The 72,089-nt window shown below is 45.6% G+C and overlaps 2 protein-coding genes across 2 annotated transcripts; one reads left to right on the top strand and one right to left on the bottom strand.

Annotated features, from left to right (window-relative positions):
• The first annotated feature begins 44,115 nt into the window (after window positions 1-44,115).
• LOC123404402 lies at window positions 44,116-46,184 on the top strand. Its single transcript, XM_045098325.1, has 2 exons — window positions 44,116-44,492; window positions 45,732-46,184. The coding sequence occupies exons 1-2, from the start codon at window positions 44,124-44,126 to the stop codon at window positions 46,041-46,043; spliced, it is 681 nt and encodes a 226-aa protein (XP_044954260.1). The 5' UTR covers window positions 44,116-44,123; the 3' UTR covers window positions 46,044-46,184.
• Window positions 46,185-55,284: 9,100 nt separating this feature from the next.
• LOC123405125 (ethylene-responsive transcription factor 1-like) lies at window positions 55,285-58,000 on the bottom strand. The gene is made up of 3 exons (XM_045098947.1): window positions 57,408-58,000; window positions 55,610-56,497; window positions 55,285-55,530 (listed from the first exon to the last, which is right to left on the bottom strand). Exons 1-2 carry the CDS (start codon window positions 57,724-57,726, stop codon window positions 55,641-55,643), a joined length of 1,176 nt encoding a protein of 391 aa, XP_044954882.1. The 5' UTR covers window positions 57,727-58,000; the 3' UTR covers window positions 55,285-55,530; window positions 55,610-55,640.
• Window positions 58,001-72,089: the final 14,089 nt, after the last annotated feature.

The raw sequence follows: 72,089 nt of genomic DNA, 5'->3' as shown, positions 1-72,089 counted from the left end.
GGAATAAAACCTCCGAAAAGTTTTTTTTTCGAAACAGAAGATACGCAGGGAGCGTGAGAACCAAGGTAGAGGCCACCACGGGAGGCCACAAGCCCCCTAGACGCGGCAAGGGGGGCGCCTAGCAGGCTTGTGGGCCCCGTGTGGCTCGTCTGCCCTACTTCTTCCGCCTATAAATCCCCGAAAAATCCAAAACCACGAGAGAGATCCACCAAAATACTTTTCCGCCGCCACAAGATTCTGTCTCCGCAAGATCCCATCTGGGGCACGTTCTGGTGCCCTGCCGGAGGGGGGATTCGGATACGGAGGGCTTCTTCATCAACACCATTGCCTCTCCGATGATGCGTGAGTAGTTCACCATAGACCTTCGGGTCCATATCTAGTAGCTAGATGGCTTCTTCTCTCTCTTGGATCTTCAATACAAAGTTCTCCATGATCTTCATGGAGATCTATCTGATGTAATCTTCTTTTGCGGTGTGTTTGTCGAGATCCGATGAATTGTGGATATATGATCAGATTATCTATGAATATTATTTGAGTTTCTTCTGATCTCTTATATGCATGATTTTGTTTGCATGAATTTATCCCTCTACATCATGTCATCTTGCTTAAGGCGTTACTCTATTCGTCATGAACTCAATACACTAGATGCATGCTGGATAGCGGTCGATGTGTGGAGTAATAGTAGTAGATGCAGAAAGTATCGGTCTACTTGTCTCGGACGTGATGCCTATATGTATGATCATTGCCTTAGATATCGTCATGACTTTGCGTGGTTCTATCAATTTCTCGACACTAATTCGTTCACCCACCGTAATATTTGCTATCTTGAGAGAAGCCTCTAGTGAACACTATGGCCCCCGGATCTACTTCACATCATATTTTCAGCCTTACACTTTTTCTTTGCTGCACTTTCCGCCTTCAGATCTCACCTTGCAATCAATCTTGAAGGGATTGACAACCCCTTTGTAGCGTTGGGTGCAAGTTTGGTGTTCTTGCGCAGGTACATTGGTGCTTCGTCCTTGATACTCCTACTGGATTGATACCTTGGTTCTCAAACTGAGGGAAATACTTACTGCTACTGTGTTGCATCACCCTTTCCTCTTCAAGGGAAAAACCAACGCAAGCTCAAGAGGTAGCACTTGGGAGCGCCTTTTACTGAGGAAGAAGTACGCCAGGTGATTATGGATATTCCATCTGATTGTGCACCTAGCCTGGACGGTTTCACCGGATTGTTCTTCAGACATTGCATGCCGGGAGGTTTGGTTCCTTTGATTGCCTTAATTCGTGTGTGATCACTGTTCTCCGGAAGAAGGTGGATGTCGTTGATTTGTCGGACTTCAGGCCCATTAATCTCATCCATTGTGCTGCCAAGATCTTCGTCAAAACCCTCTCAGGTAGCCTGGCACCCCTTCTCTCCAGTCTGATCTCTAAGGATCAGTGCGCTTTTGTGTCTGCTAGAAATATCCATGAGAATTTCAAGCTGGTCAAGAATGCAGCGAAGTGGTTGCATGGAAGTAAAGCCTCTGCAGTCTTGATGAAAATTGATATTTTGAAAGTCTTCGACACCCTATCTTGGGAGTTTTTGCTTGAGGTTATCATGAGAAGGGGCTTTGGATGTCAGTGGTGCTCGTGGATATGTGGGCTCCTGGCTTCGGCGATGATCAATGGTCAGCAGTCTGAGGCCTTCGCCCTCGCTTGTGGTGTGCGCGAGGAAGACCCGCTTTCGCCGGCTCTCTTCCTTGGTGATGGATGGCGATGGAATCATGGGCTACCGGTAACTGGCTACTCTCGAAAATTGGATTCAACCCCGGAGTTCCGATGACGTCTATTTTCGGGATGATGCAGTGGTGTTCTTCAAGCCGTTGCCCACGGATCTTCATGTTATTTCCTCCCTGGTGGGCCTGTTTGGGGATGGCTCTGGTCTACGTACAAACTTAAGCACACATCGAAACAACAACACATAGTATGATAAGTTTAACATGGTATGCCAAGTTCTAAATGAAACTGTAACACATAACATAGTTTTAAACCTACAGCCAACACGAAAAGGAACCATAGCTCATTTACACGCTCACTCTGAAGGCGTCGTCGTGCTTATTACACTTGGTGACCACATCCATGCCATCGTTAATGATGATGATCGCCTTCATGGTGTTCGGGGTGAAAGTCAGCATGTACCGGATCCTGATTTGGTGAACGGCGATAAAGGTGGCCCAACCCTCATCAAGGGTGACCCTTCCATAGACCACCTTCATTGTGACCCTCCATGAGCAGCCAGTGTTCGTCTTGAGATTGAACTCTATAGGTATGGCGGGGAAGTGATTCGTGAAATCCAAAGGCAATGGCAGAGCCTCCAGCTTCGGAGCAAAGATCACCTTGTAGAAGTGGGTGGTTACTACCTCCTCATGGTAGTCGCCGTGGTTCCTCCGCTTGGCGTTACCTGCACCGGCACGTCCACCAATTGCGACATGACCTCCTTGCCCTTCTCCAATGGCGGCACCACCTCCTTGCCCTTGTCCATCTGCATTATCAACAACGCGCAGTTTAAAGGTCAGCATTCTTTCCTACCAACCTAATGTTCCTATATTTAACCACACATCTTACCGAGCACTGCACTCAAACCCTATCTCATTTTCACATCCTCTCTCATTTTCAGCCCTCTCTTCTTCAACCTCTCTATTTCACCACCTCTCACTCACCATGAACTCCAACCACAACCCTTTCCCATGGGGCATTGGATGAAGGGCATTCTTTCTCAAGTGCTCGCTCGGTGACCGCGCGGAATTCGAGGACACAATGGAACTGTGCTCAAACTTCACGAGCATGACTGAAGTGCGCAAGGAGGACAATGTTATGGTGAATAAGGCGATAGCGAAGCAGTTGAAGATGATGGTTCCTGACACAGCGAAGGGTGCTATGTCAGTCGACATCTTTTCGTTGGGCTATGAATCTGGCCAACTCCAGCGACGCTCGACAGAGGGCCAAGTGGGCCAAGTACACGGAGTACAAGCGTCCCAATGTCCATCGTGGCACGGTGTACTGGACGATAAGGACTGTGGTGGATCCGGCGAAGTGCGGATGGTGGCCAGTGCACCAACAGAGGAAGACGACGATGTGCAGATGGTGGTCACGACACCGGCGAAAGGCGATCGTGGAAGATTCATCATTCTTTACAGTGACGATGAGGAAAAATACCATAAGTAAGAAGGTGACTATGAAGAAGAAAAGAACAAGCCCATGACTCACCACTGCTCGACGTGACTACATGGTCACCGCAGCTAGACAAATAGGTAGTACCCCAATCCCCACCCCCGATGTAGTCGACCGATTAGGCATGAAGTCAGGATTTTGTCGGTGCTGAATCCAGTCCCCCACCCTCGATGTGTTCAATCCCCTCCCTCACTCTCCTATCGCATGATCCAATTAAATTTAGCCCGGGACGATGGAGTTAATCTAGAGAGGTCAAAGGACTTACCTCTATGGCCGATGCACTCCGGTGGAGGTCTGAAGTTGATACGATGGTGATACGTCCCAAATCATTGATACGTCTCCATTGTATCTACTTTTCCAAACTCTTTTGCCCTTGTTTTGGACTCTAATTTGCATGATTTGAATGGAACTAACCCGGACTAACGATGTTTTCAGCAGAATTGCTATGGTGTTGTTTTTGCCCAGAAATAAATGTTCTCAGAATGACCTGGAAATTTACGGAGAATTTTTGTGTAATATATAAAAAATACTAGCGCAAGAATCAACGGAGGAAGTGGAGCATGGATCCCACAAGCCCACCAGACGCGGCCCCCCTGGCCGCGCCTGGCGGGCTTGTGGGGCCCACGAAGCTCCACCGCCTCCAATCTCAGCTCTATTTAGTCCCTTTCGTCCGGAAAAAAATCAAGGAGAAGAGTTCATCATGTTTTACGATACGGAGGCGCCGCCACCTCCTGTTCTTCATCTGGAGGGCAGATCGGGAGTCCGTTCTGGGCTCCAGAGAGGGGAGATCGTCGCCATCGTCATCATCAACCTTCCTAGTATCCACCGTTCGTGAGTAATCTCATCATAGGCTTGCTGTACGGTGATGGGTTGGATGAGATCTATCATGTAATCGAGTTAGTTTTGACGGGGATTGATCCCTAGTATCCACTATGTTCTGAGATTGATGTTGCTACTACTTTGCCATGCTTAATGCTTGTCACTAGGGCCCGAGTGCCATGATTTTAGATCTGAACCTATTATGTTGTCGCCAATATATGTGTGTTCTTGATCCTATCTTGCAAGTTGTAGTCACCTACTATGTGTTATGACCCGGCAACCCCGGAGTGACAATAGCCGGAACCACTCCCAGAGATGACTATAGTATGAGGAGTTCATGTATTCACCAAGTGTTAATGCGTTGGTCCGGTTCTTTATTAAAAGGAGAACCTTAATATCCCATAGTTTCCATTAGGACCCCACTGCCACGGGAGGGATGGACAATAGATGTCATGCAAGTTCTTTTCCCTAAGCATGTATAACTACATACGGAATACATGCCTACATTACATTGACGAACTGGAGCTAGTTACATATCTCTCCGTGTTATAACTGTTGCATGATGAATAGCTTCCAGCATAATCATCCATCACCGATCCAATGCCTACGAGTTTTTCCTACTGGTCCTTGCTACGTTGCTTTGCTGCTACTGTTGTCACTCCTGCTACTGTTACTCTGTTGCTACTGCTGTTACTTTGCTGCTACTGCTGTCACTTTGCTGCTACTGGTTACTATTGCTACTGCTGCTATCATACTACTGTGCTACTGATAATTTGCTGCAGATACTAAATCTTTCAGGTGTGGTTGAATTGACAACTCAACTGCTAATACTTGAGAATATTCTTTGGCTTCCCCTTGAGTCGAATTAATAAATTTGCGTTGAATACTCTACCCTCGAAAACTGTTGCGATCCCCTATACTTGTGGGTTATCAATCGTATCTATAATTTCTGCTTGTTCCATAATCTTTTGGGTGACATTGTTATATGTTTTGCTACACTTTTATATCATTTTACACATATTTGGACTAACCTACTAACTTAGTGCACCCAGTGCCATTTCTGTCTGTTGATGTCTATTTTGCACGGGCTTTCACCCAATTTTCCGAAGCCCGTAAAATTCCAGGAAAAATATATAAAAAATCAGCGTAACGGAAGCTTCCAGATCACCGGAGATGGGCCAGAGGGGGGCCAGGGGCCGTCCAGGCGACCTGCTGGCGCGGCCTACCCCCTGGCCGCGCAAGGAGGCCGCTTGGGTGGGCCCCACCTCCTCCGGTGCTCTCCTTCGGCCTTTATTTAGTCCTTCGATAGAAAACCCTTCCAGAACTTCTAGAATCGCGAATTTCTCCATCATTCCGCCGTCGCATCGCTTCCCAGATCAGGGGCGTCAGGAGACCTCTTCCCGGCACCCTGCCGGAGGGAGGATTGACCTCCGGGAGCTTCTCCACCGCCATGGACGCTTCCCGGACGTGTCGTGAGTAGTCGTCCTTGGACCATGGGTCCATGACAAGTAGCTATGTGATGTCTTCTCTCCAATCTTGTGCTTCAATGGTTAGTCCTTGTGAGCTGCCCTACATGATCAAGGCATCTATGTAATTCTCTTGCTATTGCTATGCTCGGTTTGTTGGGATCCGATGGATTATGAGATTATGTTCAGATTGTTATGAGTTATATATTTGATTGTCCTTTTATATTATGTTCCTTAGTGATTCATCCATGTTCTCCGTTGCTATTTATTGCTTTGGCCGAGTAGTAGGTTGTAACTCCAAGAGGGAGTGTTATGCATGATTGTGGGTTCATGCCCCTCGATGTCTAGCTTGAGTGACAGAAACATGAGACTAGGGGATGTGATGTTGCCACCAGGGAGAAAACAACAGTGCTTGTGACCACGTATGCAAGGATTGTTTACCTTACACATAGTTCGTTAATGCAGTTGTCCGTTGCTTTGAGTTTACAATTTGGGTGGGGCTCGCAACTTAATACCGGCGAGATGTTCTGGATAGATATTTCAAGGTGAATGATTAGTAAGTAGATGCTGATGAATAAACGTCTACTTGTCTTGGCATACTGCTCATTACTATTGGACCTCTAACTATCAAGTAGCATAATTAGCATTGCGGTGCGTTCATAATTCTGTCAATTGCCCAAATGTGATTTGTTTACCCAAGCATAGTTGTTTATTGTCTTTTGGGAGGGAGACATCACTAGTGAACATCATGTGACTCCGATCCATATCACCATCATTGCTTAAACCTCCACCATTTAGTGTTTTCATTTACTTTTCCGTTGTTATCACTATTACTTTTCCCGCTTGTGTTTTGAACCTTTGCAAACTACAAGGCCGGAGAGATTGACAACCTCTCTGTTCTCGTTGGGAGCAAAGTTATTTGTGTGTGTGCAGGTCCATGTCTTCTGCTAGCCAGGACAGGAGACACCTATTTGTTGATCCTAGGAGTCCTCCTGGTTCGATAAACCTTACAGTTCCCGTGTGAGGGAAAACTTGCTGCTGACTACATCTCAACCTTCCACTTGGGGTAACCAATGAGGTGTGAGAAGTATATACATCATCTCGTCATTAGATGGTCGTCGTCTTAGATCCTCGTGCTATCGCTCTAGAGGTCGCCATCGCCGGCGTTGGGGATATTGCCTGTTAAGTGACCCGCCGAATATGGGCCGGGTTACTGTTAAGGCGATTCATCCTTTATGGCTAGTTGGGCCTCAACCTGGGCGGTTCCAAGTCGCAGGTTGGTTATGATTTATGGAAGGACTCTGAATTTTGCAAGACGGCGACTTAGAGACCACGGTGGTCACAATTTGTAAAGAGGAAGGGACTCTTGTAAACCCTAAGGCTTCGACCTATATATAAAGGCGAGTCTGAAGGGGGAGAGGTCAGGTTAGAAATCATCGAGTGCTAGGTTTAGGCGAGTTACGCCTTCCTTGTAATCGAATCCACATCAATACACACAAAGCAGGACGTAGGCTATTACCTCTTCTCGAGGGGCCGAACCTGGGTAAATCGCCGTGTCTCTCCCGCTTAACCCCTTTGAGTCACCACCAAGGTGCTATGGCTCCAGTACTAAGTCCTTTCACGAGGACATCTGCCGTGACAAAACCACGACAGCTGGCGCCCACCGTGGGGCCTGTGCACGGTGGAGTTGAGTTCTCAAAGGGAGCCCTACCAGGGTCTGGGAGTTATGCGGCAGCGCTCATGACTTGGAGCCGACGCGTCCTAGCCTACATCGACAACCGGCGATGGGGACCTGAAGCAAATTCTCTCAAATCAGGCTACAGGGTCCCCTTCGGCAAAATCAACGTCTTCATCGGCATGATCGGGTCATCTGTTCCTGAGCCGGACGTCTCCTCCGACATCGTCGAGCCGGCCAGGTACGTTCATCCAGTCGTGACCCGGAATCTGACCCGGCCGGTCTTTGTGGGCTTCACGCAGGGGTCGGAGGAGCCAGAGCACGCGGCGGCTCAGGAGGTTACCCCCATCAACTCTGACGACGAGTCATCCATGGGCGATTCCGATTCCATCTAGTCCCTCCACGGAGACGGTCTCGGGGGCTTGTCATTGGCCATGGATCCGGAAGTCCTCGATCGAACCCGCCGCCAGATCGCCATCTACATGGCCGGGGAGACTCAACCCGCACAGAATCCCGCCGGAGGCGATGGAACCGGCGGGACGTCCAGAAACGCATCAGCGGCCCTGGTGGATTTAGCGGCGGAAATCACAAGACTAATGTCAACCCCCATCACGCCTGAGAACCAGGAAGAGATAAATGCGGAGTTAGCAAAACTGAGGGAGGCGGTGGCGAAGGCCCATCGAGATGCTGAGACGGAGTCCGCCAGGATGGAAACTCGACAAGCCCAGATTATGGCTGAAAGGATGCGGTTGAACACCGACAATTGGTGGCTTGAAAGACAGCAGAGCGCATCCGACGCCGTCCATCAGCGGAGGCACCAGGGACGCCTGCCCCATGATCTTAAGCCAACTCGCCTATTCGACACTCCCCAAACACCCGGGATGGGAGCCGCTCCAGCAGGAGGGATGGGCCGCCCTCCTAACCCGCCGATTCAGCCGACTGAGGGTCAAATTCCTCGTTTCCGGACCCCCCGAGGCCACTTCTCTAACCTGGTGGATAACGTGCTTGCCGCAACTCGCCATCTGGAGTCTCTCTCGATCCACGGCAACACCCCAGCTGAGATCGAAGCAAGGAACGCCATCGAGATGTTGAAAACAGCGGTGGTCCAAAACGCGCAATTCTCACACAGCCCCGAGCGATTGCACTCCACCCCCCAGGCGAGCTATACCAGGGGTTGGTCGGAGGATCAACCAGCCATAAACAGCGCCCCGCGACACCTGCCGCAGGACAACCCGCCCGAGCGGGACCCGCCGGCAGAGGTCCACCCAACACTCAAGAGGCTCAGACTCCTCCCGTGGGGACCGGAGGGCGAGTTGGGGTGCCCTGCTTGTCCCTGGCCCTTCGAAACGAAAGAATGCCCAAGGATTTCAAAGGACCAAGAAAGGTGCCAAATTACACACCAGATCTCGAACCAACATCTTGGATCGAGGTCTATGAGATCGCCATGGACATGCTCGACGTAAACGAGGCGGTTTGCGCCAGATACTTCACCATGATGCTCGAGGGATCGGCACACACTTGGTTGAAAAATTTACCCCCCAACTCTATCCAGTCCTGGGCCGAGTTAAAGGAGCGTTTCATCAAAAACTTCCGGGGAACCTGTAAACGACCGATGACAATCGTCGACTTGCAACACTGCATGCAACGCCCGGATGAGTCGGCGCGTCATTGGTCGCGGCGAGTCGCGGAAATTATCCATTCATCGGATGGCATCACGGCAGCGCAAGCTGTGCTTATCCTCGAGCACAACTGCCACCACGAACCGCTGGTCCAGAAGCTAGGACGACTCAAACGGAAAGTTCAGGATATGGGCGAGCTGATGGATACCCTCACTAGGTACGCCGAAGCCGATGATACCAAGGATCCCGGCGAGGATGGTAAGGGTAACTCTTCCAAGAAGGGCGATTCAACGAATAAGCATACCCGCCTCCAAGGCCGCAACCGTCACAACCAGGGGACCAACGGCAAGCGTAGGCCGCATGAGGAGCCCTCAGATCTGGTTGCCAACACCAACGCCAATGACGGCAAAAAGAAGAATCGAGGCTTCAGTGGGAAAAGACCGCGTAACTACGAAGAGCTGCTCAAAGGCCCTTGCCCGCACCACGCCACGGCCGACGGCCCGGCGGGCCACTCCTGGGAGAACTGCTTCGTGATGCGGGAGTTTCGGGCCGAGGCAATCAAGAAGAGCCAGAGCGAAGACCCGAACCTTCGCCAAGACCAACTCGCCGCGCCCAACCAAAGGCATAACCCCTTCGGCGGTTTTCCCGAACAAGAGGCTCAGGGGGGGCCGCAGCCAGGCGGCGGCCAGTACTCGGTGCACCACCACCGGCGGTACAACCCGCCAGGAGTCTTCCAGCAGCCGCCCCCACAGGGGGCTCCGCAGGACCAGGATGACCATGGGGGCTTCCGCAACAATCCTAAACAGCTAAGTAATGGGCAATATCATGTTTTCACCACTAATGCTTGCAGACGTGATAAAAAGGTAAATCACCGGGCGTACAGCGTGATTGAGCCGGCAGTTCCCAGATATCTCCACTCGTCCGAACAGACCATAACGTGGAGCAGAGAGGATCACCCGCCGAGAATAGATAACCCGGGCGACCTGGCCTTGGTCGTGGCTCCCCAAGTGGCAGGATACACTCTATCGAAAGTACTAATGGATGGCGGCAGCAGCATTAATATCCTATACTTTGACACCTTCCGGAGGATGAATCTATTAGAGAAAGACTTGATGCCTTCAACCACGGTCTTCCACGGCATCGTCCCGGGCAAATCCGCTTATCCGATTGGCCGGGTCAGGCTCTCAGTAGCGTTTGGAACTGCGCAGAACTACAGGTCAGAATCTCTGGTCTTCGAGGTGGTCAAACTAAAAAGCCCGTACCATGCGCTGTTCGGGCGGCCGGCTTACGCTCGCTTCATGGCCCGCCCGTGCTACGTCTACCTCAAGCTCAAAATGCCTGGTCCTAAAGGGCCCATCACGGTCGACGGAGATAGAAGAATCGCAAAGGAGTGTGAGGAAGGAGATGCGGCCTACGCGGAAGTCGCCTGCGCGGCGGAAGAGCTCGAAAACCACCGGGCCAATGTTGACCCGGCAGACATGTCACCACTCAAGAAACCGACTAATGATTCCGAGTCGCCCCTCAAGTTCAAACCAACGGATGACACGAAGACAGTCGACTTCGTCCCTGGCGATTCATCCAAGCAGTTTACCGTTGGAACGGGCCTGGACCCCAAATAGGAAAGCGCGCTCATCGAATTCATCCGTGAGAATCGGGACATCTTCGCATGGAAACCCTCTGACATGCCGGGTGTACCGAGAGAATTCGCTGAGCACCATCTTAATATTGACCCAAAATGCAAACCTGTCCAACAATACCTCCGCAGGTTTAACGAGGAGCGACGGAAGGCGATTGGAGAGCAAGTCGCCCGTCTTTTAGCCGCCGGGTTCATCGTGGAAGTCTTTCACCCCAAATGGCTAGCTAACCCGGTGTTAGTACTCAAGAAGAATGGCACGTTCCGTATGTGTATCGACTATACGGACCTCAACAGAGCTTGCCCCAAGGATCCTTTCGCTCTTCCCCGCATCGACCAAATCATTGACTCCGTGGCGGGATGCGAACGATTGTGCTTTTTGGACGCTTATTCAGGTTATCATCAGATCAAAATGGCTGTGGAAGATCAAGAAAAGACTGCTTTCATAACCCCCTTCGGGGCCTTTTGCTATGTGTCCATGCCATTCGGGCTCAAGAGCGCAGGAGCGACTTACCAACGCTGCATCCAGAATTGTCTTCATAGCCAAATTGGCCGCAACGTCCATGCTTATGTTGACGACATTGTGATTAAGACCCGCCAGGAGGAGACGCTTCTGGAAGACCTTAAGGAAACCTTTGATAATTTACGGGTATATCAGATGAAGCTAAACCCTACCAAGTGCGTTTTCGGCGTACCTGCGGGAAAACTACTGGGTTTCTTGGTATCGGAGCGCGGCATCGAGGCTAACCCGGACAAAATTGAAGCGGTTACCTCCCTCGGCAAGCCGACGAATGTTAACCAAATTCAGCGATTGGCGGGTCACATTGCGGCTCTCAGTCGTTTCGTAAGCCGCCTCGGAGAAAAGGCGATTCCGCTCTATCAATTGTTAAGGAAGTCTGACCGATTTGTGTGGACAGAGGAGGCTGACGAGGCACTTCAGGCCTTGAAACATCAATTGGTTAACCCGCCGGTCCTAGCGGCCCCGACTGAAAAGGAGCCTATGCTCCTATATATCGCCGCGAATTCCAAAGCGGTCAGCGTGGCTGTGGTCGTCGAAAGAAAGGAGGAAGGAAAGGAATACCCGGTACAACGCCCGGTGTACTTTATCAGTGAGGTGCTAACTCTTTCCAAACAGCAATACCCACATTGGCAGAAACTGGTCTATGGGGTGTTCATGGCGAGTCGAAAGCTTAAACATTATTTCCAAGAACACCCAATCACCGTGGTCAGTTCCGCGCCCCTCGGCGACGTCATCCAAAACCGCGAGGCAACAGGGCGAATCGCCAAATGGGCAATAGAACTTGGGTCACATCACATTCAGTATACCCCCCGTACGGCCATCAAGTCCCAGGCACTAGTTGATTTCGTCAATGATTGGACGGAGCTTCAGGCTCCGGAAGATCGGCCTGATCTTACCTATTGGACTATTTATTTTGATGGATCCAGGCAGTTGGAGGGCTCGGGGGCGGGTGTGGTGTTGATATCCCCTCAAGGAGATAAGTTCTGCTACGTCCTCCGGCTCATGTTCCCTTGTACTAATAATGCAGCAGAGTATGAAGCTCTGCTTCACGGTTTGCGACTAGCAAAAGAGATGAACCTGACTCGAGTCAGATGTTTTGGGGACTCAGATCTGGTGGCGCAACAGGTTTCGGGCACCTGGGACTCTCGAGATCCTATGATGGCGGCTTACAGGCGAGCCATATCTGACGTGGCGGGCTATTTTCATGGGTACCAGGTTGATCATGTTGATCGGCGACTCAACGAAGCAGCTGATGCCCTCTCGCGACTCGGCTCACAGAGAAAACCGGTCCCCCCTAATGTCTTCTTGGATGTCCTGCATAAACCGTCCGTAACTGTACCCACGGAGGAGGAGTTGGCGATACCAGATCCCGAGTCTCAGCTTGTGGCGGCTCTCCATATCGCTCCGGATTGGGCTCTTCCTTATCTAGCTTATCTTGCTCGTGGCGAGTTACCCACTGACGAAGTTTTGGCTCGCCAGATTGTTCGGCGTAGCAAGTCCATGGTCATCATTAATGGCGAGCTATATAAACGAAGTGCTTCAGGGGTCTTTCAGCGATGCGTTTCCTCCGAGGAAGGATGCACGATCCTTAATGACATCCATTCTGGAGACTGCGGACATCACGCCGGGTCACGTTCTTTGGTATCAAAAGCCTTTCGACACGGTTTCTTCTGGTTGATGGCTCACGCAGATGCAGAAGATATAGTACGGCGGTGTGAGGGGTGCCAACGATACGGGCGACAGGCTCATGTGCCGGCTCAAGAATTGAGGATGATCCCCATTACTTTGCCTTTCGCGGTCTGGGGGCTGGACATGGTCGGTCCCTTTAAGATGTCCTCCAACAAGAAAACTCACTTATTGGTGGCGGTTGATAAATTCACTAAATGGATTGAGGCGGAGCCTGTTGGGACTTGCGATGCGGAGACTGCGGTAAAATTCCTGAAGAAGCTGATTTTCCGTTTTGGATATCCGCACAGTATCATCACGGACAATGGTACTAACTTGTCCCAAGGAGCGATGCTGGATTTCTGTCGCCATGAACATATCCGGCTTGATATCTCTGCAGTTGCTCACCCGCAGTCAAACGGACAGGCCGAGCGGGCGAATCAGGAAGTTTTGCGAGGGATCAAACCTCGGCTCATAATTCCCCTGGAAAGAACTCCAGGATGTTGGGTGGAGGAGTTACCTTTGGTATTATGGAGCATTCGAACCACCCCGAATCGGTCCACGGGGTTCACCCCTTTCTTCTTGGTCTATGGTGCAGAGGCCGTCCTCCCTACTGACATAAGGCATGACTCTCTTAGAGTCGCCGCATATGTGGAGCAAGACAACGAGCTGGCGCGTCAGGACTCTTTGGATGCCTTGGAAGAGGCACGTGACTTAGCAGTGGCTCGTTCGGCGATCTATCAGCAAGATCTGCGGCGTTATCATAGTCGCCGGGTGAAGAGTCGGACCTTCCAGGAAGGCGATTTGGTGCTTTGACTGATACAAGATCGGGCAGGCATGCACAAGCTTTCGCCCCCTTGGGAGGGACCTTTCGTTGTCAGCAAGAACCTCTGCAATGGTTCCTACTACTTGATGGATCTTCGGCCTGATCGACCGACTACGGGGGCTGAGTCAACTCGCCCTTGGAATATTGCCCATTTGCGGCCTTATTACACTTGAGTTCTTAAAACTCCATGCTTTGTAAGTTTTTCAGTTTTCATTATGGAATAATATAATGTTTCCCTGACTTGGGGGCTTCTTCTTTAAGAAAAAGAAAGAGCAGTTTCATGACATCCTGTTGCGACCTTATGAGCCGACGGAACATGCATTAAGGGTGGGTGCACGAGCTTTCTGACTCGCCTCCCCCTGTCGCGACTGTATGAGCCGACGAAACCTGCATTAAGGGTGGGTGCACGAGCTTTCTGACTCGCCCCCCCTGTCGCGACCGTATGAGCCGACGAAACCTGCATTAAGGGTGGGTGCACGAGCTTTCCGACTCGCCCCCCCTGTCACGACCGTATGAGCCGACGAAACCTGCATTAAGGGTGGGTGCACGAGCTTTCCGACTCGCCCTCCCCCTGTCGCGACCGTATGAGCCGACGAAACCTGCATTAAGGGTGGGTGCACGAGCTTTCTGACTCGCCTCCCCCTGTCGCGACCGTATGAGCCGACGAAACCTGCATTAAGGGTGGGTGCATGAGCTTTCTGACTCGCCTCCCCCTGTCGCGACCGTATGAGCCGACGAAACCTGCATTAAGGGTGGGTGCACGAGCTTTCTGACTCGCCTCTCCCTGTCGCGACCGTATGAGCCGACGAAACCTGCATTAAGGGTGGGTGCACGAGCTTTCTGACTCGCCTCCTCCTGTCGCGACCGTATGAGCCGACGAAACCTGCATTAAGGGTGGGTGCACGAGTTTCCTGACTCGCCCCCTCCTGTCGCGACCGTATGAGCCGACAAAATTACTCGTGTCATGATTTGACCTTGGAAATCTTTATCCTCACTGCTTACTTGTTGAAACTGTTTTCGGTTCTTTTCACAGATAAGGTGCTCAAGGCTTTCATCCTTGGCGGATTGAGCATTTCAGGCGACTCTGATAAGGATTAACAAAATATTTTAAACCGCCTCAAAGGCGATATAGGGGTTTTTTGCAGAAGATGTCATCAAAAGATAGTACTGACTATTACATGGCTCTTGGGCCAAATTCAAGGAAAATCTATTCCGCTAAATCCTGGCGCGAGCTCTGACCAGTTTCGATTTGTAAATCGCCCAAGACCCAATTGCATCTGGACAAAGAGGCAAAATCGTCTTCATCGGTCAAGATTGATGCCAGGTCTGTTTCCCAGTCAAAGGGATTCTTGGGTCGCCGAGGGATAAGGTTGGTCACCACGAAGGTTGGCGGGCTGATTTTCTTATTCTTGTCATCGTAAGCCGCCTGATATTTTGTCAAGTCAAGACTGGCGGCGAGTTGGGTCGCGGCCAGTCGAGAATCCTTGACAACCTTCTGGTAGTCTTCTTCCACGAACTCCGAGCCGTCATCTTTAAGCTGAGGGAAGCCGGCAGCTACTTCTTCCAAATTGATTTCTGGAGCGTACGCCAGGCAGCGACTCAGAGCCATCAGGACACCCTTCCGGGCGGCTGATCGGGTTAACTCGCCGATCTGGGGAGGCAGTGTGGATAGATATCCAAGCACCTTCTTGATAGAAGTTATGGGCTCCTTTGCACCAATCACAGCTTTGACGGTCAGCACACTGCCTGTGTACAGTTGTTCCGTCAGTGTATAGATCACCTTCAGCATCAACACGTTGTCATCTTGCAGATTGGCGACTCTCGAGCCTGTGATTAAATAACCGGTAAGTTAAACATCAAGGAATTTGACCAAGGAAGAGGATAAGATTGAAGAGTTAGGTAAAGCTTACCAAAGATGGCTTGTGTCATGTTGGAATATGGCGCTTTAAGCCGGATAGCTCCTGCTGCACAGTTGCCAGCTTTGCTTCTGCTTTTTCGGCTCTCGTTAAAACCGCGCGGTGGTCAGCCTGAGTTCTTTCTAACTCGGCTTTGAGCTTTTCCAGTTCAACCAGAGCCAGCTTATATTTGTCTTCCGACTGAGCTCGGGCATCTTGTTGGTCAGCCAAGTTCTTCCTTAAGTCGCCCAGGGCCAGTTCGGTCTGGGCAAGGCTTTCCTGTTCAAAATTTAAAAACAAAGACAAGTCTCAGAATTATTGCAAGGCAATACCCCTGACACTTGGGGGCTAATGTATAATTTCTCAAGGGAAATTATACAGAAATCAAGACCCGGCTCATCATTTTACTGATGACCCGGCCCTTGGGGGTTACTGGTCGCGAAGCTTTTAAAAGACCCGGCTCATCATTTTACTGATGACCCGGCCCTTGGGGGTTGCTGGGGATAATATAGAGTATAAAACTTTACCTCATGCTTGTTATTTAACATCTTCAGCAGATTCTTTTCCATCTCGTAACTCGCTTCCAGGCGACTTGCGAAGCCAGAACAGAGTTCTTTAAACTCCAGACCTGCATAGTCAGAAAGTTTCGCCTTGGAAGGCCCAGACTCTAGAATTGATGGAGAAGGGGATGCTGTATGTTTGGAGAGGATTGTCTCTGTCGGCTTGGAGAAACCAAAACCAGTAATGACCACAGCATCTGGGTCATCAGCTGTCGCCATTACGACTGGTGATCTAGGGACATCCGTTGATCCTTTGGGCGACTCAGGAGGGTTTGCTTGAATTGTCGGCTCGTTTTGACTCGGATCCTCTTGAGTCGGAGTAGCTTTCTTTGGAGGTTCAGGAGTGGCGTCAGGGTTTGATCCACTGGTCTTCCTCTTTTTGGCTTGCGCCCTAATGAAAGAGATAGGCGCGTTTAAAAAATATATTAAAAAGAGTGTTATTCTCAAGGATCAGGACAAGGAACTTACCCCGGGACTCGGAACATTGGTGGAAGGGTCGACATTACTGAGTCGCCAGAAGTGGGGGGAGAATCCTGCAGAATTTATACATCGATAACACTGGCGGGTTAGGACTGTGATCCAAAGCAGCACGAACAATGGTTGCTCAAATAAGAAAAGGAGGTACCTCGCTTGGTTTTCTTTTGTTCCTTGTTGGCAAGCCAGGTGTCAGGTCGCCAGAATGACTTCGCGTTTTCCGTTTCGAGGCATGCTGCGTTCTCTTCAGTAAGAAATTTGGGTCCAAATGGGCATTTGGATGTGAGAGAGGTACTTTCCCACATATTCGCCGGGCCGGCTTAGGTGGAGAAGGAGATGAATCGGAGGAGATGGAAATTACCTCGACGGAGTCTTCCTGGCTCTCGTTATCTTCATTCTATTATAAGAGGAGCGAGAGATAAATAAAAGTCAAAAGGTGATGAGTGGCGAGTGAAAATAAGGACGGATTGGTACCTCTGAGAGTGCGTCGCCAGCTTGAGATTCGTCGACTTCAGATGGCTCGGCCGCAGCCGATTTGCCTTTGCCTTTGTTTTTCTTGGAAGGCGGCTTAGCGCTCTTCATGGCTTGTTTCTTAGGTCTCCTAGACCAGAACTTGTCGCCTTTCTGGAAGGGGATATGGCATGAAGTCATGATGACAGTAAAACAGATGAAATAAAAGTTGAGGGCGAGTTATCTTTGGTTACCTTGGGTGCCGGGTTAATCTTGCAGAAGGGCTTAAGGCCGATTTGGCCGCATTTCGCTGCAGGTTCGCCGGTCAGCTTCCTGATGATGGTGACGATGTCTTTTTCCGTTAATGCTGTGTGGAAGTAGTATTGGGGATGATCCAGAGTACCGTCAAATTCACACATCAGGCCGTCTCGGCGGCTCAGAGGAAGGATCCGCCATTCGACCCAGCAGCGAATCAAGTCAACCCCGGTGAGACCGTTGTTCGTCAAGGATCTCAGTTCGGACAGAATGGGGACGAATTCCGACTCTTCTTCCTCAGTAAGCTTGTCAGGGAGCTTGAAGTTGACTGGAAGGCGGCTTGGCCTGTAACCCTGAAGTTTGTTTTCGCCGGCGGGGGATGTTTCCTTACAGTAGAACCAAGATTCACCCCAGCCTTTGGGATGGCTAGGCATAGTAAGTGCAGGGAACGGACTGTCCCTGCGACGCTGGACGTTGACCCTGCCGAGTTCCAAACTGGGGCCATTGTGGAATTCCGTCTGGCGATTCAAGTGGAAAAAGTACCAAAACAGAGGGACGGAAGGCTCGATCCGCAAATAAGCTTCGCAAAGGACTTGGAATTGACTCAGGTTGCTTATGGAATTGGGTCCCAGATCCTGGAGTCGGACGTTCATAAAATTCAGGGCGTCTCTAAGGAATTTAGATCCGGGCGGTTTAAAACCCCGTTCTAAGTGTACCACAAAAACTACTATCTCCCCTTCCTTAGGGTTGGGTAGGTCTTCTCCTAACCCGGTGCGCCATCCAATGACGTCTTGAGGATCCAAGCAGCCCGCTTTCACGTAATTCGCCAAAACAGCATCGTCAACTTTGGTGGGGAGCCAATCGCTCTTGAAAACGGCACCCATGCTACAGATAGGCAAGAAAATGGTATTACATGTCTCGAACATTTATTATGTGAGTCGGGACTAGCTTCTGCTTAACCCGCCGGATTGGGAGGCCGGGTTGGACTGATGTGGCGACCTATCGGAGCGGGGCTATTCTCAGAAACGATGCTACTGTGGGTGGTAAAATTTATTCTTTCCGAAACACTAAGGGAAAGACGAGGTTTCCAAACAGCTTTTTGCAAACAGTGAAAGAGGAATGGATCTATTCAACAGATATGAAAGCTTACGGACGTGGCTAAAACATGAACGGTGTGTGACCAGGATGGTGCCTCATGTTTAAAAAGACTAGTCTGTTGCGAAAATTCGCAAGGGCACAGATGGATAGCCTTGTCCGAAACACTAGGTGCCCTAATGGCGCTCGGACTAATCAGTTCAACAGTTAAGATGGTGGCGAACATAGAGCTTCGGAGCTATGGCAATGGCGGCGGCAAGAACAAGAACTGAATCTACCCTTAAAAGAAGGAAGCAGTGGCCTAACCTGAAGATCTTGGTCGAAGAAGATTGGTGACGATGGAGCCTGGCGACGGCGACGACGTGCGGGCGGCGCTGGAGTTCCTCGAACGGCGCCGGAGCTCTTCGAACGGCAGCGGCTTGCGGGTGGCGCCGGAGCTCCTCGAACGGCAACGGTTTGCGGGCGGCGCTGGAGCTTCTCGGACGGCAACGGCCTGCGGGCAGCCCTGGAGTTCTTCGGACGGAGGTGGAGTTTGCGGCCGGCGGCGAAGCCTTCGGGATGCGGAGCGTTTTCTTCCCGCTGAGATGATGGTGGAGATATTGACGGGACTGGTAGGTGGCCGGTGTCAGCCCTGTCCCTTCCGCCTATTTATCAGGACGGGCGCGGGGATCGAGGCGCTATGAGCGGGAACCGTCGAGGAAGGAAAGATTCGCCATGATGGCGTCCGAAAATTTCGGGATAATGACGCACCAAAAGATCCGTTGGGATTGCGTTGGAGTTCCCGAGAATCAAGGGCTAAGGAAAGTACTGATGGGAAATGCGTTGGCGACTCAGAGACTTTGTCCGGTACCAGCTGGCGAGTTAAGATTTCTGGTGTACGGAGGAACGCAGAGGAGTGAATCGCCTTCGACTAAAATGGAAGCGTTGGCATGAAGATTCAAGTCAATTTGGGGCCTAATGTTGGGGATATTGCCTGTTAAGTGACCCGCCGAATATGGGCCGGGTTACTGTTAAGGCGATTCATCCTTTATGGCTAGTTGGGCCTCAACCTGGGCGGTTCCAAGTCGCAGGTTGGTTATGATTTATGGAAGGACTCTGAATTTTGCAAGACGGCGACTTAGAGACCGCGGTGGTCACAATTTGTAAAGAGGAAGGGACTCTTGTAAACCCTAAGGCTTCGACCTATATATAAAGGCGAGTCTGAAGGGGGAGAGGTCAGGTTAGAAATCATCGAGTGCTAGGTTTAGGCGAGTTACGCCTTCCTTGTAATCGAATCCACATCAATACACACAAAGCAGGACGTAGGCTATTACCTCTTCTCGAGGGGCCGAACCTGGGTAAATCGCCGTGTCTCTCCCGCTTAACCCCTTTGAGTCGCCACCAAGGTGCGATGGCTCCAGTACTAAGTCCTTTCACGAGGACATCTGCCGTGACAAAACCACGACAGCCGGTGTGAGTGCGGAAGAGGGGAGAGAGAGAGGTGAGGAAGGGAGGTGAGGGTAATTTATGATGTCGCTTAGGGACGATGTATTGACACTGCATCCATGCATGCAGCGACCCTTACCCACGTGCCTAGGGTTGCACCGCCTGGGCCATCCACAAAAATGAGCGTTACTGTGAATGCAGGCCCAAAGGCGCTTGAATATTCATGCTATGCAGGCCAACGAGTCAATGTGGGTAACTCAACGACCCATTTTCTTCCCGCACAGACCTGACTGAGGTATATGCAGGTAACCAAATGCGCCCCAGTAATCTTCTCGCTTCCTAGGACGACCGAAATCGGGCATGCCCTTGCTCTCCACAGACGGTAGTCATCGTCTTGGTGGACCACGTCACTACAACAACTCTCTAGACGAACTAACCGCGTGGGTAGATTCGTGGTATGTGTGTGTGCATCTAGTGAATTGAGCTTTGGTGTTTTAATTTTACTTGCCTTTGGGTGTATGACAGGTGGGCCATCAACCTATTGGGCCCACCTATCATAGACCCAAAGGCAAATGCAATAAGTCACTGAAGCTGCAACTAGTGGAGGCCCTAGATGGAGCTAGAGAGGCCGGGGCCAAGGTGAAGCAAATTGATTGGAGTGTGCCGGCGGCGACGCCTCGGCCGCGGGGGAAAATTGGAGTGACGGGACTCGAGCTCTTTGGCTATGGGAATTCTTAGAGCATGTACAATAAACTTATGTAAGAAGGCTATAAGAGTTAAAATATTATTTTTATGATGACATGGAGGGGAGAGAAGAGGAGAGAGAAGGTGAGTCGGCTACAGGATAAGAGTCAGCTGCAACACGTGCTCCTAGGTATTATATGAGAGTGAAAGGTGGGTCATGTATTAATAAAATAATACATTAGCTAACTATTGTACTTACTGGCTATAAGCTTGACTATAGATGACATGACAACATCATATAGCCAGGAGCTGGCTATACTATTAACCATGCTCTTAGGGAGAGGCGAGTGCGGTGCGGGTTCTCTATGTTGCCGTGGGGGCTATTTATAGGAGTACGGCGACGAGTGGATCACTTCACCGCGGCGAAGCTACTGGTCGTGTCCTAGGATCCGGCTGCACTCTGTCTAGAGCTTGGTTGTCTCTGTGCGTCCACGTGTGTGAGGCGAGGGAGGTCGGAAGAAGCGGATGTGCGAGGAGGAACGGGATGGCCGTGATGACGCCAAGCACATGAACGGTGAAAGTGACGACGACAACTGACTCGTCTAGACGATGCGAGCAAGGGCGTGATGCACCTGTGAGGTTCCGGATCTATGACGAGCTTCTAGCGCTCGGGGACAAGCTATTGGATGCAATGGACCCTGATGGGGCGTGTCCCGTGCCCAGAGCCCGTCCACAGCCGGTCAGAGGCGTGGTCACAACGATACAAGGCGCTATGGTGCCCAGCTGCGCGCGGGTTGGAAGGGTCCAACCAAGGTTTTGATTTTCGGTTTGTGAAATTTTTCACTTAGAGATGGCCGATTTTTGGCCATTTTCAAAAAATTTGACCAAAATTTGGCTGGAATTGGACCAAAATTTGATAAAAAAACTATCTTTTCACCGAAAGGTATTTTACGCCCCCAAGACGAGATGACCGAAATTCACCCGAAATTTATTTTTTGGCTGAAATTCAAAACAGAGGGTCCAACTCTAGCGTCCTGTTATGCTGGCGCGGGACCTGTAGCAATGCTGCAGATCAGGATCTGCCCGACATGTTCAACTTGGACCATTCCAAGGCAATGTATGCAACCATCTCCTCATCGGCATCAAGGCCGAAGCCGGAGTGGTTGTGAGAGGTCGACGTTGCGCCGGATTGAATCAGAATCAAAGAGGAAGAGAAGAGGATGAAGCGAGAGAGAAGAGTGAGTGGGCTAGGGTTTACGAGCAAGGAGACGGATTGAGATTTTTATGGGATAACGATGGGGTCGACGATGTGTCGGACCTATCAAAACGACGTTGATGGACGCCCCCAACGTGCCCGGGGCGCCTCATATCAGTCCTAGATTTGGACTAAATATAAGGGGCGGTGGACAAACCGAATACTTAAGGCCGGTTTAAGACGTCTGGTCATTTGATTTTTTGTGACCAGTGATATGTCTGTCTAGACATTTAAGACAGGTTTAAGATGCACGGATGTACTTCCTCCGTTCCTAAATATAAATCTTTTTAAATGTTTTATTAAGCGTCTACATACGAATGTATATAGACATATTTTAAAATGTAGATTCACTCATTTTACTTCGTATGTAGTCATCTAGTAAACTGTGTGAAAAGCCTTATATAATATAAGAACAGAGGGAGCAGATGCTCTAGGCTCCCATGAATTGAAGCCGTGGGAGAGCTTCGCTTTTTTTTACGTGAGATGAACCAGTTGGTCACAGTACTGGGGCCTGCAAGTCAGGATATGGAACCTGAAAGTGCGTTATATCGACTAGAGGGGGGTGAATAGGAGATTTTTAGAATTTCATCACTGAGGAAATTCCTTTTGAGGAAATTCCTCACTGATGACTAACTTACAGCGGAAACAGTAAAGGATCAGAAGTGCCAAGTTTCACAACAGTAGTTTTTCAGAGTGAAGAATGTGAAAACAGATTGCACAGTGAGCAGGCACGCAGAATACAGATGAGAAATGACTAACGTGAAGAATTTGGGGTTGAGGAAATTCGGAGAAAGTCTTCAGCAAATTCTTCAAACAGTCACAGTGAAATTCATCAACACATAATACGGGAAAGTAAAGATTTGAGGAATTAGAACCCGTTTCTCAGTGAAGACAGTCGTTGATGACCCAGTTCCAACTGTTGTGACAGTCGTACATCTGCTTTGGAGCGGCTTGGTATTGAAACCAAAGGACACCCAATCCCGAGACACACAGTCCCTACCGTATTCTCCTTGAGCTAAGGACACACATTCCTCACCCAACACTCGTGGTAAGTCTTCAGGGCAGACTTCCAAACCCTCACAAACTTGGTCACCCGGCGATCCACAATTGACAGCTGGAAAGTTCTAGACCATGACGCCTAACCGTCTGGAGGATGCACAGTCCTCAAAGGTAAAAGGCTTCAGTCCCACACAGGAACAACTTCTTCAGTGATGCTCAATCACTAGGTTTGGTTTGTGGTTTCGGTGGGTGGTGTATTTCCTCACTGATGATTTACTCTCGAAAGCTCTGAGGAATTGGGTTGCTCTTATGGCAAGTGTCAGTTTCTAATGGAGCAGCCAGCCAGCTAGTGGTTGTGGGGGTGGCTATTTATAGCCTGGGAGCATCCCGACATGATTTGACACTAATGCCCTTAAATAGTATGACCGTTGGAGTGGATAATACTAGTGACTTGGCGTGGTTATCGAAACGGTCGGAACCCTCAACTGTGAGAGTCCTCATGTCACTCATATTCCTCACTTGAGGCTTTTGATAGGATTAGGCTTGGGTTGAGCATCATGAGGAAATTCATTCCATAGTGTAACTTCGACCCCCTTTAACAGTACGGTGTTCCTATTACTCAAATGCGAAGAAAGTAAAACAGAAAGTATAAATCTTCATCCTTCAAATTCTTCAGAATGATTTTCTTAAGGAACCACCGGACTTCTCAATATCAGTATCTTCATGAGGAATATCAATTTCATCGCAGATTCCTCGTGATTCATTTCTTCAGCTTCAGACCAATTTCTTCAACTGAAGACATATATTTTTAGGGGTCGATGTTCTTCAAATATCTCAAACTCCTCAATGACTTATAGATCTTGTGTACGCTCACAAACACATTAGATACTTAACCTATAAGTCTTCAAACCACCAAAATAACTAAGGGGCACTAGATGCACTTACAATCTCCCCCTTTTTGGTGGTTGATGACAATTAGGTTAAGTCTTCAACAGGGATTAAAAATATGAAGTGTAAATACTCATTTGAGGAATTTGAATACAAGATTCAGAGAGACTCCCCCTGAAGATGTGCATATCTTGAAGATTTTGCTTTTCACAGCAAATGCACATTAATGATTTATATCATGGAGATCTCCCCCTGAGTCTTGTAACTCATGCATACATATAACATATCATATGAAAAAAATGAAGATGCATGATGACAAATGGTATCTGACGAATTCCAGCATGCGTGCATTAAAACTTGAGGAATAAGCATGCGAAGAAAAACGTTCAAAAGCGTCAGAGTACCATCAGGCTTAAGTTACAACTCATTACATAAAAACTTCAAAAGAGCCAAGAGTTTGTAACTTAAATATAGTTTATAAGCCCCAAAAATATCTCGCTTGAAGACTAACTTTCGAGTTTCTCCCCCTTTGTCATCAAGTGACAAAAAGGGACAAACTGAGGACTAACGCCCGTGAAGACTTCATTTCTTGGCGGTTGAGGAAGAGTCGTGATGCTTCTTGGGAGTAGTCTTCTTCCTTGGGCCGGTTGCAGTATCGAGCTGTTCTTCATCAGATTCAGCAGTGCGGAATGAAGAAAAGGAGCTGTCTTCAAGGTCTGGCACTGGAATGGGCCTGAACTTCTTCTTGGGAGGCCACGACCAGTCAATGTCTCACTCAAAGTCCATTTCTTCAAGCTCAGTCTGAGTCTTCAGATGTGCAAGTGTAGCCCACGTGCGATCAAAAACCTCATGCAGATAGTGATGGTTAATCTTCACAGAGTTCTGTGTTTCAGTGAGGGTTTTCACAATGGCACCAAACTGGCGTTTGAATCATTTGTGATTGCGATCCACCTTCTGGTGAAGACTGAGGAGGAGCTCTCTGGTATTCAGCACGCGAGGAGGAACGGGGCTTGCTGGACGAGTCTCAGTATCGTCCCATGAAGAATAAGCTTCTGGCTCTCTGAACTGGCCATCAAGGGGCCTGCTGCCTTCTTCAATCACAGATTTTCCTTTTCCTTCAATGGGCTCGAAAGTCTTCTTATTGACCCGGATAGGAGGCATATAACCAACATGGTTTTGACAATCAGCATGAAAGTTGATGCTTGTCCTTGTCCTGATGAATCTCATGATCAACGGGGCATATATCTTGTGATCAAAGGGGCACATGGCATTGTCGGCCAAAGTCCTCAAGAAGAAATCATGGATATTGATAGGAATACCGTGAATGATGTTGAAGAGTATATTCTTCATGAGGCCTACAACATCTTCTTCATCGTCATGGCCTTTGATCGGTGCGAGCACACTGCAGAGGATTCTGTAGACAGACCGGGGTGTGTACTTGAGCTCGTGGACGAGGAAGGTTGTTCTTGAAGATTTTCCTTCAGCCAAAGGCTTCATGAGGACTTCCATCATTCCATTTGGCAGCTCACGCTCACCATAAAGCTTCACAGCCCCATCTGAGGGAATTGGTACGGGCAGTTCTCTGAGGAGTTCAGAAGCAGGAGCCTTGTAGTGAGTGTTTTGTGACATCCAGTCAGACACCCAAGTGTTGATGTCTTCAGGGTTGCCAGATATGTGAAGTGTGGCATAGAACTGAAGAATAAGCTCGTTGTTCCAGTCTGATATGTCTGAGCACATTGGGAGCAAACCTGCAAAGTGGAGTACACTGAGGACTGGCTCCAGGCATGGTATTGCTTCAAGTTCAACATGAGGAATATGCCTGTGCTGGAATATCTTGTTTCGTCCATAGAGCACAAAGGCATAGTAGTTCATCTGAGTCCTTGTCCAAAACTTCAGATGCCTCATTTGAGGCTTGTCATAAGGATTCTCTCCGATGAAGTACATGCGTTCTTCAAAGAAATTTTCTTTCTGAAACATTGGACGCTTGGAGAAAGGCTAACGTTGAACTGGCTGAAGATTTTGCTGAGGAATAGGGGGGAGACAACAATAGCAGTCTTTGGGTTGAGCACAACGAATGCATTGTCTTGGGCGGGTGCATTTTCCTCAGGGTGAGGAATTTCAGCTGCTGGTACTTCAGACTGAGGAGATGATGCTTGCTCTGGCTGAGCTTCAGGCTGAGGAATTTCTGCTTCTTTCTCAGTTGAAGGAGTTGGATCAGCCTGTTCCTCATCTTGAGGAGTCTGCTCAGAGTGTTGAATTTCATTAGCTTGAGGATTTTCAGCTTGTTTTTCCTCAGCTGGCTTTGTGGCAGAGGCAGTTTCATCAGCTGGTGCAGCTGATGCTTGAACATTTTCTGTCTGAGGAATGAGAGGTTGAGGACTGTCGTCTATCTGAATTTCCTCGTCAGTGTGTTCCTCAGGGTCAACATCCTTCATTTCCTCATCTGCCTTTGTAGCTGGGTCATCAATGACGACCATCTCATAGGAAGGGGCGGCATTGAGAGGTACCGGGTCCAGAGGAGCAGTTTCTTCAATTTCTTTGAGGCGCTTTGCCTCGGTTTCTTCTACTGCTGAGGAGGCTTTTCTCTTCTTGGCTTCCTTTTCAGCAGCCTTTGTTTTCTTCACGTCTGATACAGATGGAATTACCTTCTTCACCTTTGAAGCTTTTGGTGAAGGTGTTCTCTCTACAGTTTCTTCAGCTGTTATTGAGGAACTAGCTGGAACAGAGTCATCAGCCTGCTTTGATGAAGCAGCTGGAACATGAGCAGTCTCATCAGTGGCAGCAAGTTCATCAGTTGGAGTTTCCATGATGATTTCTTCAATGGCCAGTTCATCAACACGACGCTCTTGGTGTTCTTCCTCAGCTTGAGGAGTTTCCTCCTCATGAGGAGATTTATCTGCTGGCTCCTCGATCAAGGGCTGATGAGTTGGTGCTGGGGGTGCGGTTCTCTTGTTGTAGTCATCAACAGCACTAGTGGCCAGCTTGATGAAATTGCTCTTGAGGTTTTTGCGATCTGACAACTTGGCGTACTTGTGAGACAATTTTTGCAGCTCGGCCTGTGTAGTCACCAGTGCATCAGGAGTCAGTTTGAGGAGATTCTGCCTGAGGAATTTCTTCTTTTTGATCTTTGCAACTTTGGCCTGCCTGGCCTGCTGGTCTTTCCACTTGGCTTCATTGATGAAAGTGGTCACCATGTGACTGATGCCAGGTGGAAGCTTCAAGTCATCAATAGGAGTGTTTGGGTCCTCATACCAGATATTGATGTAGTCAAGGAGGACTTTGGGGTCCATGGCCAGAGGAATAGTACTGCCTGATGCTTGAGCTACTCTTTCTTGCTTGTTTCTGATGATGGCTTGCAGGGTTTCATCATCATATTCATCACTTCCCTCTGATGCATACGGGACTGTGATGATTTTGCTGGGGCTGGGCAGAGGTGCACGTTCAGCAGTTGCCAAAGTCTTCGCAGGAGGTGTTGAAGACTTTGTCTCTGAGCTGGTTGTAGCTGGGAGTGAGGAGCTGGAGTTGGCGGTCGTAGGCTTCACGACTTGCTTCTGTACTGGTCTCTCTTGAGGCTTTGGAGGTGGAGCTGAGGATTTTGGTGCTGAGGAGATTGTAACTGAGGGTTTTGGCGCTGATGGTTTTGGTGTTGAGGGTTTTGGTAATGAGGGTTTTGGCGCTGATGGTTTTGGTGTTGAGGGTTTTGGCAATGAGGGTTTTGTGACAGACGCCTGAGCAGACTTCTCTTGAGGCTTTGGAGCCCTTGGCTTTGATGGCACAGACTGCATATGAGGAATTTTTGAGCCTGAGGTTTCTGCACCTGAGGAATTAGCAGCACCTGAGGCAGCAGCTGAGGATTCATTAAATTTCCTCACTGCAGCTTCTGCCTGCTTCTTGAGCTTAGCCAGATGCTTTTCCTTTTCATCTGGATAGTCATCAATGGTCTTGAGGCTTGAGGGATGTGCTACTTGATGATCTTCAAGTGGGGCCCTTCTGCCAGGAGGCTTCAAAGCGAATTTCTTCGCATATTTGGGAGTCACAAACCTGTACTCCTTCCATTCCTTCGCCCATCGGCATTCAATCTTCTGCAGCCGTATCTTTCTCTTGGCCATTGTCTCATTTTCATCAGGCGTGCAATAGTCCAAGTAAATGTCCTCAGGGATATCAGTAGCTGTGTTTTTCTCAAGTTTCTTTCCTCCCTTCTGTTTTCTCTCTTCCTCCATTTTCTTCAGTTGAAGATTTTGCTGATGATTTTGAACTCCTGAGGATTCTAATGAGCCTTGAAGAGTTTTTTCCAGAAACGCTGCAAATGAGTTAATGTGATGAGAACCGAGAGATTCATCAGCTGACATGTGTGTACGTGTGAACAGAGTATGGTTGCGAGGAATTTGGAGAGGTCATATGCGTTCTCAGATTTGAAGAAAATGGAAAAGTTTGACAGTTTGAGGAATATAACCAGTGATTCAGGAATTTGGCTAAGCATACTGTTCTTGGGTTCCAGAGTTGTACAGATCCGAAAATTCGCACAATTGAGGAATCTCGTGATAATCTTAGATGCTTAGTATAGTTCATCAATGATTGTGGTGATAGGTAGTGTTTGAGGAATCAAGTGTGCATCGTATCTTGAGGAGAAACAGATTTCACATAGAGGATGTAAAATTTTAGATCTAACTTGCTGTAAAAATGGGATATATTTACCCTGGAAGGTGCGCACGAAGAACACAGAAAGTTGTGTGTGGAGAGGCTCTTCGTTCGAGTGTCCAATGCACCCTAACTCGGTGACAGAGGACATCTACGGCGGCGGCGGACGAAGATAGTCCGACTCCGGCGTGGTTCTGGCGACGAAGAAGTCGAGGCAGTGAAGCTCTTCCTCTCCGGCGACGAGACTACCAGCGGTGGCGCTAGGGTTCGGTGGAGTGTGCTGTGGCAGGAGAGCGATGAGGCGAAGAAGAGGATGCCGAGGGGGGTAAGAACATATTTATAGCCAAAAGTTACTGTTGGCGCGAGAATGTCGGAACAAATAGCCCCTGCCTCTACGTCTCCGCAGGACACGTGTAGCTCCCATACGATGCGGTGGAGATAGTGGAGATCGTGGTTATCCGATCGTGGGAAGTGGGGGTTCAGTTACTGTGTCTTTAAAGAAACAATTTTTGAAGATTTGAGGATTTTTGTTACAAAATCATCAGCCGACAAGGATGCAGTGAGGATTTTGAACAAAGTTTCAAGTAGAACGCATATGAAGAATTGAATAGACTGGATAAGTATAGCATAGAGGGAAAGTAGGGTCCGATCACATTCACTTAGCAGAAACATCAACTTGAAGAAATAGCAATAAGTGAATGCTGTTGAGGACTAGAAATCATAGTCTATCTAGTCAAATGAAAGTCATCAAGGGTTTTTGAAGATTCTGTAATAAATCATCACAATGAAGAACAACTGTTTTGAAGAAAAACGCATTGTGAGGAAATTGATCATTTGAGGAAAATCAACTTGAGGAATTTCACATTTGGCGGTGGCATTACCCACCATATAAGAATGTTGATTACAGACGCCGCGTACAATTGTCGTAGGGCCCTGAGAATCAATTTCTTCGTTAATTTCTTCACATTCAGAGTGACATTCTTCATGAGTTGAAGAAAATCGATTCATCATGTGTTGCACATCTAAGTCATCAACTTTGCATAAGTGTTAGGATGTGTGCATGTTTTTACAAAACATTTGAAGATTCTAAGATATTAAGCTCACACCGCAACTTGCAAAACCTTTTCTCATCCAAGGGCTTAGTGAAGATATCTGCCAGTTGATCATCAGTCTTCACATGGTCGATGAGGATATTGCCCTTGAGGACATGGTCCCGAAGAAAATGATGACGAATCTGGATGTGCTTGGTCTTCGAGTGTTGTACTGGGTTGTATGCAATCTTGATAGCACTCTCATTGTCACAGTAGAGAGGTACATTCTTCATGTTGACGCCGTAGTCCTTGAGGGTTTGCTTCATCCATAGCAATTCAGCACAGCAAGAACCAGCAGCAATGTACTCAGCTTCAGCAGTGGAGAGTGATATGCAGTTCTGCTTCTTTGAGGACCAGCAAACTAGTGATCTTCCGAGGAAATCGCATGTGCCAGAAGTTGACTTGCGATCCACACGGTCACCAGCATAGTCTGAATCAGAATACCCTACGAGATGAAGATTGGAGCCCTTAGGGTACCATAATCCTAGTGTTGGTGTGTGAGCTAAGTATCGAAGAATATGTTTCACAGCCTTATGGTGTGATTCCTTCGGTTTTGCTTGAAAACGTGACATGCAAACACTAAGCATTATATCTGGCCTAGATGCACATAGATACAATAAGGAGCCAATCATAGAACGATATACCTGCTGATCGAAATCTTTACCATTTTCATCAGTGCCGAGGTGGCCGTTGGTAGGCATTGGAGTCTTGGCACCTTTGCATTCGTGCATGTCGAATTTCCTCAGAACATCCTTGAGGTATTTCTCCTGTGATATGAAGATTCCATTGCTTTGTTGACGAATTTGAAGACCTAAGAAGAATTTCAGCTCCCCCATCATGGACATCTGATATTCTTCACTCATCATGTAAGCAAATTCATCACTGTATCGTTTGTCAGTACAGCCAAATATGATATCATCGACATATATTTGACACACAAATAGCTCATTATCATAGATTTAGTGAAAAGAGTTGGATCGAGTGAACCAGGTTTGAAGCCTTTCTTCATGAGGAATTCCTTCAATGTATCATACCATGCCCGAGGGGCTTGCTTGAGGCCATACAGAGCCTTTTTGAGTCTGAAGACTTTGTCTGGATTCTTTGGATCCTCAAAACCTGGAGGCTGAGCAACATATACTTCTTCCTCAAGCTTACCATTGAGGAATGCACTTTTCACATCCATTTGATATAAGGTGATGTTATGATGATTAGCATAAGCAAGTAATATTCGAATAGCTTCAAGTCTAGCAACAGGTGCAAAAGTTTCATCGAAATCTATTCCTTCAACTTGGGTGTAGCCTTGGGCTACAAGTCGTGCCTTGTTCCTCACCACTTGACCGTCCTCATCTTGCTTGTTTCGGAAAATCCACTTGGTGCCGATGATGTTGTGTTTGCGAGGATCTGGTCGTTTGACGAGCTCCCATACGTCATTCAGCTTGAATTGAAGAAGTTCGTCTTGCATAGCTTGGATCCACTCCGGTTCCAGAAAAGCCTCAGTAACTTTTGAGGGTTCTGTGATGGATACAAAGGAAAAGTGCCCACAAAAGTTAACTAAGTGTGAAACTTTTGAGCGAGTGAGAGGACCTGGCGCGTTGATGTCATTGAGGATTTTGTCAAGTTCTACTTCGTTTGCAATCCTGAGATGAGCTGGTTGAGGATTTTGTCTGGGCTGAGGAAGTGGTGCTGATGCAATTTCCTTAGGAGCATCTTCTTGGTTTTTATCAGCGATGGGGATCGTTTCTTCATCAATTTCCTCAGTTGGGACAATGTCTTCAGTAGGCTTGAGATTTATTGCTTCCTCAGGAGACAGCTTATCTGGATCAGAAGGCAATTGCTCTCTTTGCGAGCCATTAGTTTCATCGAACCGCACATCTACAGTCTCAACAACTTTGTTGTGATAGTTGTTGAAGACTCTGTAAGTGTGTGAGTCCTTTCCATAACCGAGCATAAAACCTTCATGTGCCTTAGGTGCAAATTTTGAGCTATGGTGAGGATCTCTAATCCAGCATTTTGCACCGAAGACTTTGAAATAACTTACATTTGGTTTCTTGTCAGTGAGGAGTTCATATGAGGTTTTCTTGAGGAATTTGTGAAGATATACCCTGTTGATGATATGGCATGCAGTGTTGATTGCTTCAGGCCAAAAGCGACGAGGAGTCTGATATTCTTCAAGCATAGTTCTCGCCATTTCAACCAGAGTCATGTTCTTCCTTTCGATGACACCATTCTGTTGAGGAGTATAAGGAGCACACAATTCGTGAGTAATACCAAGTTCATCAAGATAATCATCAAGACTAGTGTTTTTGAACTCGGTTCCATTGTCACTCCTGATATGTTTGATCTTGATGCCAAAGTTCGTCGAGGCCCTTGAAGAAAATCGTTTGAAGATTTCCTGCACTTCAGTTTTATACACTATGATATGCACCCAAGTGTATCTGGAATAATCATCAACTATGACGAAGCCATATAAATATGCTACATTGGTTAGTGTGGCATAGTGAGTAGGTCCAAATAAATCCATATGAAGCAATTCGAATGGACGTGTAGTGGTCATGATGGTTTTAGAGGGATGCTTGGATCTGGTCATTTTCCCAGATTCATAAGCACCGCAGAGATGATCCTTGAGGAATTTGACTGATTCGATGCCGATGACATGCTTCTTCTTCGCGAGCGTGTGCAAATTCCTCATGCCTGCATGACCTAGTCTTCGGTGCCACAGCCATCCTTCTGAGGTTTTTGCTAGTAAGCAAGTGGCTGGTTGAGGACCTGTAGAGAAATCAACAATGTACAAATCCCCTCTTCTTACACCTTCGAAGACTTTGGATCTGTCAGATTCCATGATGACTACACATCTATATCTACCAAAGATAACAATCATATCAAGATCACAAAGCATCGAGACTGACATAAGGTTAAAACCAAGGGATTCAACAAGCATCACTTTGTCCATATGCCTATCCTTGGAAATAACCACTTTGCCAAGTCCCAATACCTTGCTTTTACCTTTGTCAGCATATGTGATTTGCTTCAGAGGTGATGGAGTTAGTGGCATATTCATCAGTAAGCTTTTATCACCAGTCATGTGATGTGTGCAGCCACTATCAAGAACCCACTCAGTATTCTTGGGTTTGTCATCCTGCAGATGAATTAGTACAGCTTACCATCTCATATGCTTCAGATTTGAAGAATATGATACTAATTTCATCAGATCAGTAATTTCATCATAACAGAAATGTAAGGACAAGTGAAATATCTCTATTTCATCAATCATTAGCTTGCGTCCTATCAAGCATTTCCTTAGGTCTCCAGCAAATTCTTCAGATGATGATTTTCATCTGGAGACCTGACCTGCCGAAGTGATTAGTTCGATTTCTTCACCACCCACATCTGAAGGGGTGGAAAAGCGTTCATCATCCTGCGAGCACCATATGAGAAAGGTGGCATTGAAGCCAATGCACTTCTCTTAACAGTAGGGGGATTAAAGTACTCATATGAATATGCAGAGAACTGGTTTGAGGATTTATGAACATAATGATTTGAAGAGTAACGCTCATATTCATATTCCTTGTAGTTTCCCTGCATGTTAGAAGCATAAGCACGGGTACGAGCATAGTTTTGATCAGTTGAGGATTTTGATCCTCTTGAAGACTTTGGTCCTCCTGAGGAATTTGATCTGGGGTTCAGATTCTTCAGTGGTGGTGTCATGAGGACATTCACGTGAAGATTTTTAAGACAGCTTTTGGGAACCCAGATTTTTCTCAGAAGAGGGCCATTCCTGCAGTTAGTTCCAACATATCGAGCAAATACTTCACCAGATTGATTTTTGAACAGTTTATAGTTGGAATCAAATGACTCATCCGAGGAATAGGATAATTCACATGAAAAGCCAGTTAGATTAGATGGATCAAAAGGAGGCCCAGTAGCAGCAACCCATGAGGTTTTGGGATACTGCTCAGGTTTCCAATAAGATCCATCAGCATTTAATTTCCTCTCAAAGGCAATTCCTTCTTTCCTTGGGTTCATGTTCAAGATCTGCTTTTTGAGCACATCACAAAGGGTTTGATGTCCTTTGAGGCGTTTGTATATGCCTATCACGTACAATTCCTTCAACCCTGCATTTTCATCAGTAACATTTGTGTTTTCCTCAAGTGAGGAAATAGACACAGCAGGTGTAGTTGAAGAATTTGTAGCAATAGTAGCATTTGATGATTCTGGTGAGGAATTAGCAGTTTCACGTTCAATGCATTTAAGACATGGAGGAATAAATTCAACTTGACTAGCGCTGATCTGTTGAGCTAGTAATGAATCATTTTCCATACGAAGATCATCATGAGACATCCTCAGCTTCTCAAGATCAAGCTTCCTTTGAAGAAATTCATATGAAAGCTTCTCATGATCAGTGAGGAGTGTATCATAACAATCCTGAAGATTATCAAATCTTGACTGAAGACTTTTCATGTCATCAGTGAGGATTTGGGTAAGGTTCATTTCGTCATTCAATAGATCATCACTTTTGTTTAGCAGTTTCTAAAGCTTTTCCAGAGCAGTTTGTTGTTTAGTGGCAATGATAGCAAGTTTACTGTAACTGGGTTTCTTATAATCATTAGGTTCACAGTCACTTGAATCAGAGGAGGAGGCATTATTTGGTACCTTCGAACCCTTTGCCATGAAGCAATAGGTTGGAGCGAAGTCATCAGCATAGTCATCAGTATGGATGATGCAATCATTTTCTTCAAGATTGAAGATTGACTTGCTGACGAAAGTGGTATCTAGTGCAAGACTAGCCTGTCCAGATTCTGAGTCTTCTTCAGAACCTTCTTCTTCATCACCTTCCTCTGATTCTGCCTCGGAGTCCATTTCCTTGCCAATAAATGCCCGAGCCTTTCTGAAACTAGTCTTCTTGTGTGATGAGGGCTTTGAAGATGAGGATTTTGAAGATTTCTTCTTCTTCTTCGAGTCATCAGAACTGTCATCCTTGTATTTCTTCTTCTTTGATTCCTTTCCTCAACGAGGACAATCAACAATGTAATGACCTGATTTCTTGCACTTGTGACAGGTTCGTTTCTTGTAGTCCTCAGATGAAGATTCTGATTTCCTCATGTCTCTTCTTGAAGATTTACCGAACTGACCGCGTCGTGTAAATCTCTGGAATTTCCTCACGAGCATTGCACGCTCCTGTCCAAATTCTTCAGGGTCACAAATGTTGTCATCTGTGTCTTCGTCTTCAGATGAGGAAATTGCTCTAGCCTTCAGTGCACGTGGTCTGGAATAGCTTGGTCCATATAGATCTCTCCTTTCTTCTAGCTGGAATTCATGAGTATTTAGTCTTTCTAGTATATCAGCTGGATCAAGCATCTTGTAATCTGGTCTTTCTTGAATCATCAGAACTAAAGTATCAAATGAAGAATCCAAAGATCTCAGCAGTTTCTTCACAACTTCGTGATCAGTGATGTCTCGAGCTCCCAGTGCTTGCAGTTCATTTGATATGTCAGTGAGGCGATCAAAGGTGTCTTGACAGCTTTCATTGTCATGTCTCTTGAAGCGATTGAAGAGATTGCGAAGAATATCAACACGAGAGTCACGCTGGGTTGATACTCCTTCTTTTACCTTGCACAGTCTCTCCCAGATCAGTGTTGCAGAGCCCAAAGCACTTACTCTTCCAAACTGGCCTGGGCTCAGATGGCCACAGATGATGTTCTTCGCTTGAGAATCGAGTTGCTTGAATTTCTTCACATCAGCCGCAGTGACACTGGCAGAGATAATGGGGACACCATTTTCCACAATATACCAGAGATCATTATCAATAGCTTGTAAATGCATTTGCATTTTGTTCTTCCAGAAGGGAAAGTTCTTTCCTTCGTAGGTAGGACATGCTGTAGTCACCTTAAACATGCCTGCAGTGGACATAACTAAAACTCCAGGTGGTTAAACCAAAATCACACAGAACAAGGGAGTACCTTGCTCTGATACCAATTGAAAGTGTGTTATATCGACTAGAGGGGGTGAATAGGAGATTTTTAGAATTTCATCACTGAGGAAATTCCTTTTGAGGAAATTCCTCACTGATGACTAACTTACAGCGGAAACAGTAAAGGATCAGAAGTGCAAAGTTTCACTACAACAGTTTTTCAGAGTGAAGAATGTGAAACCAGATTGCATAGTGAGCAGGCACGCAGAATACAGATGAGAAATGACTAACGTGAAGAATTTGGGGTTGAGGAAATTCGGAGAAAGTCTTTAGCAAATTCTTCAAACAGTCACAGTGAAATTCATCAACACATAATACGGAAAAGTAAAGAGTTGAGGAATTAGAACCCGTTTCTCAGTGAAGACAGTCGTTGATGACCCAGTTCCAACTGATGTGACAGTCGTACATCTGGTTTGGAGCGGCTTGGTATTGAAACCCAAGGACACCCAGTCCCGGGACACACAGTCCCTACCGTATTCTCCTTGAGCTAAGGACACACAGTCCTCGCCCAACATTCGTGGTAAGTCTTTAGGGCAGACTTCCAAATCCTCACAAACTTGGTCACCCGGCAATCCACAATTGACTCCTGGAAAGCTCTAGACCATGACGCCTAACCGTCTGGAGGATGCACAATCCTCAAAGGTAAAAGGCTTCAGTCCCACACAGGAACAACTTCTTCAGTGATGCTCAATGACTAGGTTTGGTTTGTGGTTTCGGTGGGTGGTGTATTTCCTCACTGATGATTTACTCTCGAAAGCTCTGAGGAATTGGGTTGCTCTTATGACAAGTGTCAGTTTCTAATGGAGCAGCCAGCCAGCTAGTGGTTGTGGGGGTGGCTATTTATAGCCTGGGAGCATCCCGACATGATTTGACACTAATGCCCTTAAATAATATGGCCGTTGGAGTGGATAAGACCAGTCACTTGGCGTGGTTATCGAAACGGTCAGAACCCTCAACTGTGAGAGTCCTCATGTCACTCATATTCCTCACTAGAGGCTTTTGATAGGATTAGGCTTGGGTTGAGCATCATGAGGAAATTCATTCCATAGTGTAACTTCGACCCCCTTTAACAGTACGGTGTTCCTATTACTCAAATGCGAAGAAGGTAAAACAGAAAGTATAAATCTTCATGCTTCAAATTCTTCAGAATGATTTTCTTCAGGAACCACCGGACTTCTCAATATCAGTATCTTCATGAGGAATATCAATTTCATCACAGATTCCTCGCAATTCATTTCTTCAGCTTCAGACCAATTTCTTCAACTAAAGACATATATTTTTAGGGGTCGATATTCTTGAAATATCTCAAACTCCTCAATGACTTATAGATCCTGTGTACACTCACAAACACATTAGATAATTAACCTATAAGTCTTCAAACCACCAAAATCACTAAGGGGCACTAGATGCACTTACAGAACCGGTGATCTCGTGTTTTTTCAGCGAAGCCGGTGGTCTCTTGATCAAACTCAATGCCTCTATCTGATATCAAAAAAACAAAAAAACAAAACTCAATGCCTCTATCTGAGGGAATGCCATGAACAAATGCTAGCATAATCCTCTCTAGATGCTCGTGGATGATGCGTGTGGCGAGCGTGACCGCTCGGGGCGACGCGTGTGGCGATAGTCCACCTACCGCCATTAATGGCATTCAATTTCCACTGCCCCTCGAGCCATTCCCCCACCCCATTTCCTCGTCTCCGCACGACGCGTGCGTCGGGAAACGCCGCCAGTCTCCTTCCTGCGCCCCTCCTCTCTCGCTAGCACTGTTCAGATCTGATGGCGAGCGAGAGACGACGTTTTCGTGTGCGGTGACTCCGCTCGGCGCTGGTGTCGCCACCGAGGGCACCCGCAACTTCTTCGAGGGTGACGCTGCTGCCGACGGCGGAGCTTCACTCCCCGGAGGCCCGCGCCGAGATGCTCCATGTGGTTCGAGGGAAATTTCCGGACCGTGCGATCTGGCCAAGGATTATGGTGGAAATAATCCGCGCGCCGACCTTTGCAGAGAGAGCGCGCTTCAGCGGCGACGAAGGAGGTATGGATTACGAGCTCGTGTACTGGGCGATGCGGGAGGCGGAGTCCTCAGATCCGGTAGTGGCGGCGAAGTGGAGCGGATTCAAGTCGGCGGTTCCATTTCTACGCAACATCAACCCTCCTCCGGTGATGGAACTGTCCCAGATCCCTCCCGAGGAGCTGCCGTCGGGGATCGACCTTCCGCGCGCTCCTTGATCCCCCGGGCTCCCGGCAGGCATACCTCGCGGCGGGATATCGCGCGGCGAGGTCATTAGGCAGGGTGAGGACTACTCCATGGCTTCGAACCGCCGCCATGGCCGGGAGATCGAGGTGAAGTACATCATCTTCATCCTCAGGTACGCACTCGCATCTCTGTTGTTAATTGTTCTCGTTTCTGTGTCGGGTTCTTAGATGGGATTACTGGTTCTGTAGATGTTAGTTCTAGGTTTGAGAGAGACTGTGACCTTTTGGTCAGTAAAGTGTGCGGTAGCAAGAGATTGGGCCACACATTGATTGAAGTTGAAAATGGAGTTTCTGCTCCTTGTCGAATGATGCATCAAGAGGATGGGGAAAAGGTAGACGACCTTCTGGTCTGCAGTAATAATAATAGGAAACATATTGAGCTGCCTATTAGTACTCGAGATGGAATTAATCCATTAGGTCAATCCATTAGTCAGGATTCGCTTGATGAAGTTGCTTTAAAAATGAACAAAGTGGGAGAGGATTCTATTGGGAACAAATCAGGAACTATTATCATGGATACTGTTTCAGAGAAAAGCAATTTTGCTGGTTCGGATATGCAAGGGTCTCCCCTTTGTAATATGAGCTCTTATCAGGTGAAGAACAGAACAGATATAAGTTAGGTGTTTCAAAAATCAAATCTGAGTCCCATGAATAAGAGATCAGGGGCTGCTGTGATTGGAAATGGAGCCTATGCTCCTCTGTCAGAGAACATCCTGAATATGGAATATGAGCAGGTGTTTCCACCACTTAAAAAGTTAACTGCCCAGTTGGACAAGATGGAGTTTGTGCATCCGATTACTGGAGTAGAATCAAAATCTATAGAAAACAAGTCAAAACCTGTTACTAATAGGGATGGGGTTTCTGCCCCTGTATCTGGTACATCTTCTGATAAGAGGTGAGAGGTGAACATGGGGATAATTCCAAAAGTGCCCCCTGCAAGGTGTTTTGGACCTTCCCCAACTCCTCCCCCTTTAATTCGTGGACATGTGGTCAGGAGGAAAGCACAGTTTAAAAAACCGTCTCCTATGTTGGAAACGGATCTGAGGAGGTGGCTGAAGAGTTTTTTGGTCAGTTATGGGTTGTCCCTTCCCCCAACCGCCACCACTCCTATTTAGTTCCCCCTCCCCCTCCCTCAAACCCTAATACTGCTCTACCACCCCTCTTCTGGATCAGGAAGGATCTCTTCCGATCCAAGAATTTCACCAGAGATGACTGCTTCCCTGTGAAGTTCCCCAGCCGTTTTGATCCTACCCCCACCTCTTTTCGTCTTTTTGTGGAAGGGATTGGCCCTGGATCCTCATCTTTCGCTGAGATAGTCAAGGGGGCGATGGAGAAGGGTTGGCCACAGCAGCAGCGACCTCCCCGCCGTCAACCTCCCAAGAAGGCTGCCCCTGCCCAAGGAGGGCAGGCTCAACCTGTTCAACCTCCCCCTCCTGTTGTTGTGAAACCTCAAGCCACAAACAAAGGAGGGGCACGGGGATCTGGGAAACAGGCTAATGGAGCCAATCAGCCTGCTGCAACAGCCTTGGTGCCTGTCATCCCCACCCCTCCTGCTGTCCAAGCTTTGGATCCAAGGTACAAGGACATGATCTATTTTAACTGTAGCTGGCCTGGGCACTATGTTGGCAACTGTATTGAGCCCAAGAAGTGTTTCATCTGTGCTAGGGTCCATAATGTGAACAACTGCGCAGCATGGGCTCGTCAACATCCTACTGCAACTTACTTTGGAAGTGATGCAGCTGGACTAGGTTTTTATCACATTGATGTTCCCATCTCTACTGAATCTAGCTAGATGAATTACAAGAACTGCGCTATACTTCAGGTTGTTAGAGGAGAAGTTTTTGCCCCTGAACTCTTGATGCAGCTAAATGGGATTTTTTTTCAAAAACAAAGAATGTCCTTGGCAAATCAGAGATTTAGAGGATAAGAAGTTCCTTTTAAGATTCCCCCTTGGAAGAATGTGGAGGACTTGATTGAATTCCCCCCTTTTGATCTACCTATTGATGGTGTGTCTGTCAAGGTGGTGGAATGGCAGGGAATGTTGAACCCTTATGGGGAACTGATTGAAGCTTGGGTTCAGATAGAGGGGATTCCACCCAAGTGGTGTGGATGGAAGGTTTTTGCACAAATCACCTCTTGCTTTGGTATTTTGGTTGATGTTGATTGGAATGGTATTTTTAAAAGTTTCTATGAGATCATTCGTGTGAAGGTTGCTTGTAGAGACCCTGCTAAGATCCCCTTTGAGAGACTGGTGGAGATGAAGAGAAGGTTGTATCTGTTATTTTTTTACAGTGGAAGGTTATGATCAAGTTGGAGATGAAGATGATGATGATGGGATTGATCCTGATGAGGATGACCCAGACAAGAACAAAGAAGAGGGAGGTGATCTTGAGGATAACCTGGATTCGGAGGATAAAGATATTCTGGAGGAAGATGCCAATCCTATTGATGAACTTGACGAAGCTAACTTTCCCAGGAAATATTCTCTTGCCTCTGGTCCAGGGAGTAAACATAAAAGTGATGTTTCTGCAGCAGATTTCCACCTCGTTATGGTGATGAACAAAGTTCACAGCAGCTTCATTGAAGAGATCAAAAGTTGTGGTAACCCTGGTTCCTTGGATCAAATGGATGAAGATGTGATTTCTCCTGTGAAAGTCTTTCCTTCACTTCAGAAGATGGGGACCCTATGTCTGTCCATATGGAATATTGCTCCGAACAGTTAAAAAAGTTTGCTGAGCTTAATCCTAAGGTTGTCCTCCCTGACAACCTAGATGTGATTTGCTATTCTCAGTCTTCACAGGAAAGGGATGCTACTAGAGCTGAGACAGGGGGCACTGCTGTCTCAGTGGAGGACAACCCTATTCTGCTTACCAAAAGCAAGCCTTGTGGCTTATCTCACCCATTTAAAATCCCATGCTAGGTGCTTTTTGGAATATTAGGGGTCTTGGACAACATGGGAAACTACAGTTCCTTGGAGACTTTCTTCATAATCATAATATTGATTTTGTTGGTTTCTTTGAAACCAAGAAGGAAATCATAGATAATCATATCTTACAGTCAATTTCTCATGGTAGGGATTTTTGTTGGCATACTCTTCCTGCTATAAAAGCTGCTGGTGGCATCCTTGTGGGCCTTAAGAATAGCATGTTTGAGGTCATTGGTTTTGTTAATAGAAAATACTGTGTGATTACTGCCATTAGGAACAAAGAGGATGATTTTGTGTGGCAGTTTATTGCAGTTTATGGCACTGCTTACAATGAACATAAAGTGGAGTTCATTGCTGAGTTGCATGATGTCATGCATAACATGTCTTATCTTGTTATTTTTGGTGGAGACTTTAATTTGGTTAGATCTGTAGCTGATAATAATAATGGTCAGATTAATAACCAAACCACATTACTGTTTAATGATTGGATTAATAAGTGGGGGTTGATGGAGATTAATATAGCTAATAGGAGTTATACTTGAAGTAATAATCAAGATGATCCTATTTTTGCTGTGATTGATCGTGTTTTTGTCTCTACATCTTGGGATTCCGACTTTCCTCTTACTGTTCTGTGTGCGTTACCACGTGTTGGTAGTGATCATACTCCACTCCTGCTTGACACCAAAGCTCGGAGGGTTACCTCCCCCAAACCTTTTCGTTTTGAGAAGTGGTGGCTTGACCAACCTGACTTTAAAGACTTGGTTCATAAAACTGGGAATAGTTGCTGTTCCAGGGGCACCGCCATGGATATCTGGATGAATAAGACAAGGGTTCTTAGGAAGAAGCTTAAAGGTTGGAGTATCAACCTGGAAGCCGACATGAAAAAGAGGAAAAAGACTCTTCTTCAAGAGTTTGATATACTAGATGTCTTTTCTGAGACTAACCAACTAGATCGCGATGATAGGATTCGGTTAGATGAGATTAAAAAGGAATTAGAGAATATCTGGAATATGGCAGAGATCCAGGGATATGAGGATTAAAGATGGGGATAAGAACAATAGATACTTTCATGCTTTAGCTAACCACCATCATAGGAAAAACCACCTCTTTGAGCTTAATGGTGAGGATGGCCCAGTTTATTCCACTAAAGATATGCTCGAGGTTGCCACTTCCTTTTATAAGAACTTCTTCAGTTATGAACACAAGCATAACATCTGCTTGCGACCTTCCTTTTGGAAGGAACATGAGAAAGTGACTTTGGAAGAAAATGAGATTCTTCAAAAAAACTTTACTGAAGAAGAGATTAAGAAGGCCATCTTCAGTTCTTATGCATGGGGCCCCAGGCCCTGATGGTCTTTCTTTTATGTTTTACCAATCCTTTTGGGATTTGATTAAAACTGACTTGATGGCCTTGATCAAAGACTTTGAGGAGGGGAGACTTGATATATATAAGCTGAATTTTGCCATTATTGTCCTCATCCCTAAAGAAGCCGATGCCAAGGATATGAAAAAATTCAGACCTATTAGTCTTGGCAACTGTGCACTTAAGATCATTACTAAAACTATGACTTCTAGATTATCCCCCATTGGGGATAGATTAATTTCCCCTAACCAAACTGCCTTTATCAAAGGGAGATATATTCTGGAGAGTGTGGTGTTGGCTCATGAGATTATACATGAAGTCAAACGATCCAAAACTCACGGGCTTGTGCTCAAATTAGACTATGAAAAAGCTTATGATAGAGTTAGTTGGGATTTCTTATTTGAAATGTTAGAATCAAGGGGTTTTGGTTCTAAATGGATCTCATGGATCAAGAGTGTGCTGGTTAAGAGTACCTTTAGTGTGCGTATTAATGATGTAACTGGCCCATACTTTGTGGGAGGAAAAGGGCTTAAGCAAGGATACCCTCTCTCTCCCATCCTTTTTAATCTAGTGGCTGATGTTTTTACTAAAATGTTGGCTAAAGCAACTGATCAGAGTCTGATTTCTGGGCTTCTGCCTCATGTGATTAAGGGGGGTATTACTAGCTTACAATATGCTGATGATACCCTCCTTTTCCTTGAAAATTCTTGTGAGAAAGCAAAACATTTTAAGTGGATCTTATCTTGCTTTGAGAACCTTTCTGGTATGAAAATCAATTTCCATAAGAGTGACCTGCTTACTATTAACATTGGGGAGGAGGAAACAAAGCTCTTTGCCCAGATTTTTAGTTGCAAAGTAGGATCTTTCCCTATTAAATACCTGGGAGTGCCTCTGCACTATAACAAATTATCTAGGGAGGATCTCCAGCCTATCATTGATAGGATCATTAGATGCATCTCTGGATGGTTAGGCAAGCATCTCACTTACAAAGGAAAATTGATTCTTCTCTGTGCTTGCATTATCAGCATACCTTCCTACTTAATGGCTGTGATTAAATTCCCAAAATGGGCCATTGAGGCCATTAATACTCAGATGGCTCATTTTTTTGGGGGAATGTGGGAGACCAGCACAAGTATCATCTTGCTAGCTGGGGTTTGATTACTAGGAAGAAAGATTTTGGGGGCTTGGGGGTGCCTAACCTTAAGGAGTTCAATATGGCTCTTCTGGCTTCTTGGGGGAAAAGATTTTTTGACAATCAAACCAAGGACTGGAAAGATGTCATTTCCTTCAAATAAAATACTGAATCTCCTAATATCTTGTGGTCCAAACCTGAAAATGGTTCTTCCTTTTGGAAGGGTGTAACTTGGGCACTTAATGCCTCCAAAACATTTTATAGATGGAAGATTGGTAATGGTAGAAAAGTTAAATTCTGGACTGATATTTGGGTTGGGGAATGTTCCCTGATGGTTCAATTTTGGGACTTATTTCACATTTGCAACTAACCTGATTGTACCATCTCTCAGGTATGGGATGGAAGTGAACTTAAAATGTCTTTTAGAAGATGTGTTGACAGTAGAGGGTTGGATAGGTGGAATCTGCTGATTGAGACTATTAAAAAAATCCCCCTTTCCAATTCCCCTGATACTCCCATTTGGATGTTGGAACCAAAAAGGGTGTATTCTGTTAAATCCTTTTATAATGCTATTAACTATGATGGGGTTGATCACAGGGTTGGGGACAAACTTTGGAAAGTTCTGTGTCCCCAAAATATCCATGTGTTTCCTATGGCTTTGTATGAACAACAAAGTTCTTACTAGAGACAACTTAGCTAAAAGGAGAAATGTGGAAGACCCATCTTGCTTGTTCTGTTCTGACTTGGAATCAATTCAACATCTTTTCTTTGATTGTACTGCAGCTACATGTATTTGAAAGTTATTTGAGGAGGTGTTTCACATTACAATTTCCTGCTTTAATGATATTTATGCCTTGTGGCTGGTTTGCAAAAAGAAACCTGTGCATAACATGGTTGTGGCTGCCTCCTTATGGAGTATCTGGCGATTGAGAAATGAATTTTGCTTCCAGGGTCGAACGTGGAAAAGTTTGGACTGCGTGCTCATGAAGCTAAGGCTCTTCCTATGACAATGGGTTGTTCTCTGCGACGTCACTCAGGAGCTGGTGCTGCGTCAATTCATCTCTGAGCTGGATAAAAAGAGAGGGGAATTGTTACGTATTGCATGGTGAAAAACTATGGTAGAAAGGCTATGTTTGGATATGTGTTTTGTTTTAGCTGTAAAAGCTGATGGAGATTTATGTTTGTAGGCCTTGTTTTGGGTCTGTCTTTACTTTTCTCGCTGGGTCTGTAAGATATTTGCTGGCTTTGTTGCTTCATTAATAAAAATGGAGCAGGGGGAGCCTCTTTCTTTAAAAAAAAAGCCTCTATCTGAGTGCCTTCATGTCCTCTTTTCTCTATGCTTCTGGAGAACAGGGACCGGGAATGGGATTTTGGGGGAGGCGACGGTGGCATTCGCGGTCACTTGAGAGGATGGGATTTGGGGCATTCGCGGTCACGGTGCCGTTGTTGCTGGTTTGTCACCGCCTCACCGTCGCCATCTGATGATGCAGCGGCCGCTCTGCTGATGCATTCTGTGGTTGCCGCCATTGGAGTGTGCTTCGGGTTGATGCGTGGTGGCGGGTGTGCTGCGACGTTAGTGGAGGATCCCGCCTATGTGGGGTCAACTGTTGTGCGTTCTTCCTGTAGGTGTTCTCCAATGGCGTTGGCACTTCGGGGTCGTTGGGGTTGTGAGGTTGAAGAATTTAGCCCTTTCATGCAGGGTGAGGTGGGCTTTATGTGTTTTTAGCTGTGTGTATTATCATAATTTTCCTCTCATGAATGGCTATCGCGATCTTCACCCAAATTTGTCATGTGATAATCTGTTTCCTTCACCCAGATTTGTTTTTTAGGTAATTAGGTCGCTCCTGTTTCTACAGAACTGCTAACTATAAAATGCATAATAAATCTGAGTTTTTTAGGCACATGAGTTGCTTGCCAGATTGCCTCAAAGAATACAAAACTAATTGGTTCCAACGTGACCTTTTGGTCTTCCCATTTAATCATTGTCCATTTAGTTGGTCTGTCTGCTATTTGCTTTCAGATTTTGAATGTGTAATTCTAATCTACGAATGCCTCCCACAAACTCTATTGTTGCAGATGACTATTGCGTTAAACTGTATATGTCTGTGCCCTTTTGCATAATGGTGCGCTGTGTTTTGAGGATATTTTTTATAGCTGAAATCCATTTGAGCATGAAATCTGTGACAATCTAGTAGTTTCAAGATATAATTCAACTGAGAAAAAAGAAGTTTACAGTTTTAAGTGTACCCACCATGTTTTTCATGAACGCTTTGCCTAATCACTTCTATTTTGGCTTGCATTCCAATGAGCTGGTCACAGCTACTTTCAGCAACCTGGCCTCTCCAAGTCTTTTTAGATCATGAACATCTCGTCTCCTATTTCTAGATTGGAGAAAGATACCTCTCCAAGTCTTTTTAGATCATGAACATCTCATCTCCTATTTCTAGATCGGAGAAAGATACTGCCCAGTTTATCTTAGGCAAGTTATCCTCTGCTTTTATGGCTTATTTTTTATTTCACTCCTTCCTCTGTGAGCGTGATAGTTCTCATCATCCTTATTTCTTATGAATCATGGTTATGTTAGATAGCAGTTGGCCAGTTAGTTAGTTTGAATATTTGAAAACTCGATGCTTGTATATCTGACAATTGATAATCACAGTAAACTAAGAAGCTTAGAAGCAGAGTCAGAGGAAAGTTTGGAAACACGGGAGGCTCATGCTTCTACTGTCATTTTTTTAAGGTCATTCTACTGTCGTATTTAGAGTGACAATGTTGAGTGGTGTTTCTTAAAAAGAGATTATTGATATTCACATATATAACATGTGTTTATAATAACATTCATGTCTCATACTTTGGTTCTCAACATTTTTTATCTAGAAACTGTAGAAATCCAATTTAAATTACTGATCTTTGCATGTCATGTTTTTATAATTTTGCAAACAAGGTTCTGTTAGAGAAGCAGAAGTGTAACGACCCTGCCGGATCTAAGCAAGAGGGAGCTGTCAGGACCCAAGGACTACCAGCGATGATTAGCGCTGTTTCAAACAAGAAGATTGGCGGGAAGCAACAGAAGCCGTCTATCCAGGATCCGACGCATGACAGGCCATCGTACCGATTCGCTTTAAGTGAAGCCTCGGCAGCCGTTGATCTCAGATCGTGCGGTGATAGTAGCCTCGAGCGTCACTGTCGCGCTTCCGGCACGATCGCCCTCCTCTTCTTTCTTCTTTCTGCTTTACTTCTCCTCTTCTCTCTGTAAGGCTATATAAAGCCATGATCGAGCTCGTGTAGGGCATCTTTTATCTTTTCTATGGTTTCCCCTTGTGCGCCGCCAGTGTTCCTTGCTGGTTTTGTAATATAACTCGGCCTTCGGCCTTAAATCAGTGAGTAAAGTGGCTAGTTCGAGCGGAATTCCCCTGTTCTTCTTCTCGTCAGTAAGCAGAGCCTGACAATGGTATTCAGAGCAAGTTCATCCTCAGCATAGGCTAGATCTGGTAGAGATGATGCTGGGGGTTGGCCGGTGAAAACCCTCCCTCCCTCCCGATCTAGACGGCGGCAACACCATGGTGGCGACGATCATTCGGTACAGGTTTGGGTCAGGCTAAGTGGTTGCAAAAGCTCCTGGCTTGCGCAGTAAAATCCCACCACCCTCCCAGATCCGGTGTACTCTGGTGGTGCGACGGCGGCGGTGCTGGCGACGGTAGAACTAACATCACCAAGCTCGGGCTGCAGCAGTGGCTGTAGTAAAATCCCTCTCTGGGTATGTTCATCATCGCTGAGGTAACTGCACCTCCCTGTCAAAACCCTCTCCGGCTGTGTCATGGCTAAGATGGTGGGCCCTACAGACTCAGCCTCCACATATCATCTTGAATTCTCCTCTCTCCAACTAGATGTTCAACTGCTTAAGCGAAACAGAGAGCAAGATAAACAGGAATTTGAGGAATTCAGAGATGTGGTGCATGAAAATTTTCAATCTCTGCACAAAACCTTGGGTGATATACAGGGTTCCTTGGCCACTTTCATGTCTGGTTTTCCAAAACCTGGAGAAGTGCAACACAACCCCCCAGAGGTTCCCCAAGCTAGCACAATTGCTCATTCACCACTGGGCACTGTGAACAAGTTCTTGGAAGCACATACCTCCCCTGCCACTGTTGGATCTGCCACATTAGTGGACAAAGCTTCAGGAAAAGAACCGAACTTGGATGGTACACTTAAGATGCCTTACAGACATCCTCACTTTGTGGATAACAAGCAACCACATGTGGACATCAAAAACCTAGCTGCTACTCAACAAGTGGGACTGGGCCAGCAGGTGATCAATGTGGAACAAGACCAAGGTGATGCCCAAAATGCACACTTGGACAGGAGATTTGGCATGGCCAACAGAGAGTGGCTTCAGGATAACAGAAGAGTGAACACTCTGGTGAAGCCTGCTAAGTACAATATCCCAGAGTTTGATGGTCCTAATACTGACTCTTGGATCCAAACTATTGAGATGTACTTTGAAGCAGCAAGAACTCCCCTGGAACAGAAAACTGAAATTGTTGTCACCTATCTAACAGGGCCTGCTATTGAATGGTGGAGAGGAACTGGAATCACAGCAAACACCCTGCCCTGGTATAGGTTCTGTAGACTGCTGGGTGATAGATTTTCTGAAACATCAGTGTGTGACAATGTCAGAACATTCCATGCCTTGAATCAAAATGGAACTGTCAATGATTATGTACTGAAATTTGAACAGTCAATGAACTTGATCAGAAGGGATAATCCTGCATTACCTCCTGATTATTTCAAGGCAAGTTTCATTGCTGGCCTTGCTGACAGCATCCAACATCATGTGCAATGCCATGAACCTCCTGACCTACAGAAAGCTATCTGGTTAGCTAGAAGAATGGAGCAGGCACAACCTGTTAAAAGGCCTCCTCCACCTTTTATAAACCAAACAGTGAAAAGACAGATTCAATTTGACCCTGGTAAAGTACCTACAAACTCCAATGCTGTTGTGATTCAACAAGCAAAACTGAAAGGCATCTGCTACAAGTGCAAGGACACATGGTTTCCTGGTCACAAGAAGGTCTGTAAACTGGCAAACCAAGTACAAATCCAAGCTCTGCAGGAGTGTTACCCTGATGATGCAGAACTGGTATATTACACTACTGAGAGTGATGATGCAGAAACACCTCCACCTGTTGATCAAGATGATCTCCCTCTTCACATTTCCATGCATGCTCTGATGGGAATTAGAACTACTAGGAAACTCAGTTTTACAGTAACAGTTATGATTGGCAATATACCAGCCACATCACTGATTGACAGTGGCAGTACTGCAACCTTCCTCACTCCAACCTTAGCTAAGAAAGCTAAGTGTCCTCTCACTCCCACTAAGAAGAAACAAGTAATTGTGGCAAATGGAGATACACTGTGGTCAGAGTTTATTGCATTAAACTGTCCGTTTTCCTTACAAGGCACAGGCTTTTCCACTGACTTCAGAGTTTTACAGTTGCAAGATTATGATGTTATCCTGGGTGCTGACTGGATGGCCTCATACAACCCTATTGAGCTAGACTTTGATGAAATGCATGTGAAGGTCACATTACCTGATGGAGAAAAGAAAATATTCCAAGATGAGAGTTTACCTACTGTTCCAGTTCAAGAACTATCTCTCACAGAAGCAATACCCGAGCAGCATGTCTGTGGTGCTGTCTTAATACTAAACAGGATCATTGTGCAAGAACCTGTGGATCAAATTGTGCCTGAGCCAGTACAGAAAATCCTGGAGGATTACTCCCCTGTTTTTAGCACCCCTACTTCCTTACCTCCAAAGAGAGCTATAGACCATGTGATTACATTCACACCTCAAGCTAAAGTGATTAATCAGAGGCCTTATAGACTCCCACGTCACCAAAAAGATGCAATGGAAAGTATAGTGCAGGACATGATCAAGTCTAAGGTAATAAGAGACAGCAATAGCCCTTATTCCTCACCAGCTCTCTTAGTAAAGAAGAAGGACATGACATGGAGATTGGTTAATGACTTCAGAAAAGTTAATGAGCAAACAGTAAAGAACAAATATCCAATCCCTGTTATTGAAGATCTCTTGGATGAACTAAAGGGAGCAACAGTGTTCTCTAAGTTAGACCTAAGAAGTGGCTATCACCAGATACGAATGAAGGAGGAAGACATTGAAAAGACTGCTTTCAGTACACACTGTGGGCATTATGAGTACTTGGTGATGCCCTTTGGCTTAACAAATGCTCCTGCAACATTCCAACTACTCATGAACACCATCCTAGCTCCTTATTTAAGAAAGTTTGTCCTGGTCTTCTTTGATGATATTCTCATCTACAGCAAAAATATGAAGGAACATTTGCAGCACTTAGAACTGGTCCTAGAAGCTTTAAAATCTAATCAACTGTTTGCAAAATTGAGCAAGTGCTCCTTTGCTCAACCAAAAGTGGAGTATCTTGGACATGTCATCCGAGGTGATGGAGTTGCTACTGACCCTACTAAAATTGAAGCAATCACACAGTGGCCAACACCTGAAAATGTCACTCAATTGAGAAGCTTTTTGGGACTAACTGGTTACTACAGAAGATTTATCCAGCATTATGGGTTTATCTGCAAGCCTCTGTTTCACTCCCTGAAGAAAGACAATTTCATTTGGGGGTCTGAGCAAATGAATGCTTTTAATACATTAAAACACAAGATGACCCAAGCTCCAGTGTTAGCCTTACCAGATTTTTCTCAGCCTTTCATACTGGAAACAGATGCATGTGCTTATGGTATTGGTGCTGTCCTAATGCAGGAAGGTAGACCCCTCTCCTATTTCAGCAAAACCATTGGACCAAAGGTTGCTGCTATGTCCACTTATGATAAGGAGGCACTAGCAATAATTGAAGCCCTTAAACATTGGAAACACTATTTTGCTGCTTCTGCCCTGGTGATAAGAACTGATCAGCAGAGCTTGAGATATATACAAGAGCAAAAGCTAACAGAAGGAATCCAGCACAAACTATTGATCAAGTTGTTAGGGTACACCTTCAGAATTGAATACTAGCAAGGGAAGAACAACAAAGTTGCTGATGCCCTATCTAGAGTCAAATACAGATTGCAAGCACTTATTGCAAGTCAAGCTCAACCAGTCTGGTTAACTGAAGTGGTTCAGAGTTATGTCAATGGTCAAATATGCAAGGATCTTCTGTCACAACTGGCAATCTCTGACAATGTTGTCCCTAACTATTCTCTCAAGCAAGGATTGTTGAGATACAAAAACAGAATTGTCATTGGATTAAACACTGACCTGAGAACTAAACTTGTATCTGCCTTACACAACTCTGAACTGGGTGGCCACTCTGGACACAGAGCTACATACCAGAGAATGAAGCTCCTTTTCCACTGGCCTAGCATGAAAAAGTTTATTGTGGACTTCATCAAACAGTGCCCTACTTGCCAGATTAACAAGCCAGAACATTGCAAATATCCTGGTCTCTTGCAGCCTCTCCCAGTCCCTGACTTTGCTTGGTGCCACATCAGCATGGATTTTGTGGAAGGCCTCCCCATCTCACAAGCAAAGGACATGATCCTGGTAGTGGTGGACAGGTTCACTAAATACAGCCATTTCATTGCCCTGAAACACCCCATAACTGTCACTATTGTTGCAAAAGCATTCACTAAACATATCTTCAAACTACATGGACTCCCTTCAGTTATTGTTACTGACAGAGACAGGATATTCACAAGCCACCTGTGGCAGGAATTGTTCAAGAAGCTGGGCATTAAACTCCATATGAGCACATCCTATCATCCTCAGTCTGATGGGCAGACAGAAAGAGTCAATCAATGCTTGGAGAACTACTTGAGATGCATGGCCTTCTTACAACCACAAAAATGGCTCCATTGGCTCCCTCTAGCTGAGTGGTGGTACAACACTAGTTATCACTCCTCACTACAACTCACTCCTTTCCAAGCCCTGTATAACAGACCACCAAATATGTTGTCTGAAGCTGCTCTATACCCTGCTGATCTAGCCCAGGATTTTTCCTCCATTCTCAATACAGAGCAGATTGCAGCCCAGATCAAAGGAAACCTGCTCAAGGCTCAAGAAAGGATGAAGATGTATGCTGACAGAAAAAGATCAGAAAGGACCTTGGAAGTAGGAGACATGGTATACTTAAAATTGCAACCCTACAGACATACAACACTTAGCTTGCACAGATGCCTCAAGTTGCACTCTAAGTACTATGGGCCCTTCAGAATCATCCAAAAAGTTGGACCTGTAGCTTACAAGTTGTTATTACCTGAGCACTGCAAACTACACCCTACTTTCCATGTCAGTCAACTCAAAAAGCACCTTGGACCTCAAGCAATCCCAAACCCCAACCTGCCACTACTACACACTGATGGAACAATCCTGCTGGAACCTGAAAAACTACTGGAGAGAAAACTGATCCCAAGAGTGCAAGGGGATATTCAAATCCCAGTGGTGAGGTGGCTCATCAAATGGACTAATTTGGAGGAGAAAGATGCTACTTGGGAGGATGTCTCCTTCATACAAAAAGTCTTTCCAGCATTCCAGCCCTGAGGACAGGTCTGGTGTTTCTCGGGGGGAATTGTCAGGACCCAAGGACTACCAGCGATGATCAGCGCTGTTTCAAACAAGAAGATTGGCGGGAAGCAACAGAAGCCGTCCATCCAGGATCCGACGCATGACAGGCCATCGTACCGATTCGCTTTAAGTGAAGCCTCGGCAGCCGTTGATCTTAGATCGTGCGGTGATAGTAGCCTCGAGTGTCACTGTCGCGCTTCCGGCACGATCGCCCTCCTCTTCTTTCTTCTTTCTGCTTTACTTCTCCTCTCCTCTCTGTAAGGCTATATAAAGCCATGATCGAGCTCGTGTAGGGCATCTTTTATCTTTTCTAGGGTTTCCCCCTTGTGCGCCGCCAGTGTTCCTGGCTGGTTTTGTAATATAACTCGGCCTTCGGCCTTAAATCAGTGAGTAAAGTGGCTAGTTCGAGCGGAATTCCCCTGTTCTTCTTCTCATCAGTAAGCGAAGCCTGACAGGAGCGGGGATCAAGAGAATTCAGATGAGCTTGAGGAAGAAGAAAGAGTAGGTGAGAGCTGGAAGAGAGGGGATTATAGAGAGATTCGAAATAATTCTTCTACAAGGCTGACTCCACTCTGTAGCCATGCACACACACATATAGCCTGGCCGCTCTGAGCCCCATCGTCACTCACACGCTTCCTAATCGTAGACTAGTCTTCTGTCACTGTTAGTGGGCCCTGGTCGTCCCCTTCGCCATCTCGCACCGTGTGTGCCTTGCTGTCCGTCTTCTCCTCTGGAGGGAAGGGAGTGGCAACAAGTTTCAGAAATAAGATCATTTATAAGTTCACAAACAAGGATCTAATAGAGAAGATATACACACGTTACAGATATAAGGTAGGGAAGGTCAAAGATTAAAATGAAGGCAAATGACTTTGCATATCCCAGAATAACTACTGTGAATATGAATAACTTTTACATGCACATCAGTTTGAATTTTACAATTGTTGGACTCTGCTATCATATTTTCGCTGTGTTGTTTCAGTAAATTAAGTTATATGCTCAGCTTGGTATACATCACTCGAGGACATTGTTTTTTGCCCTTGAAATTTTTTGCAGGTCAAGAGTAGGTATTACATAGCAGTATAGATTATGCTATTCAGATCCACTCCATGAAAAATCTAAATGTAGCTCTTTGGTACTAAATGCAACTAGGGAAATCACAGATTAGATGTGTGCACATGTTGTTTAATAGTGTATTAATGAACTTCTTATGAGATATACATGCAGTTTAGTTGTTTTTTTATTTTGATAGTTTAGTGGCCTTACCATGCTGGACGAATGGTTTTGTACGATCTCTAAATCATGTAGGGAAGTCATGCTTACAACTGTGTTTGATTGTAATGTCGATAAAAAGCTATCATGTATGCTGGACAATGCTACATTTATTTGAAGTTCTAGCATCAACATACAGTAATTCTTTTGCTAATTGTGTCAGTTCATTTCGTGAAGATGCTCCTATAAGTTCCGGGACAAGAAATGTGGACAGCCGGTGCAGACGTGCTTTTGAAAGACATTATGCATTTGAAATAAATCTTCAATTTGCTCATGTAGTTCTTTTTTGAAATATAATGATGCCCTACCTTTCCAACTGTTTAAAAAATAAAGTTAATTCCATTGACTTCCAAGGTATTTGCAATGTTGTGATGGTAGCTGCAAGCAATTCCTGTATTTCTAGGATTTAGGCATACAGGTGGTCGTTCAGAGAAGATCAGTGAGCAAAATTTCGCATATACATTCACTGTAAGTGTTCACTACATCTTTTACTGTTCATAGAAGGGTGGTTAGGTCTGGCATAAATAGTATTCATTACAAGATTACGAGAAATCTAATATTCCAATATGCTGCATTTCTTGCTTAATGTCGCTTACTGATGGGAACTAAAGAGTAATGTATGTAGTATTACTTTGAAGTGGTTTACTCTGCTTTTCCAGGAAAATAGGGTTATGTATGTAGTATTACTTGGTAGTGGTTTACTCTGCTTTCCCAGGTTGCAAAATGGCAACACTTGTTTGGGTTACTTGCAGTTTACTCTGCTCATTCTACGTGCACTAATAGGACCCATTGGTACATTCAGGTTGGATGGCAGGAGGACTAGAGAATGCCTCAGGAGAGGGTGTCCAGCAAGCATTGTCAAAGATATTCGAAGGAACTGTAAGTGCACATGCTGTTTAGAAGAGTAAGAGTTTTATGTGCAAGCGTGACTAATCTGACATATTTGTCTGCTTCCTGGATTCTGAACTCCCATGCATCAAATTATGTCGTTTTGTTTCTAAACAAGAACAATTTCACATTTGCATTGTTAGGTGATCAGTCTGCCAAGAAAAATAAGTTGAGATATCATATCCCATGGTTATGTCAAGGTAATTTTTTTAGAACTTCTGATTAGCATTGGCTGCTGAAATCTGCTACATAGACCTAGACCAATAACCTTTCAGCATTCTAGCACGAAAAGTTCTAAATTATTTCATGGTGCTCTGACTTTCAGTCTTCATTCTATATGTGTTCATTGCTTGAGGGACACAGCCAACTGAGCATCATTGATCGATGCCCTTGTTTCACAAAGAGTTGGCCCTAGGTACTAAATATAGTTTAAATTTGCAATAAACACCTTCCATTACAATGATGAGTGGCGCATATGCAAGCACTCTACTTTTAGATGCATATTAAAAAAAATTGCAGGTTGATACAAAAATACTCTTAATTTGTAGACGCGCCTTCTCTGACTTGGGAAAGATTGATGTCCAAGCTTTATATGATTGGAAGTACTAAAACCTCTACTTTTTGGAACTATAATCCTTCTTTTATCTATATACTTCCATAGCGTGTCTGAAACTATGTGCGTTGTGCAAGACATCACCACTGTCCTTTTGGTTTTGAAAGACTAATTTGTCATGAATTGCGACATCATGCTTTGATGAATGCTCTATAGGAATCAAGCTTGCTTGAGATGTAAGTTAGTTGATGGTCATGTCACACTTACTAGATCTTTTGAATTTGTCAGGAGGTCGACAATAACAGTTGGCTTCACTCCTCTCACTGAAGATCTATTGATTCAGGTAACAAACTTGTTTGCATATTTTGGTCTCTTTACTGGCTATCTTATTCAAGATCATCTTTATTCTAATCACTATTTCCAGAAGGCCAGCTTTCTGGTTCCGTTACTAGATCCTACACTGTTGTCTTTCCTTTCCATTTTTGTTGACAACTTAAAACCTAGCTAATATATCTTTTCAACTTAAAACATTTGACCGCATCCTAAGTTTTGATTAAAGAATTCCTTCTTTGATGATTATAACCGGAAATATGACATAACAATTGAAAACGGCACAGCGAAGCGCACGTTTGATTCTAGCAAGTACTAATCCTACACGAACACTAATTCCTATACTAACGAAAACTAGCAAACCTACTGGACTATGGTCTCAGACTTTGCAGTTTTCCACGCCGTGTACATCCACACAACTAGTTGACCCTCTAATCAAGATTACTACTAACATACTTATGCCGACGTCAAATCAAATCAAGGAACATTTCTATAAGAATGCACTGAAATGGAACAAATCCCTCAACTCATGCATTAGGCGCACTAAATGTTTATCTAAGAACTATATTGGTGAGGAGAACTACATGTAGAAAGAACGACTCCATATGATCACGCATCTAGTATCAAAGATTAATAGATCTGGTATATTTTTGCCTGGTCTTGAAGTGAAGAGGTACAATATAGAGGAAAGTTTGGCCTAACACACTCTCTTTCAAAAAAGAAGTTGAAATGTCCAACCCCTGCATTAATATGATGCAAACAACCATAAACTTACCAAATTCAGAAGATATATAGGTTACTTCTATCACCAATTAAACAGGAAGAACTAAAGGAAAAAACGATCAAGTGCACAGATTAAAGCAAACTGGACACAAATCCATGCTGTTCACATTCAGAAATGGTAGCGACTGACATAAAAGTTACAAATGATAAAGATAACGGTTCATCATAAATGGCTGCCACACAGAGACAGTCAACTAGGGAAAGGGTCGATTACAAAGGAGACTCAAGATGCGACTTTTTTGCATCTAAGCTTGGACATAATCATTTGCTAGCCGAAGGTGACAACAGGGTGCTTCCCAATCTCCCATACTCTTATTCCTGAAACACGCAACACAAAGTTCAGAGTGATGAAAATACTGTCAACCTCAGACTGAACATGCAATGCGCAAACGCTTACCCTTTATCTCTATATAAAGGATTTGGATCACTCAGCATAATTCTCCACAGATGGGCATGTCATCGAAGCTCCAAAGGTCCATGTTGCCAATGACATCCTGAGGCACACCAAAGTTCAGAAGGCTGTCAATCGACTCGTCCATGCCATCATCCGAAAGAAACTTCATCCAAGGCTCGGAATCGGCATCATTGTTCTCCATAACAGGAGGCACCACTGAGTTGTAGGTGTTACTCTGGACAAGTACAGATTCAGGTACTTCAGCAATCACCACTGGGTTGTAGGCGTCACTCTGAACAAGTGCAGATTCCGCTCCTTCAGCAGTGGTAGAAATGGGAGCAATGGGTGATATATCTGGAGTCTTGGTGTCAAAATCCCAGACCAGGTCAGAGAAGCCAACGGAGTTGCTTCCCTGGTCAGAGTACAGATTCATAACAGAGGCTTCAACAGGGGCAGCAGAGTTCATTGCAGGAACAAATGACATGTTGTAAGGCAGAGCAAGTGGCTGGTTTGATGCAAAGTCAGCAGATGGGTAGACGAAAGCACTTGGGTTGGCAAGGTTGTTGACTGCAGGTTCCTGTGTTGCGCTTGGCTTGGGTGCTTTAGGAGGAGCAGGGCGAGCACGACGCTTTTGAGGAGTTGCTGGTTCCTCTGGAAAGTTAACCTTGGCTTTCTTGCCACGGATCCTGCGTGCTTCAACATCATAAGCTCTTGCAGCAGCTTCAGCACTGTTGAAAGTACCAAGCCAGACACGAACACCCTTGCTAGGATCTCTGATTTCAGCAGCCCACTTACCCCAGGGGCGCTGACGGATACCCCTGAATTGGTTCTTTCTCTTCCTTTTTGCTGAAGGACCATCAAAACCAGCAGTAGTCATGGTGCTTAAGCCATCTGAATTGGAAGATGAGTGTCAATGCTAAGCACAAACTTCTCCCACCAAATGTAAATAATTTCATCATGGACATGAATTTATATATGTAAAATATGATGATGGTAATGAACACTGAACCATGATGTGTCAAGTTGGGGTGAAAGCATTAGTCAACCACAACACAAATGAAACAAAATAAATAAAATCATGACTTTATAAATAAGAAAATCCAGGGTCCTGATAAAAGACTTCATGTTATAGACATTTCACATCATTCTACAATTATTAATCACAAATGGCATCATAGACGATGCAGAATCAATAATATTTTTTTCAGTCAGATTCAATGATTAGCACAATAATCATTTAGACTGATAAATGAACTAAGTCTAGAAAAATCTTCACACACACACACCTACAACCATCTAACAAGGAAACAATTTAAGAGGCCAAGGCCTCTAACCAAAACCGAGAAATTCGGCCTTTCTCTGGATTTTCTACCCCTTTTGACTAAGCGGTAAGCTTATGAATCACCATTGAAGGTCACAAAAAGTATAAATCACAAGATCGACAACCAAACAACCAAAATTGCTTCTCTAAAAGAGAGGGACATTGTCAAAAACAGTCTATCTACCGAACACATCAGACAAATGGAAAAAAAATATCCTAACCCTTCAATCAAATTACTTCATGATGGCACATCCAATCCAGGATCTCTAATCAAACAAGAGTAACACCGCCCAAACATAGCCTTCCAACGGCAGCGAAGGGCTTGATCTCAAACAAGAGTAACACCGCCCAGAATTTCTCTTCCTACCATTCGAACGATCAATCCGTTTCCGAACCAATAACAGAATCTTTACAACATTCAATCGCTAAAGGTAACAATATGTAGATTAAAAACTAGTTCAAGCGATCCAGATCTGATACCTTGGGAGAGGGGCCTCTTGACGACAGCGAAGGGCTTGATCTCAACGACCTCGTCGTCGTCATCCTTCTCATCCACTCTACTGCGCCTGAGCTCCAGGTCGGAGTCCCCGGAGTAGGCCTTGAACTCTTGAAAGTCAGCCTCGAAGTCCTCCTCGTTGTCATCCCGACCAAGTCCCCTGCACCCACCAAGCCCCGTGAAGCGCCGGCCCCCGCCGCCGCCCTGCCGGGGCTTCTTCTTCTCGGTCCATAGCGTCGCCCCAGTCACCTTCCGCGCCACAACCGGAACCTTGGCATCCTCAAGGGACGCTCCACCGCACATGGTGGCCGCTGATACCACGCCGCAGTTGTCGTCGGGGGGAGGTGCCTCGCCGGAATTGGTAAGTGGGAAGAATTTTTAATGAATCGGGGTAGTAGGTGTGGATTGACAAGTGGGGTGAGGCCAGTCCCTATATACGCGATGGCCATGTGAAGGTGCGAGGGGGCACGCGGTTGGTCCCACACGTCAGCGAGGGGGCACGCGGTTGGTCCCACACATCAGTGAGGGGCCGCGCGGGTGGTGGAAGGCACGAGGAAGGTTCAGAACGAGCGTTTCTACTCGGGGAAATCTTGCGCGTTGGCCCCTTGGGAGAAGTGGCATTTATGGTGTTGCCCTTGGAGAATGGATGGATGGATGTACGTTTGACTTTCTTTCTTTGGAGGCATACAAATAATTATTAGCTCAAGGTTATTGTACTACACATCTGCGTAGTACGAGTGTACTACTACCGTCGTACACTCTCCGTTCGGGTTTATTGGACGGGTTCTTCCAACCGATTGTTTAACAAAAATCTTCTCATAAATGATTGTGTGTAATGCAAAGATTTTTGCAAATCACTCATAGCTAAGTACCCCATTTATTAGCTCAAGATTGTTGTACTACACATAAGTGTACTACTACTCTCGTTCACTCTTCGTCCGGATTTATTGGACAGGTTCATCCAACCGAATATTTAACCAAAAATCTTGTCATAAATTATTGTGTGTAATGCAAAGATTTTTGCAAATCACTCATAGCTATATATGACATTTATTAGCTCCAGATTGTACTACTACTATCTTACTACTCCTGTACGGGTTTATTGGACAGATTCATCCAACCAAACTTTTAACCAGTATCTTCTCATAAATGATTGTATATAATTCTAAGATTCTTGCAAGTAACTCATAGCTATTTACTTCATTTACGAGCTTAAGATTGTACTACACACCTGTAGTATGAATGTATTATTACTGTCATACTCCCTCCGTCTAGGTTTACTGGATAGGTACATCCAACCAAATGTTTAACCAATATCCTCTCATAAATGATTGTGTGTAACTCTATGATTCTTGTAAGTTACTCATAGTTACTTACTCCATTGTTCTCAAAGAAAAGGAAAGTTGCTCTATTTAGTTACTAGCATGTACTTCATGTGCAATCATTAGCATTATTATAAGGTAGTTATATGAATTATAAGTTAGAATTACAACGTTCTCATCACATTCTTGATCTAACTATGTATCTCGAGATCTAGCATTTCCTTTAAACTATCATGACATGGAACTTACTTCATTTTCAACCAATATCTCCTTATAAATAACTCTGTAACTCTAAGATCCTTGTAAATCACACATATCTACCTACCCATGTTGAGTTGCTATCATGTATGTGCAATCATTATCATTATTATACAGTTAGCTTATGAATTAAGATGAACATTGCAACTTCTTTATAATGTGTTCATGATCTAATCCTATATATAATATAGATTTGAAAGAAATGTAAACTAACATGACAATGTTGCTTCGTGACTTTGTGTGTCTTACTTGACACCAAGAAGAAATAATTTGAGAGTACTTTTGTTTCTTTTTGAGAGGATGTGGCTGGCCGATGCATGAACGAAGCAACAACTCTCGACCAAAACATGTCATTTTCGTACAAAATCTACAACTAAGACTTCTATACTCAAATAGAATAAAATTTATGTAAACAATACATATAAAAAATAAGATCTAAGAACTTTTAACATATTAGGTGGTTTACAACATTGTATCCTAGTTAACAATGGCAAAAGCTGACTTTAGAGCGGTCTTTCTAGGTTGTTTGATGCAAAAATTACACTACGGATCAACACAAATTTGTGTTGCTGCTCTACCTAGAGATATAAAAGGAGTGTAAATCATGTGAGATCGAAAAATGTACGAGCATAAACCGCATAATACCAGGAAACATTAGAGTGTAAACCATGTGAAAATAAAAAAATTATCTTGCGGGAAGACCTATCTAGTATGGTGCATCCTATAGCCATGGGAGGAGTTAGATTCACACTAGGCAATGGTCCTAGTGTGGCCGTCACGCGCCGGACGCGGCCAGGGGGTCGGGTCCTAGCTCCGTCTTAGGCTATGATCTAAGCATATATTGAAAGCTTTAACAACATAGCAAATATTTGATCCCCTCGAAAATTTAACCATATGCGGCTTCAAACATATGTGTCCTACTTAAAAAGGAGAAAATGTGATACTATATTATATTCTACAACAGACAAGGATGAAAAGTAACCCTAATATGTGTATTAAAACCATCTGAGTCACATGGGGCAATACCATTATGGAGGGACCACTTGATGGCGGTGAACAGATTAATCTCGACAACCTCGTCGCCATCATCATCCCCAGCCATCCCGCCACATGTGAGATCCAAGCCGGAGTACCTGGAATCGACCTGGAACTCCTTGGAAGTCCACATCATCGTCCTCCTCCCAAGCACGACCCCAAACCCGTCAAGCCGCATGAAGCGCCGGCCCCCGCCGCTACCCCGTCAAGGCTTCTTCTCAGGCCACATCGTTGTCTGTGTCACCCTCCATGTCACCGTAGGCATCTTGAGGTCCGCTAGGATTTTGCCGCCGCACATGGTCGCTAGTACCTCGTCGTAGTCGATGGGGGAAGGAGCCTCACTTGTATCGGTAAGGGGGAAAAGGTTTTAATGAAGCGGTGGAGCGGGGGCGTATGTTGGCAGGTAGAGGCTAGGAGTGACTCTTATATACACGATGGTCGTGTAACGGTGGCACCCTAGACAAGGGTGTGTGTGCTAGGTCCCACGCGTCAGAGCGGGGTTGCGCGGTGGGCGGATGGAACGAGGTAGGTTCCGGAAGAGAGTGTTTCCATTCAGGCGAATCTTCCACATTGGCCCCTTGAAAGAAGTCTTATTTCTAGTATTGCCCCTTGAAAATGAATGGATGGATGGTTGACTTTGTTTCTTTGGTAAAAAGCCATTTTTTCTCAAGATTGTACGACACCCCTCCCCTGAGAAAAAAGGTCGTACCACACTCGTTTACTACTATACTATACTTATATTGTACTCCCTTTGTTCGGAAATATACTTGTCATAGGAATGGATGTATCTAGATGTATTTTAGTTCTAGGTATATTCATTATTACCAATTTGTGTGACAAGTAATTCCGGACGGAGGGAGTACTCACCGTCCAAGGTCTAACCAACACACTCAATGAAGATCTCTAACACATGCTTTAAAATCACTCGTGGAAACTTATCCTTGAGGTTTTTAGAAACAATACTCCATTGAGTTAGTAGAATGTATGCACAATCATCAACATTTAGAGACACATTATAACCAATCACTCTAGGAGCTCTCTCATGGGATCACTATTGGCAGTCATCTATTTTCGTGATTATTTTTTTCGAAAAGGGACACTTTATTACTTCAAATATTTAAGCATTACACCCGGTCTGTGTATAAATAAGATGCACAGATCCAAAATATGTTCTCTCACACAAATGGAAAATAAAAAGGAGAGATATAAAGAAACATGTTGAGTTAGTATAACGCCTAAAACAAAGGGGAGGGGGGCAATCCTAAGATCATGCTATCACCTATGTTGGGTAAAAGTATCCTTCGATGTAGCCTCTAATCGTGTACACACATCCGTAAACAAGTCTCGATTCATCACCTATTGTAGAAAGGACCATAAATAAAGAGTCAAGATACATCCGCAGATAACCTGCATAAGAGAAATACTTTTATTGCTAAAAACCTTATCGTTTCTACATAGCCAAAGGGACTAAATAATGGGGAGCGCTCCCACCCTAAGAAGTGTTCTAAACATGTGATCAGCCCATGTAACCAGTTGCCAAATACATTAGCAACACTACAAAGAGGATAAAAGCGAGAATCTATCCGGATGGCCGACCATGTAGAATGAGCCAATTTGCACTGAAAGAATAAATGTTTTATTTTCTCATCATGGTGACAAAAGACATATTGCATACTTTCATGTCAATTCCCCTTAATAAGGTTATCTTTAGTAAGAATGACTTCGCGACAAAGATACCATGCGAAGATTTTATTCTGAAGACGTATCTTCATCTTTTAGATATTCTTGCTATTATCCAGTGGCACATCAAAATGTATTAACGCTTCATACATAAACTTCATTGAGAACTGACCATTCCCATGTAACTTTCATCGGAATACATCATACCCATGTGATAATTGCACCATGAGAAACCGCTGGAGCAGGATGTTCCACGATTGGAATCTGAGTCCAAATAAATCCCTCCTGAACGTCAGATTTGGCAGAAATGATTCCAATACCGTGGTGATAGTATCACCCTTGTGATGCACAATATTGTATAGAGTTGGATATTTTTCCTGTAATGTGGCATTTCCTAGACACTTATCCTCCCAGAATCTATTTTTTGTGTCGTCTTTAATCGAGAAGGAACCATAGGAGAAGAAATATTTCTTTGTAGCCATTATCCCTACCCAAAAGCGAGAATCCCGAGGCTTCTAGTATACTTGGGATACTACCTTGGAACCCACATATATCCTCCTGAGTGTTTGCCATACACCATCTTTCGTCAGTAATCCAAATAACCATTTGCCGAGGAAGGGCTCCATTATTAACCTCAAGGTCATGAATGCCCTACCAGCCTTGGTCTTTGGGACAACAAACCACACTGCATTTAGCCAATCTATATTTCTTTCTCTCGCTATCTCTTTGCCAAAAGAATCTTGATCGGAAATAATCCAATGATGTAAAACTCCTTTCGGGAACTGGAAGAAGGAAACCATATGTAGTTACATATTACTTAGTACTAAATTTATGAGGATCAATCTTCCGCCCATAGTAGGGATGGCAATGGGTACCCATTACCCACGTACTCTGTGGGTAAAAACCCTATTAGGGAAAGGGTATGTGACAAAAATTTATCCATGCGTATATAAATAGGAAAATCTGAAACCCATCGGGTAGAGCGGGTAAGGGTATGGGATCATATAACCCACACCCACATACCCATGTACCCATATAAAATATTTGTAAACTCATTATTATCTATACAATCTACACTATATCAATAGTTTGTGAAATGAAAACGTATGACTATGTGTTCTTGTTTATGACTATATGATGTTGTTTATAAGTATATGTGGTTGTTATAATCTATTTTTGTAAACTATGATTATATATTGTTGTTTATGACTATAAGTTGTTCAAATTGTTGTTGATTTGCAAACACAGGTAATTTTACCCGCGGGTACCCGTCTACCTTGTTGGATAACGGGTATGGGAAAAATTGTACCCATTAACGGGTATGGGTAAGGGTGATGTGTAAGCTCGGGGGGGGGGGGGGTAAGGATATGAGGTGGCTCCACCCATACCCATACCCTATGGGTGCCATCCCTAGCCCAGAGACAACAGTTTACCTTTCCGACTACTAAGTCCTTTTTGTAGTCTCTCCTTGACGTGTTTCTGTTCAACAGTTCTGAGTCTCCAATAATGTATCGGTATCCCTAAATATGTGATGAGAACCGGCCCAACCCACATCCAAACTGGTCGGCGTACAGGTGAGCCTCGCCAAAGAAAAACAATTCACTTTTATGGAATTGATCTCAAGACGTGAGAGTTGCTTGAATGATGATAAAATTAATTTTATATTTCTCGCTTTCCCGAGGTGATGATCCATGAAGAGAATCATAATGTCGACATATTGAAGTATAGAGAGACCACCATCAACTAGATGGTTTACAACCCCACCAATTTGGCCATCAACCTTGGCATGCTCAATTATGATTGCTAGCGTATCTGACACTATATTGAATAGCATGCGCGATAAAGAGTCACCTTGTCCCAATACCTTCTTTTTTTTGGAAATAGTGGCTAATTTCATCATTGACCTTAATGGAAACACTACCTCCAGAAATCAAGCTATGGATCATGGTGCAGCACTGTTGGAAATATGCCCTAGAGGCAATAATAAAATGGTTATTATCATATTTCCTTGTTCATGATAATCGTCTATTGTTCATGCTATAATTGTATTAACAGGAAACAGTAATACATGTGTGGATAAATAGATCACAATGTGTCCCTAGCAAGCCTCTAGTTGGCTAGCTCGTTAGTCAATAGATGATCATGGTTTCCTGATCATGGACATTGGATGCCATTGATAACGGGATCACATCATTGGTAGAATGATGTGATGGACAAGACCCAATCCTAAGCCTAGCACTAGATCGTATTGTTCGTATGCTAAAGCTTTTCCAATGTCAAGTATCTTTTCCTTCGACCGTGAGATTGTGCAACTCCCGGATACCGTAGGAGTGCTTTGGGTGCATCAAACGTCACAACGTAACTGGGTGACTATAAAGGTGCACTACGGGTACCTCCGAAAGTGTCTGTTGGGTTGGTACGAATCAAGATCGGGATTTGTCACTCCATGTGACGGCGAGGTATCTCTGGGCCCACTCGGTAGAACATCATCATGATCTCAATGTGACTAAGGAGTTAGTCACACGATGACGTGCTACGCAACGAGTAAAGAGACTTACCGGTAACGAGATTGAACAAGGTATAGGTATACCGACGATCGAATCTCGGGCAAGTTCTATACCGACAGACAAAGGGAATCGTATACGGGATTGATTGAATCCTTGACATCGTGGTTCATCCGATGAGATCATCGTGGAGCAAGTGGGAGCCACCATGGGTATCCAGACCCCGCTGATGGTTATTGGCCAGAGAGGTGTCTCGGTCATGTCTGCCTGTCTCCCGAACCCGTAGGGTCTACACACTTAAGGTTCGATGACGCTAGGGTTATAGGGAATTGTTATACGAGGTTACCGGAAGTTGTTCGGAGTCCCGGATGAGATCCCGGACGTCACGAGGAGCTCCGAAATGGTCCAGAGGTAAAGATTGATATATAGGACGGATGGTTTCGGACACGGGAAGTGTTTCGGGCGTCACCGGTAACGTACCGGGACCACCGGGACCACCGATGGGGGGCAACGACCCCGGGAGATAAGGTGGGCCAAGTGGGGGTGGGAACCAGCCCCTAGATGGGCTGGTGCGCCTCCCCACTCAGCCCAATGCGCAGGGGAGAGAAAAGGGGGGGGGCAAACCCTAAGCCAGGTGGGCCTAAGGCCCACCAGTTGGTGCGCCACCCCCTCCCCCCCTCTGGCCGCCGCACCTCCCATCTGGGGGGGCTGCCACACCCCCTAGGGGGGGAACCCTAGGGGTGGCACCCCCTCTCCCCTCCCCCTATATATATCGGGCACTTTTGGCCATTGAAACACACGGTTTTTCCTCTCTCTCGGCGCAGCCCTGCTCTTCTCCCTCCTCCTCTCTGCCGGTGCTTGGCGAAGCCTTGCCGGGAGACCTCGTGTCTCCATCGACACCACGCCGTCGTGTTGCTGGAGTTCTTCCCCAACCTCTCCCTCCTCCTTGCTGGATCAAGGTGCGGGAGACGTCACCGGGCTGCACGTGTGTTGAACGCGGAGGTGCCGTAGTTCGGCACTAGATCGGAATCGCTGCGAGTACGACTCCATCAACCGCGTTCTAGCAACGCTTCCTCTTAGCGATCTTCAAAGGTATGAAGATGATCTTACCCCTCTCTCGTTTCTGGTCTCTCCATAGGATGATCTGAATATGCGTAGGAAATTTTGAATTTATGCTACATTCCCCAACAGTGGCATCCGAGCCAGGTTTTCTATGCGTAGATTCTATGCACGAGTAGAACACAAAAGTTGTGGGCGATGATTTGTCAATTTTCTTGCCGCTACTAGTCTTATTATTTTCCGGCGGTATTGTGGGATGAAGCGGCCCGGACCGACTTTACACGTACGCTTACGTGAGACTGGTTCCACCGACAGACATGCACACAGTGCATAAAGGTGGCTAGCGGGTGTCTGTCTCTCCTACTCTAGTCGGATTGGATTTGATGAAAAGGGTCCTTATGAAGGGTAAATAGCTTTGGCATATCATCGTTGTGGCTGTCACGTAGGTAAGAAGGTGTTCTTGCTAGAAACCCAAATCAGCCACGTAAAACTTGGAACAACAATTAGAGGACGTCTAACTTGTTTTTGCAGGGTTTGACATGTGATGTGATATGGCCAAAGTTGTGATGTTGCATGTATGATGTATGAGATGATCATGTTATTGTAATAGGTTTCACGACTTGCATGTCGATGAGTATGAAAACCGGCAGGAGCCATAGGAGTTGTCTTAAATTTATTGTATGAGATGCAACGCCATGTGCTTACTACTTTTACTTCATTGCTAACGGTTAGCTATAGTAGTAGTGATAGTAGTAGTTGGCATGACGACTTCACGGAGACACGATGATGGAGATCATGATGATGGAGATCATGGTGTCACGCCGGTGACGATGATGATCATGCGATGCCTGAAGATGGAGATCGAAAGAGCAAAGATGATAATGGCCATATCATGTCACTATATGATTGCATTGTGATGTTTATCATGTTTTACATCTTATTGCTTAGAACGACGGTAGCATAATAAGATGATCCCTCTTAAAATTTCGAGAACGTATTCCCCTAAGTGTGCACCGTTGCGAAGGTTCGTTGTCTCGAAGCACCACGTGATGATCGGGTGTGATAGATTCTAACGTTCACATACAACGGGTGTAAGCCAGATTTACACACGCGAAACACCTAGGTTGACTCGACGAGCTTAGCATGTACAGACATGACCTCGAATACAAGAGACCGAAAGGTCGAACATGAGTCGTATGGTTGAATACGATCAGCATGGAGTTGCTCACCATGGTGACTAGTCCGTCTCACGTGATGATCGGACACGGGTTAGTCAACATGGATCATGTATCACTTAGATGACTAGAGGGATGTCGATTTAAGTGGGAGTTCATACTTAATTTGATTAAATGAACTTTATTGTCATGAACTTAGTCTAAAAGTTGTCTTTATAAATATTGTAGATGTCCAACGTCAACCTCAATTTCAACGCATTCCTAGAGAAAAACAAGCTGAAAGATGATGGTAGCAACTATGCGGAGTGGGTTCGCAACTTGAAGCTCATCCTTGAAGCAGCTAAAAAGGCTTATGTCCTTGATGCGCAGCTAGGTGACCCTCCCGCTCCTGCAGCAGCCCAGGACATTCTGAACGTCTAGCAAACGCGGAGTGATGACTACTCTCTGGTTAGGTGTGGCATGTTATACAGTTTAGAAACGGGGCTCCAAAGGCGTTTTGAGCAACACGAGGCATATGAGATGTTCCAGGAGCTGAAGCTAGTTTTTCAAGCTCATGCCCGTGTCGAGAGATATGAAGTCTCCGACAAGTTCTTTAGCTGTAAGATGGAGGAGAACAGTTCTGTCAGTGAGCACATACTCAAAATGTCTGGGTTACACGGTCGTCTGACTTCACTTGGAGTCGAACTTCCGGATGATGCTATAATTGACAGAATCCTCCAATCTCTCCCACCAAGCTACAAAGGATTTGTGCTTAACTACAACATGCAAGGGATGGAGAAGACCATTCCCGAGTTGTACTCGATGCTCAAGTCTGCAGAAGTAGAAATCAAGAAAGAGCATCAAGTGTTGATGGTCAACAAGACCACTAGTTTCAAGAAAGGCAAGGGTAAGAAGAACTTCAAGAAAGACGGCAAAGCTGTTGCCGCGCCCGGTAAGCCAGATGCCGGGAAGAAGAAAAAGAACGGATCCAAGCCTGAGACTGAGTGCTTCTATTGCAAGGGAAAGGGTCACTGGAAGCGGAACTGCCCCAAATACTTAGCGGACAAGAAGGCCGGCAATGTTAAAGGTATATGTGATATACATGTTATTGATGTGTACCTTACCAGCGCTCGTAGTAGCTCCTGGGTATTTGATACCGGTGCTGTTTCTCACATTTGCACCTCAAAGCAGGAACTGCGGAATAAGCGGAGACTGGCCAAGGACGAGGTGACGATGCGCGTCGGGAATGGTTCAAAGGTCGATGTGATCGCCGTCGGCACGCTACCTCTACATCTACCGTCGGGATTAGTTTTAAACCTTAATAATTGTTATTTAGTACCAACGTTAAGCATGAACATTGTATCAGGGTCTTGCTTAATGCGAGACGGCTACTCATTTAAGTCAGAGAATAATGGTAGTTCTATTTATATGAGTGATATGTTTTATGGTCATGCTCCGCTGGTGAATGGTTTATTCTTGATGAATCTCGATCGTGATGTTACACATATTCATAGTGTGAGTACCAAAAGATGCAAAGTTGATAATGATAGTCCCACATACTTGTGGCACTACCGCCTTGGTCATATCGGCGTTAAGCGCATGAAAAAGCTCCATACTGATGGACTATTAGAGTTTCTTGACTTTGAATCATTTGACACATGCGAACCGTGCCTCATGGGCAAGATGACTAAGACTCCATTCTCAGGAATAATGGAGAGAGCAACCGACTTATTGGAAATAATACATACTGATGTGTGTGGTCCAATGAACGTTGAAGCTCGCGGTGGTTATCGTTATGTTCTCACTCTCACCGATGATTTGAGTAGGTATGGGTATATCTACTTGATGAAGCACAAATCTGAGACGTTTGAAAAGTTCAAGGAATTTCAGAGTGAGGTTGAGAATCAACGTGATAGAAAAATTAAATGTCTACGATCTGATCGTGGAGGAGAATATTTGAGTCACGAGTTTGGCACACACCTAAGGAAGTGTGGAATCGTTTCACAACTGACGCCGCCTGGCACACCGCAACGCAACAGAGTGTCTGAACGTCGTAATCGCACTTTATTAGATATGGTACGATCTATGATGTCTCTTACCGACTTACCGCTATCATTTTGGGGATACACATTAGAAACTGCAGCATTCACTTTAAATAGGGCACCGTCTAAATCCGTTGAGACGACACCGTATGAACTATGGTTTTTCAAGAAACCTAAGTTGTCGTTTCTTAAAGTTTGGGGCTGCGATGCTTATGTGAAGAAACTTCAACGAGAAAAGCTCGAACCCAAAGCGGAGAAATGCGTATTCATAGGATACCCTAAAGAAACTATTGGGTATACCTTCTATCTTAGATCCGAAGGTAAAACATTTGTTGCCAAGAACGGATCCTTTCTAGAAAAAGAGTTTCTCTCGAAAGAAGTAAGTGGGAGGAAGGTAGAACTTGATCAGGTAATTACATCCCCTCTCGAACAGGATAGTAGCGCAGCGCGGGAAGTTATTCCTATGGCGCCTACACCGACTGAAGAGGAAGTTAATGATGATCATCATGAAGCTTCGGATCAAGTTACTGCTGAACCGCGAAGGTTCACAAGGGCACGCTCCGCACCAGAGTGGTACGGCAACCCTGTGATGGAAGTCATGTTGTTAGAGAACGGTGAACCTTCGAACTATGAAGAAGCGATGGCGGGCCCGGATTCCAACAAATGGCTTGAGTCTATGAAATCCAAGATAGGATCCATGTATGAGAACAAAGTATGGTGGACTTGCCCGATGACCGGCGAGCCATAGAAAATAAATAGATCTTCAAGAAGAAGACTGATGCAAACGGTAATGTAACCATTTACAAAGCTCGACTTGTCGCAAAGGGTTTTCGACAAATTCAAGGAGTTGACTACGAAGAGACTTTCTCTCCCGTGGCAAAGCTGAAATCAGTCCGAATCATGTTAGCAATTGCCGCCTTTTATTATTATGAAATTTGGCAAATGGACGTCAAAACAGTGTTCCTTAACGGGAACCTTAAAGAAGAGTTGTATATGATGCAACCAGAAGGTTTTGTCGACCCTAAGGGTGCTAACAAAGTGTGCAAGCTCCAGTGCTCCATCTATGGGCTGGTGCAAGCATCTCGGAGTTGGAACATTCGCTTTAATGAGGTAATTAAAGCGTTTGGGTTCATACAGGTTTACGGAGAAGCCTGTCTGTACAAGAAAGTGTGTGGGAGCTCTGTAGCTTTCCTCATACTGTATGTGGATGACATATTATTGGTGGGGAATAATATAGAGATGTTGGAGAGCATAAAGGCCTATTTGAACAAGAGTTTTTCAATGAAGGACCTTGGAGAAGCTGCATACATATTAGGCATCAAGATCTATAGAGATAGATCAAGACGCCTCATAGGTATTTCGCAAAGTACATACCTTGACAAGATATTGAAGAAGTTCAATATGGAAAACTCAAAGAAAGGGTTCTTGCCAGCTTTGCAAGGTATGAGATTGAGTAAAACTCAGTCGCCGACCACGACAGCAGATAGAGAGAAGATGAGTTCTGTCCCCTACGCTTCAGTCGTGGGCTCTCTAATGTATGCCATGCTGTGTACCAGACCTGATATAAACCTTGCCATAAGTTTGGTAGGGAGGTACCAAAGTGATCCAGGTATGGAACACTGGACAACGGTCAAGAATGTCCTTAAGTACCTGAAAAGGACTAAGGAAATGTTTCTCGTTTATGGAGGTGACGAAGAGCTCGTCGTAAAGGGTTACGTCGACGCTAGCTTCGACACAGATCTGGATGACTCAAAGTCACAAACCGGATATGTATATGTGTTGAATGGTGGGGCAGTGAGCTGGTGCAGCAGCAAGCAAGAAGTCGTGGCAGCATCTACATGTGAGGCGGAGAACATAGCTACTTCAGAAGCGACTCATGAAGGAATTTGGATGAAGGATCTCATCACCGACCTTGGAGTGGTTCCAAGCGCGTCGGGTCCTATGACACTCTTCTGTGATAACACTGAAGCCATTGCCATAGCCAAGGAGCCCAGGTTTCACCGGAAGACGAAGCACATCAAACGCCGCTACAACTCCATCCAGGACCATGTCCAGAGTGGAGTGATAGATATTTGTAAAGTACACACGGATCTGAATATTGCAGACCCGTTGACTAAACCTCTTCCACGAGCAAAACATGATCAACACCATAATGCTATGGGTGTTCGATACATCACAATGTAACTAGATTATTGACTCTAGTGCAAGTGGGAGACTGTTGGAAATATGCCCTAGAGGCAATAATAAAATGGTTATTATCATATTTCCTTGTTCATGATAATCGTCTATTGTTCATGCTATAATTGTATTAACAGGAAACAGTAATACATGTGTGGATAAATAGATCACAATGTGTCCCTAGCAAGCCTCTAGTTGGCTAGCTCGTTAGTCAATAGATGATCATGGTTTCCTGATCATGGACATTGGATGCCATTGATAACGGGATCACATCATTGGGAGAATGATGTGATGGACAAGACCCAATCCTAAGCCTAGCACTAGATCGTATTGTTCGTTTGCTAAAGCTTTTCCAATGTCAAGTATCTTTTCCTTCGACCGTGAGATTGTGCAACTCCTGGATATCGTAGGAGTGCTTTGGGTGTATCAAACGTCACAACGTAACTGGGTGACTATAAAGGTGCACTACGGGTACCTCCGAAAGTGTCTGTTGGGTTGATACGAATCAAGATCGGGATTTGTCACTCCGTGTGACGGAGAGGTATCTCTGGGCCCACTCGGTAGAACATCATCATGAGCTCAATGTGACTAAGGAGTTAGTCACACGATGACGTGCTACGGAACGAGTAACGAGACTTACCGGTAACGAGATTGAGCAAGGTATAGGTATACCGACGATCGAATCTCGGGCAAGTTCTATACCGACAGACAAAGGGAATCGTATACGGGAATGACTGAATCCTTGACATCATGGTTCATCCGATGAGATCATCGTGGAGCAAGTGGGAGCCACCATGGGTATCCAGACCCCGCTGATGGTTCTTAGCCAGAGAGGTGTCTCGGTCATGTCTGCCTGTCTCCCAAACCCGTAGGGTCTACACACTTAAGGTTCGATGACGCTAGGGTTATAAGGAATTGTTATACGAGGTTATCGAAAGTTGTTCGGAGTCCCGGATGAGATCCCGGACGTCACGAGGAGCTCCGGAATGGTCCGGAGGTAAAGATTGATATATAGGACGGATGGTTTCGGACACCGGAAGTGTTTCGGGCCTCACCGGTAACGTACCGGGACCACCGAAGGGGGGCAACGACCCCGAGAGATAAGGTGGGCCAAGTGGGGGTGGGAACCAGCCCCTAGATGGGCTGGTGCGCCTCCCCACTCATCCCAATGCGCAGGGGAGAGAAAAGGGGGGGCAAACCCTAAGCCAGGTGGGCCTAAGGCCCACCAGTTGGTGCGCCACCCCCTCCTCCCCCTCTGGCCGCCGCACCTCCCATCTGGGGGGGCTGCCGCACCCCCTCTCCCCTCCCCCTATATATATCAGGCACTTTTGGCCATTGAGACACACGGTTTTTCCTCTCTCTCGGCGCAGCCCTGCTCCTCTCCCTCCTCCTCTCTGCCGGTGCTTGGCGAAGCCCTGCCGGGAGACCTCATCT

The sequence above is a fragment of the Hordeum vulgare genome, chromosome 6H (assembly GCF_904849725.1).
Source record: "Hordeum vulgare subsp. vulgare chromosome 6H, MorexV3_pseudomolecules_assembly, whole genome shotgun sequence".
NCBI lineage: Eukaryota > Viridiplantae > Streptophyta > Magnoliopsida > Poales > Poaceae > Hordeum > Hordeum vulgare.
This window is presented reverse-complemented; position numbering and strand designations above follow the sequence as displayed.

Bases quoted from the DNA above. Each gene is read 5' to 3' on its own strand.
- LOC123405125 (XM_045098947.1), bottom strand. From the start codon at position 57,726: ATGTGCGGTGGAGCGTCCCTTGAGGATGCCAAGGTTCCGGTTGTGGCG. The intron at 56,498-57,407 runs GTATCAGATCTG...CTTCCAATTCAG, and splicing joins CAAGAGGCCCCTCTCCCAAG to ATGGCTTAAGCACCATGACT.
- LOC123404402 (XM_045098325.1), top strand. From the start codon at position 44,124: ATGCTTCTGGAGAACAGGGACCGGGAATGGGATTTTGGGGGAGGCGAC. The intron at 44,493-45,731 runs GTGGGCTTTATG...TTTGCAAACAAG, and splicing joins GCCCTTTCATGCAGGGTGAG to GTTCTGTTAGAGAAGCAGAA.